At 43.6% G+C, this 72,089-nt stretch overlaps 1 long non-coding RNA gene across 1 annotated transcript; it reads right to left on the minus strand.

Moving 5' to 3' along the window:
• Nucleotides 1-25,180: 25,180 nt before the first annotated feature.
• LOC137544343 (uncharacterized) lies at nucleotides 25,181-43,164 on the minus strand. The gene is made up of 2 exons (XR_011025824.1): nucleotides 42,690-43,164; nucleotides 25,181-25,469 (listed from the first exon to the last, which is right to left on the minus strand). It is a non-coding gene; the product is annotated as an uncharacterized lncRNA (long non-coding RNA).
• Between the last annotated feature and the right edge of the window lie 28,925 nt (nucleotides 43,165-72,089).

Below are 72,089 nucleotides of genomic sequence, written 5' to 3' on the forward strand. Positions count from 1 at the left end.
TGACAGTGAGGCGGCGGTGTCCGCGTACAGAGTGGCGGTTTCCCCGCAGCAACATGCGTCTAGTTTGTCTGGACCTAGTAGTGCTCACAGATGGAGAGCTACGCGCGCACGCGCCGCAAGACAGGCTCTTTATGCCAATAGGAAAAGGGTCAGCTGATCGAGGCAGTCAGCTGATCCCAGCTCAGCAGGTGATTGGTTGATAGGAGCTGGGCGGCGCTGTGGAGCGCTTTGCTATATATATCTCTTGCCATTCAGTTGCTGGTTGTCTGGGGTTGCGAATACCTATGTGTTAGCACTCAGACCTTAGTCAGATCCTTCAGTGTGGTGGAACCAGGTGGACCTGGGAATCCACACTTAGCCAGTTCACTGTATTATTATCTGTGTTATTCTTTAGACCAGTTCCAGGGTGTAGAGACCACGGACCTCACACCCCAGACTAGGAATACTGTGTATCATCTGTGTTATTCCTTAGACCAGTTCCAGGGTGTAGAGACCACGGACCTCACACCCCAGACTAGGAATACTGTGTATCATCTGTGTTATTCCTTAGACCAGTTCCAGGGTGTAGAGACCACGGACCTCACACCCCAGACTAGGAATACTGTATATCATCTGTGTTATTTCTTAGACCAGTTCCTGGGTGTGGGACCACGGACCTCACACTCTAGACTAGGCATTATTGGACATCTGTTTATGAATTGTAGCTCTCCTGACTTCTCTTCTGCTTTCTGATTCGGTACCTTCGCACATCTGATCTACTGTTGCCGACCCTGCCTGTCCCTGGTTACCGAATCAGTCTCCTGTCTCTGTACTTTATCTGTCTGTGTGTTGCCCACCCGGCCTGCCCGACCTTCTGGTTGTCACCCACCCCTTGGGTGCTCAATCCTCCTGCAGAGGTCCCCTGCTCCTCACAGGGGGCCTTGCTGCAAATCCAGTCAGGGACTCCCCCTCCTGGAGCCCTTGACTGCAGTAGAGTCTTCTCTACTTATTGGATCACCTGCTACCCCGTTGGTCCAATTCCTACTGTTACACCAAACACTTACACGCTTCAGGTGTCTAGAGGTTAGTTATACTTGGATTATTGGCGATTCTGCAGATCCTCAATAATCAGGTATATCTGTATTCTTGGGGATACTGCAGATCGCCAAGAATCAGATTCTCTCTGGTTGCTGACACCAATCGTTACAGAACGCCAGACCAAAACAATATGGACGCACTTACAAGTCTTGACACACTCACCACCTCGGTGGAAAATCTCATCAGAGTAATGGACGGTCAGCAGGCCCAGATCTCTGCTTTATCTGGGTCACTACAAGTCCTTCAGACGACTGTAAATTCAGTGCGATCCCCTTCAGTCACAGACTTAAGAATGTCTGTTCCTGAAATGTTTTCTGGCCAAAGATCTGACTTTCAGAATTTCAAGAATCGTGTAATGTCATATTTTGAACTGAGGCCTAATCTGTCAGGAACAGAGGCACAGAGAATTACCTTTATTAAGACCTTACTCTAAGGGGATGCCCAGACCTGGGCGTATAGTTTACCATCAGGGCATGAAGCACTCAGGTCAATTGAGGAGTTTTTTAAGTCCATGGCCATAATTTATAATGATCCAGACATTGCCTCTACCGCTGAACGGAGGTTGAAGACCTTGCACCAAGGCAAGGACCCAGTAGAAGTTTATGCAGCTGAGTTCAGGAAGTGGTCGGTATTGTCTAGGTGGGGGACTTTTGCGTTACTAGATTGTTTTCTATCAGGGTTGTCAGACGCAGTCTCTGAATTGATGTTGGGACACCCTGAACCGAAAACTATTGATGAAGCAAACTCTTTGACAGTACGGGTTGATCGTCGGTTATGATATCAAAAACAAACCCGTGGTAAAGACAGGATCAGATATGTCTCCTATGCCACTCCTCCACCTGCCTCACCGCCACCTGAGCCAATGCAAATTGGTCAATCCAAATTGACACGGTCAGAGAGGAATCGCAGGAAAACAGAACAGCTCTGTTTGTACTGTGCAGAGGAGGATCATAGAGTGCAGAATTGCCCCAGGAAGTCGGGAAACGCTGCCGCCTAGGAGTAGTCAGAGGTAATACCCTAGGCGCGCAGTCTTTACCTCTACATAACAATCATCTGCTACTTCCCTGTTCTGTCACATGGGAAGGTCAGACTGTTTCCACTGAAGCTTTCATTGATTCCGGTTCAGCGGCTAATTTTATAGATTACTAGTTTGCTAAAAAATTGGGAATACCCATGCTCCCCTTAGATCAGCTCTGGTCACTGCTGTAGATGACTCTCCTCTGCAGAGTAGACACCCCTTATCCAGTACTCCAAGTTTGCAACTCCGTGTGGGGGTATTACATGGGGAGAATCTGCAATTTCTGGTTTTGCATATGGCAACCTCTACTATCATTCTTGGCATGCCCTGGTTACAAATTCACTCGCCTCAGATAGACTGGGTTTCAGGTCAGCTAACGAGCTGGTCATCCCATTGTTATCATCAATGTTTAGCGAACGTAACCATGGGTAATACCAACATTCAGGTTGAAGGTGTACCGAGACAATACGCAGAATTTGCTGACGTCTTCTGTCCTAAGTCAGCGGACAAACTTCCTCCCCATCGTGCCTTTGATTGTCCCATCAATCTGAGATCTGGTTGTATGCCGCCCAGGGGTCATCTTTATAACCTGTCTGGGCCGGAGAAACTAGCTATGCAGGAATACATCAGGGAAAACTTGGCGAAAGGGTTCATCCATCCCTCTCGTTCACCAGCAGGGGCAGGTTTCTTTTTTGTAAAAAAAAAAGACGGAGGCCTCCACCCTTGTATTGATTATCGAGGCCTGAATAAGATCACAGTGAAAAACCGCTACCCTTTGCCATTGATTGACGATTTGTTCACGCAGGTGACCAACGCCAAGATTTTTTCCAAGTTAAATCTCAGGGGTGCATACAACCTAGTCCGTATCAGGGATGGTGACGAATGGAAGACGGCCTTCAACACACCCGACGGGCATTACGAGTACCTGGTGATGCCCTTCGGGTTGTGTAACGCGCCGGCCGTCTTCCAGGAGTTAATTAATGAGGTGTTCAGGGAAGTGTTGGGAAGTTTGTTCTGGTCTACTTGGACGATATACTAATCTTTTCGTCCAGTCTCTCTGAACATCGCCAGCATGTCAGATGGGTGTTAAAGAAGTTAAGACAGAACCAACTTTATGCCAAACTGGAGAAATGCCTCTTTGAGGTAGAGTTAGTAGCCTTCTTGGGGTACATTATCTCCACTTCTGGCCTCTCGATGGACCCTTGGAAAGTTTCTGCTGTCCTAGAGTGGCCTCAGCCTGTGGGGCTGAAGGCACTTCAGAGATTCCTGGGGTTTGCCAATTACTACAGAATGTTCATTAAGGGGTACTCTACCATCATCTCTCCTCTCACCAGTCTCACCAGGAAGGGGGCTGACACTCATCACTGGTCACCAGAGGCTCATGCGGCCTTTTCGACCCTAAAAAAACTGTTTTGTTCTGCCCCAATACTGAGGCATGTTGACGTCGCCTTTCACTTCATCGTGGGGGTTGATGCTTCAGAGGTGGGGGTGGGAGCTGTGTTGTCTCAGAGGTCAGGCTTGCAGGGCAAGCTGCACCCATGTGCCTACTTTTCTCACAGATTTTCACCCACCGAGAAAAACTATGACATCGGAAACCGGGAGCTTCTGGCCATCAAATTAGCTTTTGAGGAATGGCGACACTGATTAGAGGGTGCAGAACACATTATCACAGTTTATACAGATCACAAGAATTTGGAGTATATTGAGGGGGCTAAGAGACTTAGCCCTTGCCAGGCCCGGTGGTCCCTGTTTTTTGCAAGATTTAGATTTTTAATCACGTATACTCCCGGAAGTAAGAATATCAAGGCCGATGCTCTCTCCAGGTGTTTTGAGCCTGAGTCAGTGCGACCTGCAGCCCCTGAGACCATCCTTCCTCCAAAGGTAGTTCTGGCAGGCACTGAGACATGGAGAGATTGGACAGCCGCTTTGAGTCCCTACCAACAGGATGTTCCAGAGGGGAAGCCTGAGGGGGTTATGTTTGTGCCACTGCCTTTCCGCTTGCAAATCCTGCAATTCTTTCATTCTCACAAAAATGCTGGTCATCCTGGAGCCACCAGAACTCAGGATCTACTAGCTAGATGTGCCTAGTGGCCTACTTTGGCAACAGATTGTAAGGAGTTTGTAAGAGAGTGTGCTGTATGTGCGAGGAGTAAGCCCTCTCGTCAGGCCCCCATTGGCACTTTACAGTCCTTGCCAGTCCCCAATGAACCCTGGACTCATATTTCCATGGATTTTGTGGGTGAACTCCCTCGGTCTGAAGGCAAGTCGATCATTTGGGTGGTAGTGGACCGTTTCAGTAAGATGGCACACTTTGTCCCTCTGAAAGGACTCCCCTCGGCTCAGGAATTGGCTGATCTCTTCATCCAACACATCTTCTGGCTGCATGGCATTCCGGAAAATGTAGTGTCAGATCGGGGAGTCCAATTTGTTTCAAAATTTTGGAGTGCCTTTTGCCATCAATTAGACATGGAACTCAAGGTCAAAAGGTTTATAAGCAATATGGAGGGCGCTTGTGGAGGTGCTCCTATGAGCGTGCTGTTTCACCTGCTGCAGACTAGTTAAATATGGGGACCCACTCACCTCATATAAATTGATAGATCAATAGTAAACAAAGAGACTAGTTGCGCTGGGCCTAAAGATGTTATCTAGCAGTTTAGCGAATAATAGATACTGTTCAACTTAATGAAAACATTTATCAGAATTTATTCAAAATATATTTATAAAACACAAACTGTCAGTTGTTGTATAAATAAAGCAATTTTTTCATCACGATATTGCATATATTTCATATTTAATGTATATACATATCATCCACTCACTCAGACATACACAGACCTTCCAATGTGCATGAAAAAAATCAAGATAAAAATTGGGATAAAAAATGGGATAAAAACTAAAATAGAGAGGTTTTGAAATAAAAAATCTGTATGGTATAGTCTCTATTGATAGCTCTGAATATGTGTCACTTGTAATGTCTTTTTAATCCTTAATAGGAGTAAAGTAAGTTGATGTGCTCCAATAGAGATACCCCATGGGGAACTAGTTATCACATCACAAGGGTGTATCCTCTTCACTATAAGTTCCAAGTAGAGCCAGATGAGTTATTAGTGTTTACCTTGGCGTCTATGGTTCCTGCAATAAAGCATCCACACTAGTTCTACTCACGTTCCTGACGGGTAGGTTTAGGGTCAGGTTGGAGTCCAGTATTTGAATCAGAGCTCCGGCCGGCCGCTCCGTGACTCAACTCAGCGTGTGCACACGCTGTATCCTCAATCCGTTCCGCCGTCCACCACTAAGGTAGTTCCGGGTGACGGCTGGTTCACTTCCGGTGACGTCACCTATTCCCCGCGTCCTGTATTGCTCAGCTGTTGCCTGGTAACAGCTTGGGTGGGTCAGTCCGTTAAGTGCGTCCTGTACCTAGTTGATGCGGCTGCAAGGCATTTGTTCCTGTAGCAATTTTGGACAGCGTGGGTTGTATGATGAGGGCTTACGCGTTTCAGCGGACTACGGCCGCCTTTCTCAAAGCCTGTGATTAGTGAACAGCCATCTCTGGATTGATATACTCCATTAGCTCCTCCTCTCCTGCTGGTGTGGATTCCCCTGGGTCCTAAAGTGGCTGTATTCCGTATTAATACGTATTTTCCGTGTCAATACGTATTTTTCGTGTGTCCTTCACACTGGGGTCCTCTTGCGTGCATTTAAGCATTACCACAAATCCCTAATCTCACAGATCAGCAGCCACTGAATGCCTGTGGCTGCTGATCTGTGAGATTAGGGATTTGTGGTAATGCTTAAATGCACGCAAGAGGACCCCAGTGTGAAGGACACACGAAAAATACGTATTGACACGGAAAATACGTATTAATACGGAATACAGCCACTTTAGGACCCAGGGGAATCCACACCAGCAGGAGAGGAGGAGCTAATGGAGTATATCAATCCAGAGATGGCTGTTCACTAATCACAGGCTTTGAGAAAGGCGGCCGTAGTCCGCTGAAACGCGTAAGCCCTCATCATACAACCCACGCTGTCCAAAATTGCTACAGGAACAAATGCCTTGCAGCCGCATCAACTAGGTACAGGACGCACTTAACGGACTGACCCACCCAAGCTGTTACCAGGCAACAGCTGAGCAATACAGGACGCGGGGAATAGGTGACGTCACCGGAAGTGAACCAGCCGTCACCCGGAACTACCTTAGTGGTGGACGGCGGAACGGATTGAGGATACAGCGTGTGCACACGCTGAGTTGAGTCACGGAGCGGCCGGCCGGAGCTCTGATTCAAATACTGGACTCCAACCTGACCCTAAACCTACCCGTCAGGAACGTGAGTAGAACTAGTGTGGATGCTTTATTGCAGGAACCATAGACGCCAAGGTAAACACTAATAACTCATCTGGCTCTACTTGGAACTTATAGTGAAGAGGATACACCCTTGTGATGTGATAACTAGTTCCCCATGGGGTATCTCTATTGGAGCACATCAACTTACTTTACTCCTATTAAGGATTAAAAAGACATTACAAGTGACACATATTCAGAGCTATCAATAGAGACTATACCATACAGATTTTTTATTTCAAAACCTCTCTATTTTAGTTTTTATCCCATTTTTTATCCCAATTTTTATCTTGATTTTTTTCATGCACATTGGAAGGTCTGTGTATGTCTGAGTGAGTGGATGATATGTATATACATTAAATATGAAATATATGCAATATCGTGATGAAAAAATTGCTTTATTTATACAACAACTGACAGTTTGTGTTTTATAAATATATTTTGAATAAATTCTGATAAATGTTTTCATTAAGTTGAACAGTATCTATTATTCGCTAAACTGCTAGATAACATCTTTAGGCCCAGCGCAACTAGTCTCTTTGTTTACTATAGACATGGAACTCGCTTTCTCATCAGGCTATCACCCACAGACCAACGGTCAGACCAAGAAAGTTAACCAACCTCTGGAACAATTTCTCAGGTGTTATGTTGCTGATGCGCAAACCGATTGGGTAAAGTTTTTGCCGTTTGCAGAGTTTGCGCACAACAACCTGAAGAGCTCTTCTTCTGGGTTCTCCCCATTCCAGGTGGTGTCAGGGAGATCACCTAAATTTGCTCCTTTGCCGGGCGCATCTACTCCTTTTCCAGCTCTGGAGGACTGGCAAAGGGCCCTGAAAGAGATTTGGGGAATGGTTAAGAGGAACCTAGGGAAAGCTTTCAAAACCCAGAAGAAGCAGGCAGATAAACATCAGTCTGTAGAGTGGAGATTCTCTCCAGGAGATTTGGTGTGGGTGTCCATGCGTCATTTGGCCTTGAAGCAATTGTCACCCAAGCTGGGTCCTAAGTTTATAGGACCTTTTCCAGTGGCCAAGAAAATCAATAATGTCACGTATGCTATTGATCTCCCAGCCAGTATGAAAGGTGTGAGATCATTCCATGTGTCCCTGTTAAAACCAGCAGTACAGGTGGATTCCTCTCCCCCCCCCCTGTGTTGGTGGATGACCAACCAGAGTATGAGATTGAAAAGATTCTGGATTCTCGCCTGGTGCAGAATTCTGTGCAGTATCTGGTCCACTGGAAGGGATATGGCATAGAGGAGAGATCTTGGGTGCCAGATTGTCGCATGCATGCGGAAGAATTAAGGAAAGAGTTCCATGACTTACATCCTGGGAAGCCTGGTGGAGAGTGTCCGGAGTCCACTCCTCCCTTTGGGGGTACTGTGATGGATTGTGGAGAAACCGCCGCGCGTTCTGACAGTGAGGCGGCGGTGTCCGCGTACAGAGCGTTTCCCCGCAGCAACATGCATCTAGTTTGTCTGGACCTAGTAGTGCACACAGATGAAGAGCTACGCGCACGCGTGGCGCAAGACAGGCTCTTTATGCCAATAGGAGAAGGGTCAGCTGATCGAGGCGGTCAGCTGATCCCAGCTCAGTAGGTGATTGGTTGATAGGAGCTGGGCAGCGCTGTGGAGCGCTTTGCTATATATATCTCTTGCCGTTCAGTTGCTGGTTGTCTGGCGTTGCGAATACCTATGTGTTAGCACTTAGACCTTAGTCAGATTCTTCAGTGTGGTGGAACCAGGTGGACCTGGGAATCCACACTTAGCCAGTTCACTGTATTATTATCTGTGTTATTCTTTAGACCAGTTCCAGGGTGTAGAGACCACGGACCTCACACCCCAGACTAGTAATACTGTGTATCATCTGTGTTATTCCTTAGACCAGTTCCAGGGTGTAGAGACCACGGACCTCACACCCCAGACTAGGAATACTGTATATCATCTGTGTTATTTCTTAGACCAGTTCCTGGGTGTGGAACCACGGACCTCACACTCTAGACTAGGCATTATTGGATATCTGTGTGAGAGAACGCGGAAAAGCCGCCGCGTCTGATGGTGAGGAGGTGGCTGTTTCCGCGTCCAATGCAGCGGTTTGCACGCGGACGCGTGCGTCTGGTGGCAGGGCAGAACGCGGAAGAGCCGCCACTTGTGACAGCAGTAGGGCGGCGGATTCCGCGTCCAGTGTGGCGGTTTGTGCAGAGCAGCGTGGGTCTGGTGTGGCTGGATCTGTTAGTGCACACAGGCTTAGGAACACGCGCGCGCGCGGTGAGAGGCAGAACTCTTATGCTAAACAGAAGAAGGTCAGCTGATCACGCTGATCAGCTGACGCCAGGGCAAGATTCTATTGGTTGATCATTTAGGGGTGGTGCTGGAGAGCACTGCTCCATATATACTTGCTGCTGGCCATTCTCAAGTTGTCTGCCATTGCGATCACTACGTGGAAGCACTCAGACCTTTGTCAGATCCCACAGTGTGTTTGAACCAGGAGGACCTGGGAATTCACACTGAGCCAGAAACTTTGTATTGTTATTCTGTGTTATACCCCAGACTAGTTCCAGGGTGCTGAGACCACGGACCTCGCACCCAAGATTAGGGAACTGTATTGTCATCTGTGTTATACTCCAGACTAGTTCCAGGGTGCTGAGACCACGGGCCTCGCACCCAAGATTAGGGAACTGTATTTTTATCTGTGTTATTCTTCAGACTAGTTCCGGGGTGTAGTGACCAAGGACCTCACACCCAGACTAGGCATTATTTGATATCTGTTATGACTTATTGCTTTCCTGACTACTCCTCTGTCTGATTCAGTACCTCGCATATCTGATACTCTGTTGCCAAACCCTGCTTGCCTTGGATACCAAATCAGCCTTCTGTCTATGTACTTAATCTGACCCTGTGTTGCCAACCTGGCTTGCCCGACTTTGAGAGCTATCTCTCCCCTTAAGAGATAGTCTCTAGATCAGATAGTGACATCCACCTTCAGGTGTCACTCTCCTTCTGATCCTCCCGACCTTCAGCCTGACTCCACCCCTTGGGGAGCTTCAGGCTGCTGGAAGGCTCTATGTTCTTCAGAGCAGTATCTCCTTTCTGCTTATGATCACCTGCGTGCAGGTGCACTACTCAAAGTATTACTGTTACACCAAACACTCACATACCTTAGGTGTCCAGAGGTTAGTAATATATCTGTATTATCGGTGATACTGCAGATCACCAATAATCAGATTCTCTCTGTGTGCTGACACCAATCGTTACAGAACGGCAGACCAAACCCAAATGGACGCACTCAGCAGCCGTCTTGATGCACTCACCACTACGGTGGAAAATTACACCCGCGTGCTGAACAGTCACCAGACCCAGATTGACACTTTGTCTGGGACTGTAGAAGTCTTTCAGACGGCTGTGGATGCAGTGCGATCTCCTCATAGCACAGACATACACATGTCTGTACCTGAAAAGTTTTCTGGTCACAGATCTGACTTCCGGAATTTTAGAAACAGAGTGTTATCATACTTTGAGTTAAGGCCTAACTCATCAGGAACCATAGCTCAGAGAGTAACCTTTATTAAGACTCTACTGTCAGGGGATTCCCAGACTTGGGCATACAGTCTCCCCACAGGGGATAAGGCCTTGACCTCGGTAGAGGAATTTTTTAAAGCTATGGCTATAATTTACGATGATCCGGACATTGCCTCTACTGCTGAGCGGAAGCTCAAGTTGTTACGGCAGGGCAAGGGTCCGGTAGAAGACTATGCTGCGGAGTTTAGAAAGTGGTCAGTATCAGCAAGATGGGGCTCATTCGCTCTTTTAGACTGTTTACTATCAGGGTTGTCAGACGCAGTTTCTGATCTGATGGTGGGCCATCCTGAGCCCAAATCCATTGATGAGGCCATTTCATCGCCATCAGAATTGATCGTCGTTTACGTTATCAGAAACAGACACGGGGTAGGAACAATGGGCGATCCTTGCCTTATACAGCATCTCCTCCACTTTCATCACCACCAGCGTCCCCTCCACCGGAACCAATGCAGATTGGTCGGTCGAGACTGTCACAGGTGGAACTGAGACGTAAAGAGAAAGAGCAGCTCTGTCTATACTGTGCAGAGGGGGGTCATAGAGTGCAGAATTGCCCAAAGAAGTCAGGAAACGCTGCCGCCTAGGTGTAGTCGGAGGTAATACCCTCGGCGTGCAGTTTTTACCTCTAGATGATAAACGTTTTCTTCTCCCTTGCACTATATCCTGGCAGGATAAGACAGAGACGACTGAGGCCTTTATAGATTCTGGCTCAGCAGCTAACTTTATGGACTATGAATTTGCTAAAAAATTGGGGATCCCGATCTCTCCATTAAAACAACAGATTCGGGTCACTGCAGTGGACGATTCCCCTCTGCAGAGTAATCACCCTCTCTCTCCACAATAGGGGTGTTACATAGTGAAAGTTTATCATTTTTCGTGTTACGAATAGCAACCTTCACAATCATACTTGGCATGCCATGGTTACAGATTCACTCGCCTCAGATTAATTGGGCTACTGGTCAGCTAACGAGCTGGTCTACCCATTGCTATCATCATTGTCTAGCGAAAGTAACCTTTGGTAAAACCAAGATTCATATGGAGGGTTTGCCAGATCAGTATTCAGATTTTGCGGATGTGTTTTGTCCCAAGGCAGCTGATAAACTTCCTCCACACCGTCCTTTTGATTGCCCCATTGATCTCAGGTCTGGTTGTATGCCCCCTAGAGGTCACCTCTATAATCTGTCTGGGCCAGAGAAATTGGCCATGCACGGAATACATACGAGAGAACTTAGCTAAAGGGTTTATTCGCCCTTCTCGGTCCCCGGCAGGGTCAGGGTTCTTTTTTGTGAAGAAGAAGGATGGAGGCCTCCGTCCATGCATTGATTATCGGGGCCTAAATAAAATCACAGTAAAAAATCGTTATCCCCTGCCTTTAATAGATGATTTGTTTACTCAGGTCACCAATGCTAAGATTTTCTCGAAACTGGATTTAAGGGGTGCATACAACCTTGTGCGAATCAGGGACGGTGATGAGTGGAAGACGGCCTTTAACACACCCGGCGGGCACTACGAGTACCTGGTGATGCCCTTCGGGTTGTGTAATGCCCCGGCCGTCTTCCAAGAACTAATTAATGAAGTCTTCAGAGAGGTATTGGGCAGATTCGTCTTGGTATACCTAGACGATATACTAATCTTCTCGTCCAGCCTCTCTGAGCACAGAAAACACGTTGAGTTTGTGTTACGAAAGTTGAGACAGAATATGCTCTAGGCTAAGCTAGAGAAGTGAATTTTCGAGGTAATATCTGTCGCTTTTCTGGGCTACATTATCTCAACCTCCGGTCTCTCTATGGACCCTGGGAAAGTCTCAGCGGTGCTGGAGTGGCCTCAACCTGTGGGTCTGAAGGCACTCCAGAGGTTCCTAGGGTTTGCCAATTACTATAGGAGGTTTATAAAGGGGTATTCTACGGTGATCTCACCTCTCACCAGTCTCACAAAGAAAGGGGCAGATACTCATCACTGGTCCCCTGAGGCCCATGCTGCTTTCTCCACCCTAAAGAAGTTGTTCTGTTCTGCACCCATTTTGAGACATGTTGACACCACTTTCCCCTTTATTGTAGAGGTAGATACCTCAGAGGTAGGGGTGGGGGCTGTGCTGTCTCAGCGTTCAGGGCTGCAGGGAAGGTTACACCCTTGTGCCTATTTTTCTCGTAGATTTTCACCCGCAGAGAAAAACTACGATATAGGCAATAGGGAACTTCTAGCCATTAAGTTGGCCTTTGAGGAATGGCGACATTGGCTAGAAGGCGCAGAACATACCATTACTGTTTATACTGACCACAAGAATTTGGAGTACATTGAAGGCACTAAGAGACTTAGCCCCCGACAGGCTCAGTGGTCATTATTTTTCTCGAGATTCAGATTTGTAATCACGTATACTCCTGGTAGTAAGAACATCAAGGCGGACGCCTTGTCCAGATGTTTTGAGCCCGAAACAGCACAGCCCTCAGACCCAGAAACCATTCTCCCACAGAAAGTGGTTCTGGCCGCCACTGAGACCTGGGGGGATTGGACAGATACGTTGGCTCCATTCCAACAGGATGTGCCAGAGGTAAAACCTGAAGGGGTCATGTTTGTCCCCATGCCTTTTCGTCTTCAGATACTGCAGTTGTTCCATTCTCACAAGAATGCAGGGCATCCTGGGGCCACCAGAACTCAGGACCTCATTGCAAGATGTGCCTGGTGGCCGTCGTTGACTATTGACTGCAAAGAGTTTGTAAGAGAATGTGCAGTATGTGCTAGGAGCAAACCCTCTCGTCAGGCACCTGTTGGGACGTTACAACCACTGCCAGTTCCGAACGAGCCATGGACCCATCTGTCCATGGATTTTGTGGGGGAACTCCCCAGGTCTGAGGGCATGACGGTCATTTGGGTGGTAGTCGATCGATTTAGCAAGATGGTCCATTTTGTTCCTCTGAAAGGACTCCCCTCGGCCCAGGAGCTGGCCGATCTTTTTATCCAACATATTTTCCGATTGCATGGGATTCCGGAAAATATAGTCTCAGATCGAGGAGTCCAATTCGTCTTTAAATTTTGGAGGAGATTCTGCCATCAGTTAGACATGGAGCTATCTTTCTCGTCAGGCTACCACCCACAGACTAATGGCCAGACCGAGATAACCAATCAGTCTCTGGAACAGTTTTTAAGGTGCTATGAGGCGGATGCTCAAACTGATTGGGTCAAATTCTTGCCTTTTGCAGAATTTGCACACAACAATTTAAAAAGTTATTTTTAAACAAGCTAAGGTCACTAGTTGGTTGATAAATTTGATTTCCATTGATATTTTTTGTGTGATTTTGTTGTCAGCACATTCAGTTATGTAAAGAACAAAGTATTTAATAAGAATATTTTATTCATACAGATGTAGGTTGTCTTATTTTTGTGTTCCCTTTATTTTTTTGCATGCTGAGGTTATCACTTTTTCTCAGTAGAGAGGTAAAACTTTAAATAAATTTTCATTTTTTAATTCTTAGTTATGTCTTACAAAAATTGTGAGACTTTTTTTTCCATGGATTGAGCATTGTTAGTGTTTAGAGAGAGGTATGCTTCAAACTCTAGAGTATGCACCTAATTGCACTGCATGCTGCTTATTGTTAATTGCTCCTACGTCTCAATTTTTCAAGAACAGAGCAGAACACTTGGAGGCTTATTATGTGATTGACATACAGTGTGACAGGCTCTCAGTTGTATTGTTTGTTTAAAACAGAAGTGTTTTGTCTGTACATGTAATTAAAATGAATATAGGCATCATCCAATCCATACCAGATCTCCCTCTTACCTTGCTGTAAGTCATTTAAAGACCATAAGTCAGAGTATAACAGCAATCCTTCACGTACAGTTAGCATTTCTAACAGGAGAGTCTAAAGTATATTTACTGAATGTTTTATCTTGCACCTGGTTTGAAAAGAGACTACACAATGCCTTGCCTGGTATGCTAACATAAAATACACAGCACAAGCGCTAATCACTGACTTTACAGTCACAGCCTAAAGAACAGCTGTCTTGGAAATAAAAGTTTAATATTTAGCCCAAATTCACAGTGACACTTTTCAAAAATGCCTGAAAACCACATATACCAATTAAACATAGTTGTCTCTGCATTATTAAGGCAGTTTTTGTGCCTTTGATAGCATTTTCGACAGCTAAACTAGGCAGATTGCAACCCCTGTAAATGCTAAGGATTTTCAGAATAAAACCCCTGAGCTCTGGGAGTACTGTAGATTGTAATGTCTCAGCGACAATTTTCTTTTTTGTGGCTGAGAGGTATACGTGAGTGTGTGTCTGTGTGCACGAGTGAGTGTGTGTGTATGTGTAACCGTAGATGTGTGTGTTTAGCTGCAATGAGGTGTTCTCTGACACTTTTTGCCTCATTGGCAAAAGTTAAGCATCAGCTCTAGTGTCCAGTGTCAAGAGTCATTTCTAGGCATAGGTTACCTAGGCTAGTACCTTGGGCTCCTCCTAGTGGTCAGCATGTATAATGCACCCTTTCATTGTGTGAATTTGCAGCTGTGTGGATACAATTCAGAAGCCGAACAGCAGAGGAGAGAGAAAAGAAGACAGCATCTGTTTAGACACTGAAGACGCCCAGTAATGATAAAATCTTGACTATACAATCTTACCATTTCTATGCAATATGAAGGATTACCCAGGGTTCTTCATACAGTACCACCTCTTCACAGCCAGGGGTCAGCACACTCAGCTACGCTTTGACAGCATGCTACACTATGCCCAGATGGCATGAGGGCAAATAGGCACATTGCAGTCCTCTTACTTGAGATTAGTGATGAGCGGATATATCTATTTTATTTTCACTATCATTTTCTCAAAAAAGGTCACATTTTTGCACAGATGGGTATACATGCAAAAATATATGGGCATGCAAAACATTTTGCCATCTGCATTGGTCAATGGGTGTGAGAATAGTGGGTTTTGTTTTTATTTTTTTGGGGGGGGTGTTTTTTTTATGCACAAATAAGAATACTGTATATACTCACATATAAGCCGACCGATGTATAAGCTGAGGTACCTCTTTCCCTCAAAACCCAGGAAAAACGGATTGACTCACATATAAGCCCCCTCCCCAATATAACCCCATCCCTAGTAGCTAGATATTCCCCCAGTACAAGTCAGTCCCCCCTTCCCATAGCCAGGTGTGCCCCAGGATCATATAGCTGTGTCTCAAGAAGCCTCTAGATGGCGCCATAGATATAAGACACAGCAATTGCCACACAGGAAGAATCCCCAATCATTGCACCACTGACACGTTGCTTGCATGCTTTGCTCCACAAGCCAAGGGACACAGGTAGTCTTGAGCAGCGCACTCTGCACACCATGTTGCAGGGGATGGAGGGTACAGACACAGCAGGGTGCAAGCTGGTAAGAGCAGGATTACTAGTGCACAATCCTTACGCGCCTCTGCCAGTAACAAAACCTGCTCCACTATCTGTTTTGCTCCACTGACTCGTATATAAGCCGAGTGGGGAACTTTTCAGCACATTTTTTATCCTGAAAAATTAGGCTTATACGCGAGTATATACACTATATGCAAAACATATTGCAGGTGAAAACACATTTTCTAAAAATGCATTCAAATCATTGAACATGAGGAAAAATCTTTTGATGAAAAATCTCAATTTCGTGCAAACAAATGGCTCAGATACAAAATCACATACTTGCCTAAGAAAAGGGAAGTCTCTAAATCCGAAAGAGGTGTTCCCATGGTATTCTCCTGTACCCCATTGTAGACCCTCCAAGATAACTTCTAAAACTGTCTAAAAAAATAGACACTACCACCTATTTGCATACTAAATGAGCTTGTTATATGACTATTGTCCCACCATTAGCTGGCTGTAGATTTCTGCAGCCACAATTTTATACTCTAAAAATAATGAAAATCAAATAATGTGCTCAGCTAGTCAGCTTATGCAATCAGGGAGAGCTGTATTGTAAATTAATAAACCATAACAGATTACAAGTATCAAAACATACTAAAAATATTTTTTATTGTAATATTGTTAATAAGCAGAATAATAACAATCCCCAAGTAAACTAAAGAGCAAAAGAAGATATGTATTTAAACTTATTGTCTTGACACATTCCTTGGTCTAAAAAAATTAACATAATTATGAAAAATTATTCATCGCCTTGAATTAAACATTGTAATTTTATTCAATTCTAAAATTCCTGATGACTTGTTCTTATGAAGCAAAGGGATGTATGCTAAGAAATAAGCTGTTCCAATAATTAAGATAGATGCTCTGCTCTCGTGTATTTGCATCTGCATGATCCATTCCTGAGCTGGGTATGAGCATGTATTTCCTACACGTGCATCACGCTAGAGCTAAATCAGAGCTAGACATCCCTGCTGCATCTCAGGGGTCATTGGCTTGAAGACTGAGGTTTTATGCCAAGAAACAATTGCCACACCAGCTAAGAACAGGAAACAAAGACTTCATCATTCAATCAATCTCCAAGCATACCCAGGCTACAAGGATATTGCATGGTCCTCTGCTGTCACTTTCTCTGCTGCTCCTGCTTGCTTCTGTTGGTATAGCACTTATCTAATGTCTGAGGCTCTACACATGCCAACCTTTCACAGTCCACAGCCAGCACTGAGGTTTATTAATATAATGTGTGCCTTTTTCCTGTTACTGATGCCTTATGAAAGGCTCTCTTGGGTCTTGTTCACACCTAGGTCATTTCCGTGGGTTTTTTAAGCGCTGGTGATTTCAGAAATCGCCCTAAAAGCGATTGTGCAATGATTCCCTATTAGAGTGATCACATATGAGTGGTTCGACTCCGATCCGCTCACCAAAGTGCTGCCTGTACCATTTTCTGGGCAATTTGCCTATAATGTAAGGTATAAGGAAATCGAAAGCACTTGAAAAAGCGCTTTGTATAGTGATTTCCCAAGCACTTTCATGAATAAATACATTGGGCTTGATTTACAAAAGGGTGGTAACTTAGTTAGCACGCCTAAAAGCCCCATAGCACGCCTAAAGCCCTTTAGGACGCACAAAGTTTTGCGCGCTAAGTTAGCACGTGCAAAGTTTAGCAATGCGTGGTGCAAGCGTAACGTCGCACCAGGTGCACCCAAACCGTCTCACCCGGTGCGTCTAAAGCGTCGCACCGGGTGCGCCCGAAGCATTGCACGATGCGACGTTTCTTTTCGGCCGCACCCAGTGGAACGTTTTAGGCGCCCCCGGTGCGACGTTTTGGTCGCACCCGGTGTGAAATTTCATGCACACCACACAGCCCTAAACTTTGCTCGCGACCAGTAAAAGCTTTGGGCGTGCTAACTGCTTAGCACCCTAGTTAGCACGCCCAAAGCTTTTAGGCATGCTAACTGAGTTAGCACCCTTTTGTGAATCAAGCCCATTTTATTTATTAATTTCCGGGTACATGAATTCACTTCCCGACTAACGTCAGAAAGTAAAAAAAAATCCCTCTGCAAAAGCACTTAAAAAAGCTCTTTATACAGTGCAGGGAAAGGCAATTTTAAAAACTGAAAAAAAATTGCTCAGCGCTTGAAAAAGCACTGGCGATTTATGATGTGAACAAGGCCTTAGTGCCAAACAATCTCAAAGTTACCTACAACCTCTTTATTTAAAACTCCCCCATTTTGTAGGCTATCATGTCAGACACTAATTCACCTACTGCTCTGTTATAAGGCGAGCTATGCATTTAAAAACAGTAAAATGTACTTCAAACAGTGCACATAAATTTTGCCAGAGGTTATACAAATTTGTAATCTTGTTTGCATAACTCACGGTTTACATAAGCCAATGGTGCTTGTGTAAGGCCTCGTTCACATTATAAATCACAGGTGGCCATGCGATTTAAACACAACGCACACAATCGCATGTCATCTGTGTTGCACTGCTGATCCCATTCACTACAGTGAATGGGTCAGCATTACGTTTTGCCAAAAATGCATGCAGCAGTGATATATCGCATTGGACTGCTGTGCACCACATGTAGTCTGTACACCAGACAGTGCAGTCTATGCACTTCCGATGTTCTTGCATGTTGCACACCATACGTGTTTCCAAAATGCGCACGGCAATGCATATATTGTGAACAAGGCTTAGCTGCATTATGCAGTTACATAGTTTACATAACATTCAGCAGAATTTATGTGAGCTGTCTGTCTATAGTGAATACACCCCATGATGACTTGCAGTATAGCCGCACTAATACAGACCTGGAAATAAACAAGTTGATGGGATTTGCATTTTTCTCTCAAAATGTTGTCTGTTCAGCTTACTGTCACATAGGCAGGGGCATTGCTAGCCCCAAAGATCAGTGCCACGTGCCACGGATCTAATCTGAGGTGCCCCAGATGTCCCCCAGGCAGAGTCAGACAGCGGGCAGAGTACTTACCTTCTGCCGCTTGGTTTCCAGATTCTACAGATGTCTTCTCTTCCAGTCTTCTCCCCCTAGTGTCTGAGAATGAATCAGATGCTAGAGCTCCTAGCATCTGATTGAGGCACAACAGCTCCCAAGATGTTGCCATAGAGGCACCACAGCTCTCAGAATACCCGCATAGAGCAGTGGAACCTCTAGGGGGCATGTTGGGAGCTGTAGTGCCTCAATGGTGGGCATACTGGGAGCTAAGGTGCATCAATGGGGGCATGCTGGGTGCTGTGATGCCATACTGGGTACTGTGATGCCTCTATGGGGGCATGCAGGGAGCTGTGGCTCTTCTATGAGGCATGCTGGGAGATGTGGTGCCTCAATGGGATGTCCATGGGAGCATGGGAAGAGGTCCACTAGAACGTCAGGAAATGCTATGGGGAGACTGCCAGACAACCTGGCATCAGGCCAGCCAGAACAGCCAGCACAGAAGCCAGGTAACTTTGCCTAATCATATTTGAGTGACACTGCTTATTTGTGCGATATGCAACACTTTTGTTTTGTTTTTTCTAGGCAGGCCTACTTAGACCACTGTTAAGTTTGTGTAAATTTGGCTCCACCCATAACCACATCCACATTCTGGTGCTTGGCCACACCCATTTTTGGCTGCAGTTCCCAAAAGTGCCTGGAATCTCTTAGCATCCAAGCAATGACCCTGCACACAGGCACAGAGAGAGCATAGGATGACAGGAGGAGGCAGAAAGGGGCACAGAACAACAATAAGGCAAGCAAGTATGTCCTGAAAATTACAATTAAACAGTCAGGTATGTATCCAAAATAAAACAATTAAAGGGAACCAGAGATGAATGCTAGCACACAAAATATATATATTTCAATAGCTCTTACAGAGGAATTCACTTTACCTCTATTTTCGCCGCTGTTGTGTGCCTTATTTGTCATATTTTTATATTTTTCCCCCGGGAGATTTCCAAGATGGCCGCCGGCTCATGCTCTTCTAGTTCCGGGTCATGAGCAGCTCAAGTTGTTACTATGTACGCTAGCAGCGCTTCCGCGCTGCTCAGCGTACAAGCCTAGCTTGGGGGACGCATGCGCAGTATAGAGAGGCCAAATGCGCATGCCCCCGTCCACGCTAAGGAGCGCCGGTGACGTCATCCTCCCGCAGCGCAGAAGCCCGACCTGGATTTCTCCCGACCAGGGCTTGGATCGAGCGGCAGAAGAGGCAGACGTGCGGAGGAGGTAATTATACACAGCCGAACTCCTATCCAGCTGTGTATGCAAAGCAGAAAGGCTGAGTCAGGAGGGGGAGGGCTTGAAATGACTTCACACAGCAGACGGACTCAGCTAATCTGATTCCAGGTCAATCTTAGACTACTCAGTCGGTGGCTTCTTATCACAGCTGATAGCAGAGTAATTAGGCAGAGAAGAACAAAACTAAAAGCATGGTAGGTGTTTACTGTCATGTTCTCATTGATTTTTATGATAAAATTCACGAGGGTGCTTCATCTCTGGTTCTCTTTAAGCAAGCAGGCAGGCACAACTTTCAAATAGCACAATTAAGCAAGCATGTGACCCCAATAAAAAAGTGGGTATAAGCAGCAGACACGACAGTGACCTTTCTAGATATCTAACCCAGTACTCCAGTTTCAGAAATGCAATACCACAGCGATAACCACTAGGTGATCAGAACGTATTTAACATGTTTAGGCAACATTTCTCTAGGCAACTTAATCTATGGAAAAGCTTATTTCAGCTAATGGATTTACTGAATCCAGCCAAACTCATGAAAGGAATTCTACCTGCATGATCTACCAGGTGCACCAATCAGCTGCTACATACTATTAAGATTCATTGATTATAAATGTCTGCCCAACCGTGGGTCACAGTTTAGCTATCTGTCTGAAGCTACAACTGATGCATGCTTCAAAAAGTCATAATTCCTTTATAAAAATGTAGCTCTGGAAAAAGCATATAGGTACACAACACTTTAAAGGGTCCTTAGGCTTATACACCATGTCAACACATATGTAGACCCAGAATTTAAATTTGAACCATATGTCATATCTGTGTTGTGTCAGACTCAGTCACAGTAATAGTAAGTGATGCTGCCGTGAGGCAAGACCATCCTCAAAACAGAGCTGTCTACTGTGTTAGATATCGTCAGACACGAGGCTTAACCATTCATACAGAAATATATTTGTATTCCAGTTATACGCACCAATTGCAATGATTGAACAGACCCATGACAGAGTCACATTTACATGCTGTAAGCACCTGATGCAAGAGGGGAGGGACAAAGGACATTGAAAGGAGAAAAGGCAAGACCAGGGCAGGAAAGGGATCAAGAGAGGGTGGAAGAGGGAGGGATTGTGAAGTGGGAAGTGGGATGGGGAGGGGGCAGGAAGAGAAAGACAGGTGGGGGAGGGGGTGAAGAGGAGAAGAAGGTTTGGGAAAGACCAAGATTTAGTAGAGGAAGGTAATGAGTAAGGCAGTAAGTGATACAAGGGAAATGTATGTAAACTGTCAGCTTCAATTTATCCAACAGAACCTCAGGAAACAACACAGGGACAATCTGATTGCACCTTCGACCAGGCTATCGGTCACCATGTAGGTTCTTAATGGTTAACACCAGACTTGTGTACAAACCCTTCACCACCAATTCAGGTCCTGCTCACCTTTTGTGGTAGCTGCCCAGAGTAGACCCACAGACAGCACCACACGCATATATGGTATTGTATAACTTCACCCTGCTTCGCTATGCTTCACCAATATTATTCTCAGCTGATCCATATCATAAAGGGAATATAAGTACAAATATCATCGTTTAGACTGTTTTCACTAGCATACACAGGGATAAGGGATACCGTCCGCAAGCCACTAAACCACTGGTGTAACTAAATTTGCGGGGTCACCATTTAGTGCTCCCCAACATCCAGGGATCGTTCTCACCTGGTAATGTTGCTGCCCAAATACCACAGACAGCTCAGCAAGCCTTGTACCATAAATCTGGTGTTCTCCACTTCACTGTGCTTCACTCATGCTGGTTTAGATTCATCCACATCATATGGTAATTATAAAACATACGTATCATAGCGCAGACCGTGTTACCACCATGAAAAAGGTTTTCTCACCTCTAGTGACAAAATGGCTAGAGGCATCCCTGACACAAGCATAAGCATATGCATATAAACAGGGCCGGTTTAAGCAACAATGGGGCAAAATAAACCTGGGGGGCCCCCCCAACAGATACCCCGGAGCAAAAATTGGCATTAAGGGACCTTTTTTGCAGCTGGTATAGTCAGGGTTTGAAGCCCCAATCGGTCGGAGCTCCACATTCTGGCTACCCCAGCCTGCATGGGGACAAGGGGTGAAAAAGTTTCAGCAGGGGGGACCCCACATAATTTTTTTTTAAAAAAATATCCACACTCTAAACATAAAAAAAAAAATTGGGAAAATAGGAAAAAAATTCCAGGGATCTTCATACAGCCATATTGCGGCTGTATAGCGATCCCTGGCCAAAGCACTGCGACTATGGACCTCCTGGAAACCCCGTCAGGAAATTTATTGCTCTTTATTGCTCTTTCTTTTGTGTACACATGTAAAATTACACTACCGTTAGGTACTAAAAGTGACATTTACCGCATTTAAAAGTATACTTTTTTCCTTCGAAACTTTAAAATCGATTTTCTCAAAAACTATAAGGTCTTTTTGAAACATTGTTTTTTCCTCTTATTCCGAATGATCTCCTTAACATATCCTGCAAATTTAGGGTTTCTAAAATTTAAGGTGGATTTGCTATTAACCATTAAAGTCGTCTGGCTTTTAAATGTGTATTTTTTTTCCTTTGAAACTTTAAAATCGATTTTCTCAAAAACTATAAGGTCGATTTGAAATTTTTTTTTCCTCTTGTAGCCACTGGGGGCCCCTACAAGCTCTGGGGCCCTGGGGCAGCTGCCTCCTTTGCCTCTATGGTAGCGCCGGCCCTGCATATAAAGATGATATCATCGACTTTTTTACCCTGGCATGAGGAGCTTGCCACCTTATTGTGATGTGTACTAAGTCATTTAAGTTTTTTTTATATGTTTTTCACAGCATCTATATAAACCCCTTTAAGCATCCAACAAGCAAAAGAAGGCGTAAAAATATGGTGGTAAAAGCATTATTAAGGTTAAGTTAATCATAAACAAACCATAGTGATTATTGGTGTTTTTTGGGGGGACTTACTATTTACGTTTCACAAGTCGTTCGATTGTTTCAGTACCAATGCCATTGTGCATTGAACTGTTTGAACCTGCTGAATGCGCAAGCAATCCCAATGCAAAGGAACCACACTGAGAGTGAGCCTCCCCTTCCCCTGCTCGGTTTGCCCGCTTGCTCATCACCATGTTCGGAGCTAGAAGATAAGGGACAACTCCTGGTGATTGAGCTTTCAACTATCAAGATACTGTAACGAGATCAAGATCAAGATGGCACCGTGCACGGATGCCGCGGCCACAGAGCTACGGTCCTTTTTCTTTTTTTCACTGTAATCTTCCACCATTACCCGACTCCAAGTCCCCGAACCATTGGGGTAAGATGTAGGGGTCACGTGCATGCTGGTCTGTTTCTGCACCAGGCAGTCATCAGGTCTCGGTCTGCCAGCTTATCGGTGCCCCCGTGCGGTGTAGGACCCAGGAAGCACTGCCAGGACATTCCCTGAGCCTGCCGATCCACCATCTCCACTTGCTGCCAGACCACCGCTCACTTCCACCCACTGCTAAGTACTGCTCCATTCTCATCCGCCGACAGAAAGCTCATGGCCGCAGCACACGGATGTGTCCACTGCAATTCGCTGCACGGCTTTGAGCTAATCCCATGGCCCCGAAAATCTCAATCTCACAAAACAGGCCAGAGCTGATTGCTGTTCACAAAGGCCTCTGCAGCACTGTGAGCCACTTCACCACCTGACACCAGATGCCAACAATCCCACGCCACCATCACCACTGTGCTAGTCACCTCCAGGCCAGTCCCTCACCCGCTTGTCACTGCTTCCCGCTTGGCCACCTATATGGGAGCTTCTCCCTGCCAGAGCAGCTCCACTAGCTTATCTGCTGGGCTCCAAAAGACAGTCTCCACCAATGCCTTCAGCCTGGTTGGTCACCCACGTGGAGGAGCTCCTTTTCTCAAAGCTCTAATGCAGGCCAAACCACCACTGAAGAGCCCCTGCCAGGATGGCTACTGTGGCCTGATGAGCCCCCTCCAGCCCTTAATAGCCGCCACAGGGATCCTGTCTCCATCTGTAACATCTCAGACTGGCATCACACCACTGCTGCTTCAGCCGTGCCTGATGGGACAAACGTAACCCTGCCACTGTCTTGGCATGGAGATATCCAGCCTCGGCACTGAGGGAGTCCTTTCACTCATCAGTCAGATCCTTCACCGCCAGGGGGGACAACAAGCACACAATCTATTGCCGTCCGCCAGGGGTGGCACCAGGGGGGTGCTGAAAAAAAAGGCAAGGCACCCCCTGAGCACCCGCAGCGGCAGCCGCTTGCCATCCCACTCTCTCTCCCTGCACCTGTAGTGCTACAAGAAAATGGCTGCCGATATCCACAAATGCGGACATCAGCGGCCATTTTCTTGTAGCTATCTACAGAGGGAGAGGAGGCAGGGAGAAGCAGGAGAATGGCGCAGGAGAGGATGCGGCGGTGGGAACGGGCATAGAGGTAGCGGCCACCAGCTCAGGAGGATACATCAGCGCAGGCCACGGGAACGAAGGGGGGAGCAGGCTGGGGCAACTCCACTACCTACACTGGGGCAGCTATACTACCTATGCTGATTAAGCAATACTACCCATATTAGGGCAGTTAGGTTTGCAGTAGCCATGGGTGTTGGCGCCTCTTAATCCTAACAGCCGCCTGCACCCACACCTGCGATTGCTGCACAGTTATGCACTTGTTATTGACCTGAGGAAGCAGGCCAGTACCAGTGAAACGCGTTGTCTTCTGTGCATCATTAAAATGTATATCTACCCTATTAGTTTGTTCCTTTATGGAGGTAAGACAAATCTACTTCTATAATTTATGACTTAGAGTATAGAATATCTTTCGGCATCTCTAACAGTTTCTTTAGCAACATGCTCGGAGCTAAGCTGGTGTATGAGCAGAATTAAAGAGAGCAGCCCTTTGATTGGCTGAGTTACAGCCAATCAGAGATCTGCAATCCTTCACAATGCTCATCCATCCTGCCCATCCAGCTCTCTTTCCCCAGGCCCTGATGTGACATCTGCCTAGCTCCCCTGTGAGGTGAACAAATGGGCACACCAGCCCAGAGAGGAGCCTGCCGAAATGGTGCAAATGGTGTCCAGTGCAGGCGAATGGTATACCCACGAACAAGCATTTAGAGACATGCCGGTTTGTGAACTCTCTAAAAATCCTTGCAAATGCAGGTTTGTGAATGTATTTGCTGTGACAAACTGCCAACTCTGCTGCATAACATAGTAGTAGATTATTGGCTTAAATATTGTATTGTAATTTGTACAATATAAATGCATAATAATAGTACAAATCTGCCAATTTAGAGCTTCAATCTAGAGCACAGGTGCCACTGTCAAACTCCAGGCCTGGAGGGCCAAATCCCATGCCAGTGTTTAGGATGGACTAAGAAAGAGAGGAATGTGTTCTACCTGATGGACCACACCTTTCCTGATTCAGACCCATCAATTAATTTGAGCTGTGTCAAAAATGTGTGAGGACCTCGGCCCTCGAAGGACCGGTTTGACATCCTTGATCTAGAGAGATGTGAACAACATGAAAAACTGGAATTAAATAAAATATTTAATATTCTATATACATTCATATACCTAATATACTGTATATGTAATGACAACTGTTTTCATACTTGGAAATTGCAGAAAAGTTATTCTGTAGAAAAGATAAACAAGTGAGGAGAGAGAGTTCATGATGAGATACACGTACTGCAACTCATCAGGGGACAAGTTCAACTACTGGGGAGGAAAGTGGAAAAATGTGTCTTTCTTGCTGTCAGTTAAGCATCTAGGCACCTGCCATCTTCTCATTGCTATGCTGCAGCCATTGCTTCTCATCGCTATACTGCAAAAAAAAATTATAATAAAAAATACATTTTATATATACTGTATTATATATATTATATTATTTATATATTATACAATTATATTTATTATATTATTTTAAATACAATTTTTTTAAATGTAGTCTAACATTTACTTTAAAATTGAAAGTGAACTTTTAAAGTAAGTAGGTGAAGTTAACTTGAGGTCCCCCCCCCCAAAAAAAAAACAATAGATGCTTACCTAGGTAGAGTGGAGCCTCTTGATAGCCTAGAGGTCTCCCATCGCCTACTCGACCCTGCCGTTGCCATACACTGACTCTCTGAACATATAAGACAAATGCTCATTGGATGTTTTCATGGCCACTTGCTGTGCACAAGTGCAACCATACTGCGCCTGTGTGAGTACAGCCGCACCTGAGCAGTAAGCCAAAGCCACTCATCTACTTGTGAATGGAGTAGAAAGATATGTTGGCACTACAGTGATGTGCAGTATGAATGATGGGGGGAAGCCATTTTTATCCACTACACACCTATTCAGCAGATTCAGCGTGCTCTGACAGGGTAGAGCCGCCTATGCAATAAAGAGTAGAATGGGAGATGTCAGCACTGCTGCTGATCCATGCTTTAATCCAAAAGGTGTGTACAAAAAGATCACTGCTGAAAATACTGGTACATACCGATACAAGGTGGCGCGGTCAGCGACGGTGGGTGCAGGGCACTGAAATCTGACAACCGTTTTGGGCAAGCTTTGCTTCTACAGAGCCTTGAATTACAATGTTTCTGCTCTGAATGTACAGTGTTTAAACTGTGTGTTTTAACATCTTTTTAATATACAGGATCAGGAACAAAGTCTGAAGAAGGCTTATTAGCTGAAAGCCTACTTTTTAGTTAGGCAATAAATGCCTTCAAAACATCTTGCTTTTACTCCTTATTGCATAAACTCATCTACTTGTGCATGCAGTGAAATGTAGTCTCAAACTTTTACAAGGTCCCAGGCAGCATCCGTGGTTTAGAGGAGGAAGTGGAAAGCCTCTGCAGAGTCCAGACTTTTCTCTTCTTAGGTAATTATCTAACTTTTTTATTTTTTTAACTGTCTTGGGTTTGCTTTAAGTATTGTATAAGTGTATTCCAAGGTTTGCAAATTCAATCTCTTGCTCTGTGCATTGCGCGCAGTGCTGAGTGCACAATTATAGACCTTGTCAATTTCTTCTCTGCAGCATCTTCCCCTGTTATTCATAAATTAGACCCCAAGGTTCATTGAGCTACACTGAACAAGTTACATAAGTAAAGCAGAAGGGAAGTCGTTATGTTTTGCTAGAGTACACTTGGACAGTCGTCCATAAAATATATCATTTAGGGAACAAGCCTTGTATGAAATATGGCTTTTGCTTCATACTGTTACTTACAAAAGCTACAATTTAGATTTAATACGCTTCAACTAAAAAACAAAATTTTACTTAAAACAACTGATTAATAATATTGCTTAATGCTCCGAAAATTGCTGCAACTGCAGTTTACAGGCGTTAATAGCACTGTGATTTAGAGATGGCTTCCATTACATTTATCAAAGGGTTTTACCTTGCAAGATTCAAATAAAACTGTTGGGCAACACAAAAGATATTTGCTTGTGATAAACTTACTTTTTTCCAATCAAACCTAGTCAGTTAATGCAAAGTTTCCTATAGGGGATTAAGGCAAAATATTTACTGAAATGACAATATCATTATGTAATAATTCATGCTAATAAATAACATTTCAGGCGTAACAGTAATTCTATCTCAGGATGATTCATAAAATGCAGGCTGCTGCTCTTGGTTTATTTGGCATCATTATCCGGTTCCTTGCATTAGCCAGTGATGGCTAAGTTCAATATATTATCCATTTTTTAATAACATAGTGGTAAGCCTCTATCCATGTTGGAGCGGTTTACTGCAAAATTTTGCTTCCTACTTCTTTGAGTGGAAAAAAAATAAAGAAGGCAGATCAGCAAATAGCAAAGCCACAGTAATATTGACAGTTTCATCCTTAACTCTCAAAGTACCAATCTGCTATACCCACTTAAAGGAATACCAAGGTGAAAACAAACTGAAGAGATAAACATTTTCTTAAAATTACTTTTTTTGATATTCCACAGTTTTATTCTATAGTTAAATCTACATTTTAGTTTTTACGGCTTCATTGTCTTTGCTCAATGACACATTCATTGACGTATGCCAGAGCTAAAATATATGAACTATTGATCCTTTTTCTCTCTTTCCTACTTTCAGAAGCCATTTCCTGCCAGGAAAGTGTTTATGGCTGTAGTTCCTTATCAGTGAGGGTTGCATTATAGTCTGCCCACATCCTCATATGGTTAATTATGTATGTGGTGCCCAGGTTGCCAACATTCCTGCTACATTTCAAGGCTTTGAAAATGTAACAAGTAACAAAATGTCACAAATGACACATTTTTTGGATTTTTCAGAAGCTGAGTTATAAACAAATGCCCATACATGCAGAAATGGACAAATTAATAGGCACTCCTCTGCAAAAAAAAAAAGACGCTTGCATTTGTCTCTAAAATAACTTACAATCTCTAAAACTTGAATGTCCCATACTACCCCCTCCCCCATTTACATTGCTTATCAATATTTTGAAAACATTAGTCTTTGCAGGGATGTTGATACACACTTCCTAAGCTAACTGCTCTGCTGTATTGCAGGATGGCATCTTCAGACTGCTCTTTCAGTGTTACTCAGAGATGTTCAATAGGATTTAGATCAGGCCTACGTTACAACAGCTTGATGTGTTTGTTCTTATTCATTCAACTATCAGTTTTGAGTCATTATCCATGACCTGTAACTGAGACAGAGCTTTTTACTCTTGGCACTATGTTTTACTTCAGAATGTCTTGATAGTCTTGACATTTCATTGTTCTCAGCACAGACCCAAGGCACTGTGTGCCAGATGCAGCAAAGCAGACTGAAAACATAGTGGTGCTCTTTCCTTTGAAAGTTTTCTTTTTTGTCCATAGACATGGAGCTCAGGCGACTTGCAAAAAAAAAAAAAATCTCTTATTTTGTCTTAACTGTCTAAAGAACTTCTTTCAGAAGCAACATGACTTTCTACTAAGCATGTTAGCTAATTCCAGGCTATTCTAGTTGTGTCTCTTGCACATCTTACAGCTGAAGCCAGTATTAGTAAGGGATGCTCGAAACTGTGTAGGTAGATGGTACTCCCACGTTAAGTCACAAATCCACAAAGCACTCCTTGCATTATTTGCTATGCTTTTATTATAGCATCCAATGTTTAAAAGCGTGCATGAAAAAAGGGCACAGTGAAAAAAGGGCTTGGCTTGATAACAAAATGGAGCGGGTGGATAACGAAATCTGATAACGATAAACATCGTTGTCAAACTTTATTAACGATAAATGCCGTTGCTAAAACAGACGGGAAATAATAACGAAAATATATTAATGTTAAAAATCATTACATAATTCAACAAGTCAGCTTAACCCAACCCTACCCTCACACAGAACCCTCGGCTGGTGGTGCCTAAAACTAATTACCCCCTGGTGGTGCCTAACCCTAATTACCCCCCCCCCCCCCTCACAGTGGTGCCTAACCCTAACCCCCCTGGTGGTGCCTAATCCTAACCACTCCCTCTGCAGAAACACCCTTTTACACATAGAAACCATAATATCTTTGATAAAGTAACTCTGTACATATAAATGAAATAATATGACTAAAACTATAACGTTGCAAGCTTCTGCAACAGTAATTACTTAAAAAACTATAATGTTCTAATGTTGTTATTGTTTCCTTATTTCTGCGGTTTTTACGATATTAACGATAATTGCATTAAAGATTATGGCGACGCCCTTTTCGTCCACCCTCGTCCTGCACCCTTTTTTCCTTCTACCGTTTCAGAGCCATCGTGGGCTCCTTTCTCAAGGAAAACAACAGCAGAGACAAACCCTTGGGACAGAATACACACTAGATGCACTATTTAGCATCTCCAGGGGCTTATCTATGCTGTTGTTTGCTTTGAGAAAGGAGCCCACCATGTTTTCGAAATATTGGATGTTATAATAAAACCAGGCTTACTATAGTATCGTTCTGTCTATTCTGGGGTCCAGCTTCCTCTTGTAGCCATGTCCAGGGAGGTTGGCTTTGGTCTGTGAACCATAAACATTTCAATAATACTTGGAACTGTTACCAGTTACCACATTCCATTGCCATTTACTTCAAAATACTTGTATATTAGTTTAGTTCTGGTCTTTAGCACCTTTGCTCTGTTCAGTGTGGAACACACCCTGGGGATCATTCCCAAAATTGGCATTTGCAGATAGTGCACAATACCAGTATTTATGTCATCATCATAATAAGCATTGCGCATATACCGCAACTTATGTCATGAACACAATTAGCTTGTTGGTCTTATAGCAAGCAGTATGCTACTTGTGTAAAGTGTTATAAGATCAGCGAGCCCATTGTATATATAATGCATATTGTGCCACATGCGCAATACATGTCACGTTGCATAAACACTCACAAAATTGCTGAGTGCAATTTTATTGGGGTTTTATGAATCTACCCCCTGTGATACGAAACAGCCAAGTGACACCTTGACTAAACACATGTATTATACTAATTAAAGAAAACAATTAGTGTGCAAACATCACTCCAGTTAATTATCTTTTCTAGGAGTAACAACAAACATTAGCAGGTCATAGTAAACTGATATTCTTTTCACACTTGCTTTCTTTCGCATTACGGGACCCAGGACTAGTAGAAGAATTTTTGGAGAAGTAACTAACTGTTTTTCTCACTACTGGGGAATTTTAGGTCAATACTCAGAGGTCCACTTTAATATTTTGCAGCTTATGATGCCAATTTTTTATTTTGTGTGTTTTACTATGGCAAGGATTTTAATGTATACTAAAAGTGTACCTGAGGCGACATTTTACGTTTATGTAGAGTACAAAACATATTAACCACCCTGGCGTTCTGATTAAATCGCCAGGGTGGCTGCGGGAGGGTTTTTTTTAAATAAAAAAAAAACTATTTCATGCAGCCAACTGAAAGTTGGCTGCATGAAAGCCCACTAGAGGGCGCTCCGGAGGCGATCTTCCGATCGCCTCCGGCGCCCAGAATAAACAAGGAAGGCCGCAATGAGCGGCCTTCCTTGTTTTGCTTATATCGTCGCCATAGCGACGAGCGGAGTGACGTCATCGACGTCAGCCGACGTCCTGACGTCAGCCGCCTCCGATCCAGCCCTTAGCGCTGGCCGGAACTTTTTGTTCCGGCTGCGCAGGGCTCAGGCGGCTAGGGGGGCCCTCTTTCGCCGCTGCTCGCGGCGAATCGCCGCAGAGCGGCGGCGATCAGGCAGCACACGTGGCTGGCAAAGTGCCGGCTGCGTGTGCTGCACTTTATTTGATAAAAATCGTCCCAGCAGGGCCTGAGCGGCAGCCTCCGGCGGTGATGGACGAGCTGAGCTCGTCCAGACCGCTCAGGAGGTTAACTGCTTGCGGACTGCGCTTGTTGAAATCTATGTCCTGCAGATGGCTGCATGCCTCTGACAGGACTTAGATTTCAAAAAACTTTGCCACACATACCCACCGCTACCGACAATTGAGCTGCTCTGCACCCGCTGCAGGCCCCTCTATCTGCCATCTCTATGACAGCAGAGCTCAATGAGACGGTCAGGAGCTGATTTCATTGGCTCCTGACCATGTGACCACTGTGAGCTGATCACATTGGCTCACATCGGGCAGGATCTGGAGCCAATAAAAGCAGCTCTTGACCGGCGCACAGAGCTCTTCTGTCATAGCAACGGCAGAGAAAGGGACCAGTGACGGCAGAGAGAGGGGACAGTGATGGCGTGACCAGGGAGAACGACGGGTATGTGTGTCGATTCGTCGTTAAGCTCCGCTTTGTGGTACCAGCAGTCTCTGGTTCTTAAGGGGCCAGAGACTGCTGGTACGCCAGGTATTAGTAACCAGGCTGTTTTACTTGCTTTTTTTTTTGCTGCCTTAAAGAGTACATTTTTAGGCATAAACGTGACAGTTTCTGTCTTGTCTGTACCTTGTTGGAAATATAGTAAACATCACTGATAAGCAAATTACAGCCATAAAAGTTTTCCTGGCAGAATACTACTTCTAAAAGTAGAGGGAGATAGAAAAAAGCCAATAGTTCATGTTTATTCATTTAGGGACACTTAATAGGCTGCAACTGAGCAGAGTCAACAAAATATTCATTCTCCTTAGTAAATGTTTAAATATTAAATAAAACACTAAGAAAAGTCATTTTTAGGAGTAGGAGGATAAATACAGTTCCTAATCTCATCAGTATATTTTCACTTCCGGTTCACTTTAAAGTTACGGATGTCAGCTGATGAATGCATTTGTATAAAATACTGAAAGGAAGCTGCCAGTTTAATTATTCTGTTTATTTATTTATTTATTCTTTAATCCTGCTAGAATGAGACTTTGCAAATCTAAAGGTATCCATGTGTCATTGGTATGGATGCACTTGCTTGCCTCTTGCATACTGTAATGTCTGTAAGCAAAGAAAATGAAATACAAAAATGGAAAACATGTTTGCAAGAGCGCGATAAGAAATATCAATAAAGGAGTTTAAAATTGTTGCTCTCCGCATTATGAATGAGCAACAAGGCTCCTCCATGATTCCATTGTTGGATAACCATGTTGTTTTGTAATGAATCGTTAATGTTATCTCTGTATTGGCACGCAAAATGATGGGGTTAACACAGGACAATATTGTGAAAGCAGCACCATTGCCCTGCTCTTTCAACCTTTTGCCTGTAGATATTCTGTATGGCTCAACACCAGGGAATGCAGTGGTCAGGGTCACATCAGCCAGACATTTCTGTATGTTAGTCACGTGCTCTTTATTGCAAACCTTTCAAAACAGCTAGTTTGAATGAAATCAGGGACAATAGCAGAGAGCAACAACCAAAGCTTCTCATAACCTTTCTGCTTCGTTCATAGAATGTGTTTTGAAAAACGAACAACTTATTTAAGTGGAATATATGATAATATCCTGAACTTTTACTTCACTGATATGCTATTATCAGGTAGATGATGATCTTGTTCTTGGAAAACTGCAGTATTGTGACATCAAATTTGAACTCTGAGGCCCCTTTCACAGTAGGACGTTTTTATTGAGGTGTGTTACCCTTTTTTTACTGCAGGGTAATGCTAAAGCAATGAAAACCTATGGGACCTTGCATACCTACCGTGGTGTGATGTGATGCGCTGAAAGTATCGAATTTACCGCAACAACAACAACAAATTACCGGCGACCACCCATGGCATTGTGCAGTGACCGGAAGTCATCTAAGTCTATGGGGCCACAGATATTTTAAACTGTTTGCTGCTCAAATTCACATCCCACAAGCACATTTTGTCAATACACATACATGCACTTACTATTTCCACCACAGGAAGTGAGCGCTAAAGAGTCTCGCTTCTGGATTGGCTTGCAGCCAGATTAGAGATTACCGCACATTGCTGCGGAATTCTCTAAAGGCTGTTTTTAACATTACTGTATGATGCGATCATCCGATTGTACCGCTAACCCTGGTTTCAAGTGTGAAACCGGCCTGAAGGTCATTTGTTATACATGTAGTGGAGTGAAGTACAGTGAAGTTGAAGTATCATGTAAATATGTGTTCACAATACATCACATCCGCTCATGCTCAGAGGAATGTCTAGAAATAATTACTTTATGTAGTGAATTTTTTTTTAATGGAGCAAAATGAGAGAAGCTGTCCAGAGAGACCACTCAAAAATTTTTATTTAGGTCAGCCCCAATTGGCTGTTATGAAGGGTAGTGATGAGCAAATGTCGCTGTGTTTTGCTTTGTCTATGTTTCTGTAAAAATTGCATATTTTACCAATACTTTTTTACTAAACAGTATATTGTATTTATGTGAAAAGTATTTTAAAAACATTCTTTGAAGTCAGTGAGATGTGAGAAATAATTATGTTTATGCAGTAAATGAGCTTGTTTACTATTTAACTATTTTCATGAGAATTCCTCAAGCAAAAAATAAATAAATAATAATAATAATACCAGTCATAATAATAATAATTTCTGCAAATCTTTATAGCTGCTGATACATTGGCTCCTGCAGGATTAAAAACAAACAAACAAACAAAAAAAAACCTTCATATGCTGAGGAACAAAAAAAGAAAGAAAAAAAAACATTTCCCAGACATGTCAATTAAGTGGCATGGATTAATTCAACCAGTGCAACAGTAGAGCTGGACTCGAGCCTATGGGCTTAGAAGATATGACCTCTTAAATTGAACCCACCCCCATCCCATCCCTTTATGCTGTTCTAATCAGTGGTGTAACTACCTTAGGAGCAGCTGTAAAAGCTGTGGCAAGCCTGGATTCAAGAAGTGACAGTTTTCTACTTCTTAATTTATGGGCACCCCTCCAATGCTCAAGCCCTGGTAGCCTCTGTCTGACCCAAAATACAGAGTAACAGAGCATAGAAGTTATTTACCTAATCCAGCTCTGTGTCCATTCTCCACTACCCTCTAGTCTGCAACCATCAAGCTTCATGCATCAGCAGGTAGGTGCCGAAGGCAATGAGTAGGAAAATGGCCTCAGAGCTAGAGCAGCAAAACAAGCTCTCTGTTCTGCTCCACTGAGCTGCTCTACATTTTGGTAATGTGAAGTCTGATGAGGGTGACAGCACTGGATATTTAGTAGGGGGGTAGGTGAACAGATTTGGTGTTTGGATATAGGAGAGAGAAGGTTTTCATGGTTGCACTTATAATGATGAAAGGGGAGAGAATGCAGTTACACCAACCACACTTGTTGTTAGGGGTGGGGGTAGATATCCTAGTCACACTTTGTATGGAGGGGAAAGGGGATATATCCTGGCCACCCTTGTTATGGTTGTTATGGAGGTATATGCTAGCCGCACTTGGTATGGAGATGAAAGGGGAGGTATGCTGGCACTTTTTATGGAGGTATATGCTTGACAAACTTGTAAAAGAAAGGGGTGGGGGGGGGGGGTTTCTGGCAACTCTTGTTATTACCTTTCTCTACCTGTGATGGTGGGAAGAATCCAGTATTTACCAGTTATAAGCAATGATGACGTACCTAAGGTGAGGGGACTACTATGTGTGTATGTATTATTAGAGGATCTCACTGGCCCTTTTCCTGATGACCACCACCATGCATAGCTTGCCATCCAGCTTACTGGAAGCACAACTTTGTTTTAATTATCTTAAAATCCATTGGCACTTGTCAAAGCTTTTGCATTCAATTGAAGATACAAACTGCAAAAAAAAAATATAGTTCAGCTAATCCATGCTGAACTACCACCACAATTTAACCACCCTTTGTAGTAAAACATATCATTTTAATTCATTTAAAAATAAATTGTAATTTTAAAGTAAAAAAAAAAAATCTTAGCTTGAAATAGCAAACCCATCTGTAGAGATGTAAAAACTCTCCCATTGAATTTCACTCTGAGAAGATATGATGATCCAATCATCTCATTTAAGATTGTTATTGTGGCGATTTGTAATTATGAATAACTATTATGTGACATGACATCACTTATTGTTGATTGCCTTATTCTTATATTGCACATAATGTGAAACAGTATGAACCCAAATTGCTGTTCAAGATAACTAATGGCTTGATGATCAGAGGCTGCTGGTATTTTCAGGAAACTGCATTTATGATGAAATGGTCTATAAGTTAGTAAGTTACTTTTTATGAGGCTGTAACTGAAAATAGCACATATACAGCGGAATGGAGGAGGGACGCAGAAAGTCTTCTAGATTTGCCAAAGTATGTGGCGCATTTGGAACATATGCCTTTAATACAAACTGAATTATATTTATGAATAGAATGTCATTACTAAAGCCTTCACTGATGTTTTGGTACAATAACAATTTAACTGTGCTGACATATAAATGATGGAAGTGAACTGGACAAACAAGCTGTTCTTTAAAATACCAAAATCATCTACATATAAAATTTTTAAAATCCTTCTACGTCACAGGCTAAAAATCTGTATGGCTCAGTAACACAACAGATGGTTCACTGTGATTTCTCATTTCTAATTCATGGAAACTTCTGTATCGAAGGTCTTGGATCAGGTTTTTGGATAGAATACTGAGAAACTATAAATGGAAAAAAAAATAGTTCTTAGGAAAAAATTCAACTAGACAATCATTTATAATGTATCTTGATGCTTAAGTATGGGACAGCTTCTGCTATCATACTTTATTTTGTTATTGAAGCATAGTTACATGAGTGACAACACATGAAAAGAAGGGATGGTGCAGGCTCGCAACACAAAGTAATGATGATTTACATCATTTTTTTTTACCATCCCAAGAGTTCATAATGATCTGTGGCCCGTCTAAAACTGCCCCAGAAACAGCAAACTGTCAGATTTCTGAAGGAATTAACATTCCCAGTGAAGACATAAACAGAGCTATAATTCCACAAAATACTCCCAGTGTAGCCACAAAAAAGACAAATGGCTGAGCGCAGTGGTGTGGGGGAATGAAGGGAATTGTTGAGTTATGGCTACTAATGACGTGACATCCAAGTACCGCAAAAAAAGAGAACAAATGTAATAAATTGCTAGGATTTTCTTTTCTAACTTCAAAATGTTTTTATTATAATCATTGCAGCTTTGCATAGAATTGTTTTATGTTAAACTTAGAGTGAAGGAAACTGTACACATGGTACCCTTCCCCAACCTACCTGTGTCTATAATGCAGTTTGGCACGGTCTCATTAACCTCCCTGGTGTTTCAATTAATTCGCCGGGGGGCAGCGCAGCACTATTTTTTAAAAAATGTTTTAAAATCATGTAGCTAGCCTAGCGCTAGCTACATGATAGCTGCTGAGCAGCGGCATCCCCCCGCCCTCTCCGATCGCCTCCGGCGATCAGGCCCAACAGGAAATCCCGTTCTAAACGGGATTTCCATTAGGGCTTATCTCGTCGCCATGGCAACGGGCGCGATGACGTCACCGACGTCATCGATGTTGTGACGTCAGAGGGAGTCCCGATCCACCCCTCAGCGCTGCCTGGCACTGATTGTCCAGGCTGCGCAGGGGTCTCGGGGAGGCACCCTCGAACGTGGCGAGCGGCAGCAAATCGGCGGCAAGCAGCAGCGATCGGTGAGTTCACGCAGCTAGCAAAGTGCTAGTTGCATGCAACAAAAAAAAATTATGTAAATCGGCCCAGCGGGGCCTGAGCAATCCTCCTGCATGGCATAGCCCGAGCTCAGCTCGGGATTACCGCCAAGTTAAGTATAGCTGAAAGGGGCCAAATATCCAATAAACCAAAATGCTGCCAAATAAATACATTCTTAGTGTACTAAACAATGTTGCCCTTGTGTGAATGGGTGCCACTAAAAAGTCAGTCTGAGAGTACTGTGTGGCTGTTGTGCCAAACTGCACAACTCTAACCATATACAGTGGGGTGCGAATGTTTGGGCAACCTTATTAATTGTCATGATTTTCCTGTATAAATTGTTGGTTTTTACGATAAAAACTGTCAGTTAAATATTTCTTATAGGAGACACACTCTGTGATACTTGAGAAGTGAAATTAAGTTTATTGGATTTACAGAAAGTGTGCAATAATTGTTGAAACAAAATTAGGCAGGTGCATACATTTGAGCACCACAAAGAAGAAATGAAATCAATATTTAGTAGATCCTCCTTTTGCAGAAATTATTTTGGACCATTCCTCTTTACAAAACATCTCTAGTTCATTCAGGTTTGATGGCTTCCAAGCATGGACAGCTCTCTTTAACTCACAGCACAGATTTTCAATGATATTCAGGTCTGGGGAATGAGATAACCATTCCAGAATATTGTACTTGTTTCTCTGCATGAATGCCTTAGTGGATTTTGAACAGTGTTTAGGGCTGTTGTCTTGTTGAAAGACCAGCCCTGGTGCAACTTCAACTTTGTCACTGATTCCTGGACATTGGTCTCCAGAATCTCCTAATACTAAGTGGAATCCATGCGTTCTTCAACTTTGACAAGATTCCCAGTCCCTGCACTGGCCACACAGCCCCACAGCATGATGGAACCACCACCATATTTTACTGTAGATAGCAGGTGTTTTTCTTGGAATGCTGTGTTCTTTTTCCTCCATGCATAATGCCCCCTGTTATGCTCAAATAACTCAATTTTACTTTCATCAGTTGAAAGCACCTTTTTCGAAAATGAAGCTGGCTTGTCCAAATGTGCTTTAGCATACCTCAAGGGGCTCAGTTTGTGGTGGTTTGGGCAGAAAAAAAGGCTTCCTCTGCATCACTCTCGCATACAACATTTCCTTGTGTAAAGTGCGCCGAATGGTTGAACGATGCATAGTGACTCCATCTGCAGCAAGATGATGTTGTAGGTCTTCGGTGCTGGTCTGTGGGTTGACTCTGACTGTTCTCACCATTTGTCGCATTTGTCTATCCAAGATTATTCTTGGTCTGCCACTTCGAGCTTTAACTTGAACTGAGCCTGTGGTCTTCCATTTCCTCAATATGTTCCTAACTGTGGAAACAGACAGCTGAAATCTCTGAGACAGCTTTCTGTATCCTTCCCCTAATCCATGATGGTGAACAATCTTTGTCATCAGGTCATTTGAGAGTTGTTTTGAGACCCCCATGTTGCTACTCTTCAGAGTAAATAAAATAGGAGGGAAACTTACAATTGACCCCCTTAAATACTCTTTCTCATGATTGGATTCACCTGTGTATGTAGGTCAGGGGTCACTGAGCTTACCAAGCCAAATTGAGTTCCAATAATTAGTTCTAAAGGTTTTGGAATCAATAAAATGGCAACAGTGTCCAAATGTATGCACCTGCCTAATTTTATTTAAACAATGATTGCACATTTTCTGTAAATCCATTAAACTTTATTTCACTTCTCAAATATCACTGTGTGTGTCTCCTATATAATATATTTAAATATATTTAAATTATTTTTTTTTTTATCGTAACAACCAACGATTTATACAGGAAAATCATGACGATTAACAATGCAAATTTGGACAGAGGCGCCAGGCAGGTTAAAATGATCTAAAAACAACTAAAAAGGAGGAGTACAGGTAGACTTACCTCCTGAAATGATGGACAATCGAGATTGTTCAAATCGCAAATAACAATTTATTTTGGCACTCTTAGCGGAGTGCCAAAATAAATTGTTATTTGCGATTTGAACAATCTCGATTGTCCATCATTTCAGGAGGTAAGTCCACCTGTACTCCTCCTTTTTAGTTGTTTTTAGATCATTTTAACCTGCCTGGCGCCTCTGTCCAAATTTGCACAGTATATAGTCCACCTTGGGTGGAGGGGACTGTCCCCTTCTTTCTATCTACAGAGAGCGACTTCTTAAACCTGAGTGGGGTCAGGTTCTAATGCTCCCCACCTGCATTTCAAGTGGTTGCCTATGTGGTAACCTGTGTTTGTGAGTATATCCACATCTGTTAATTATTTCGCCAACAATTGTTAGACTTACTGCACTATATTGGGCTCTCGATTTTTCTTTTTGTTTCAAGTGCATGACGATTAACAAGGTTGCCCAAATGTTCGCATCCCACTGTACACTGTACTGTAGTCTTCACATTCTTATTCAAACGATCTACTGATATATTCATGTTGCTGAAATACATGCCTTGATTTCAGGGACATTGGCAGCAAATGGCTGCATACCTGAAGTTATAACCCAAAGGTCAAGTAAGTTTATGTCAGGCCAAGCGCTAGAAAAAAGTAAATGTCAGTTCATACGAAGGAGTTGCTTATCCGTGCCTATAGCTCCACCAACCTGACCACTGGCTTCAGTCTCCACAGCGCAACTTTCCAAAATTCAGTACACAGGCAGGGCTCAGGTGAGGAAGCAGGAGGCACCAATCAGCAGGTCTCAAGTAGGGACTGCCATTTAACTTTTGCTGCGTAGGCCTGACATTAAAAGGCACCTTAAATTAGAGGAATATGGAGGCTGCCATATGTATTTTCTTTTAAACAGGTGCCTGACATGCTGAAGATCTTTCTGGCGTCATTAGTGTCTGAACCACACACCTGAAACAAGCATGCAGCAAATACAGTCATATTCAATCAAACATGTGATCCATATGCTTGTTCAGGGCCTATGGCTAAAAATATTAAAGGCAGAGGATCGGATCAGCTAGACATTTTGCCTTGTTTAAAAGGAAATAAATACAGGTATGACAGCCTCCATAACCCTCTCACTCCAGGTGTTTCAGTGTAACTTTTGAGTTGTAAGTTCAGTTAACCTAGGGAGTCGAGTAGCAGTAGTGATGATCTGAAATTTCGCCGTTTCGCAATTACGACATGAATTGTGCAATTATGACATGAAATTAAAATTTCGAAATGATCAGAAACTTCATAATTTGTAATTTGTAATTGTGTGTCGTAATTTTGCATTAAATCATAATTTCATGTTTAATTTGGTGTTACTCGTAATTTTGTAATTTCTATTAAAACAAGTAAAATAATGCGAAATTCCAGGCAACACAAAATTGTAATTTCATGTTTTACATGAAAATTTGACCCGAAAAATACTTGTAATTATGGAAGTTTCAGTAATTACGAAAACTGAACCACGAAAACTATAGTCATTACAACATTTTAGTGTATGGTTGTAATTATGTGAAATTCCACATAATGTTTTGTGATTGCCATTTTTTCATTACGATTGTAATAATGTAAATTATGTAAAGTTTCATGAAAGCATAATTAGCATATTACAATCATCACTATGCAGCAGTCTTTCACAATTCTCACTCAAATAATCTTCTGTGGGACTTTTTTTTTATTAAAGAACACATGTAACATCAAAAAGTTCCCCTGGGGGGTACTCACCTCGGGAGAGGGAAGCCTCAGGGTCCCAAAGAGGCTTCCCACGCCGTCCTCTGTCCCTCGGGGGTCTCGCTGCAGCCCTCCGAACAGTGGCGATGTAAATATTTACCTTCCCGGCTCCTGCGCAGGCGCTGTGGTGGCTCTCGGCTCTGAAATAGGCGGAAATACCGGATCACCGTCGGGTCTGCTCTACTGTGTAGGCGCAAGTCTCCGCCACCTGTGCAGTAGAGCGGACCCAACTGAGGTGGGGTATTTCCATCTACTTCGGAGCCGAAAGCCACAACAGCGCCCACGCTGGAGCCGGGAAAGGTAAATATTGAACAGGCTGTCGGACCTGTCGGGCCGCTGTTCGGAGGGCTGCAGCGAGACCCCCGTGGGACAGAGGATGGCGTGGGAAGCCTCATTGGGACCCTGAGGCTTCCCCCTCCCGAGGTGAGTACCCCCCAGGGGAACTTTTTGATGTTACAGTGTCTCTTTAACCAGTTTGGCAGGAAGTTTACCTCTGGAATAAATTATAATTTTAATACACAGCTTATTATTTCTTCAGTACTTGCCCATTTGTGAAAGGTTTGCCTGAACTGGCTCACGTCTTGCAATCTGTCAACAAGAAAACTAGGGATTTGGCAGCACTGCATTGCAATGGTGTTTGAGGTGATGTAGAGGCATTGCAATCAACCCTCTGCATGAGTCCCGGGGCCCAATCAGGAGCCTACTTGAGATTCCAGTTGATTTTGTGTGTTAATTATATCTAACATGAGAATAGAATGACATTGACAGCTGGAACCTGTTGTATTAATTCAATCATTGGCTTAAAAGAGAAAGGCATATACAAAATAGTCAAACTGAGATCTGCAGACGGCAAAACAGTATTTCCGATTACAGAATGAGCACTTGCTAAAGCTAGCTACAGTTTTGCAGTCGTGATGAAATTAGCATAGAAAACACAATACTAAAATCACCAAGCTTTCTCCTGATAAATCACCAAGGGTACATGTGCATATTTATTCCTAGGTAAAGTTGTTACCGCTATTGGCTATTCTCATTTATGGTAAGCGGTCCTATGAGAGATAGATCCGCACTATATGTAGCATGCATGTGATAGTACTATGTTGATTACTATCATTGAGCTTGCTAGCCAATTGGGATCTAGAGGATGGAAAATGGGTAGGTGACTGCACACCAGAGCCGGATTAAGACCAAGCAGGGCCCTAAGCAGAGTAGTCCATCTGGGACCCTTCCTGAGGAAGATACCGCAGTAGAGAAAAGACTGAATAATCCAGAGGCTTCCCCTGTCTTCCACCCTCCACCAATTCAGCACTGGGACTCTCTGAGCCTATTCGACAAGGACTTGTTGACAAAGTTTGCACAGCCATGCTTCTATTCATATACGAGCGTGGCCACACTGCACAGGTGCAAGACAGTTCACGCCACAGAGTATCACAGACCCGCTCATACATATCTTTTTCTCCTGTGCACTAGCAGCACCCTGCAGGTGCGCTCATTTAGGGACGAAAGGGGTTGACATTTAGGGCGGACTTTAGCATTAGGCTCCAGGAATCTCTTAACAGAAATCTTAACTGAACTAAAGAAGTTTAGCTTTACCTACCTGGGGCTTCCTCCAGCCCCCTGTAGTCCTTCAGGTCTCTCGCTGTGCTCCCAATCTGTTCTGCTGCTGTGTCCCTCCTCAAGCTGGCTGACTGAGCCCTGACACAGTGTGTATGCATGGCCTGGGCAGCGTGTCTCCCTGATCATGCTCCCAGGGCCAGGAGCATTCTGTGCTTGCACAATTTAGAAAACATGCAACTGTGTATGCATGGAATGCTCCCGGCCTTGAGAGTGTGTTCAACAAGATCAACGCATGCGCAGGAGCCCATGACAGGGCTCAGTCAGACAGCTTTCAGAGGGGCACAGCAGAAGACAGTAACATTTAGGGGAGGGGGGGTTAAAGTAAAACTACAATAATGGCTGTTTAAAACCAAAAGCACTTTTCGTCCATTTTCCAGTCACTGTTGCCTTTGGTGTGAAACAGTCCTAAACAGACAGCAAAGCACTGCAACCACTGTAAATACCTTCAGAAACTAAACAGAGAAAGGTATCAGTAGCTGCTTTTCACAGAGTCTCTCACTATCACTTCTCCCCTGTGCTAAATCTAACCTGTGTTGTATTGTATATCAGTAACAGGGCTGTGTACATCAGTAACAGGCAGCATTGCTGCAACAAATAATTCAACTGCTTGCAACATTTAGTAGATGTGTTTTCTGCTGCACCCACATAAGCACCAGAGAAAAAATGATTATGTTTTAAATAACTGGAGGGTGACTGTCAATATCATTATTATCACTCAGTAGAATGCAGGAAAAAGCATACCTTCTCACAGCTTTGAGTCCCTGCACTGCCAGACAGATCCCAGTGACAGCCTGACCAATAAGTGTGCTCCATCCTTATCTGCCTCCTGTGGAATCTGACTCCCATTCATGCTGCTCTGGCTGACCTTCTGACTCCAGGGTCACCCAGCAACAGGGGAGAGGAGAGAAGGGGAGAGATGAGTGTAATCTATCGCAGACTTTCCTTCTTTTTCTTCAGCTAAATGCTGCCTAGCAAGCACTTCAATTCCAGGGTCATCTGATGTCTGCCTGTCATGCTGAGCCACGTTCAACAGGAAGGGGAGGGCCGGTGCTCCCTCTCCCCTTCCCTAACCCTAACTCCTAACCCTCCTGCTATGCGTTTGTCACTGGATGTAAGAAGATTCGACGGGTAGGTTATTTCGTTGGCGCACCAGGCTCAATCAGTGCTGGGGAGAATGCAGTCAGCAGCGTCGGCCAGCCACTGTGATCACGCTGACTCCCTGCAAACAGAGAGAGCACCTCTTCACCATGGCAACAGCCTGGGAGCCGCTCAGCACAGATCCAGACAGTGATACCATACCAGTATACTAGCGCAGCGACGACAGCGCTGCAGCAGGCAGGTAAAAATCTTAACTCTTTTAGTGAAAGTTACCTGTAGATTAGGTGCTGAGAGGGGCCCTTAGACTCAGAATGAGGCCCTAATCATCTGCTTGAGGTGCCTGGTGGATAATCTGGCCCTGCTGCACACATACTGAGCAGTTTCCCTTGAGATCTGTTCATTTGTATATCTGTATTGATTGGTTGTTTTAGAGTATATACAGTATTTACCGTATATGTGCTTTTGAGATTGTGCATTCAGATCTGGGTGGCTTTAAAAAGGGTACTCAACTGAAATAGCAGACTGTCGCTGCCATACAGCTCTGTTTTAATGTTTTATTAAGGAATTCTAATAAACTAAAGAAACTTAACAAGCTGGTGCAGATCTTCACTATCGATTGCCGTATTTATCCCTACACAGGAGACAGAGTGAAAATGAATTGTGTGAGATTATGAGGTAAGGGAGGAAGTGGCACAAACCTGTGGACATATAATTGGCTATCATTACTTTCTGAAAGGTGCCCTCTAGCTGATTGGGGCTGAACTCCTCTTCTGGTATGAGCATGGCCATGCTTGCAGCCACGTGAACATGACAGCACCTGTGCAGTAGCATGGAGCCACTCATGCATGAGTAGCTCTGGCTTAATGTGCAGGCACGGCTGTACTCCCGAAGGTGCAGTATAGTCATGCTCATGCTTGAAAAGGTGGGACCCCTATCAGATTACTGACGACAAGCCTCATTAGGATCCAGATGCTTTCCTCTTTTTTGGTATGTATGTTATTTTGTACCTGAATTTTAGCTCAGGTACCCTTTAACTCAGAGCCGGGACAAGGTCCTCAAGCACCCAAGGCTGAGACACCAAAGTGCGCCCCTCCATCCCTGCCACCCCAGCCATCACACACTGATTGCTATTAGACTAAGAGGCGCCACAGGGCCCACAACCTCCCCAACACCTTAATCTCTAGTTATCTGGCTTGCAGTCACTGCCATGTATCCCCTTTTCTTATTTCTTTCTGCTTCAAACACAATTAGGAATGACAGCTGAATGAATTCTGCGCCCCCTCCTACTCTGCGCCCTGAGGCTGGAGCCTCTCCAGCCTATGCCTCGGCCCGGCCCTGCTTTAACTACTTAAGGACCATGGCGATTGAAATCTACGCCCTGTTTTGGTGGGCTCCTGGCTGGCAGGGCATAGAAATCAATCACCACCCACAGTGCACAGCCGCCATTTCCGTCACTCTCCGCCGATCGGGCTGCTCAAACCCGACGTCTCTCGCCGCAGCTCACTGGCTCTGCCTGTCTCTATGACGGCAGAGCCATGTGAGTCGGTCAGGAGCCAATTTCATTGGCTCCTGCCCGTGTCTATCAATGTAAGCCGCTCCCATTGGCTTACATTGAAAGACACAGTCAGGAGCCAATGAAGGCGGCTCCTGACCGACTCACATGACTCTGCCGTCATAGAGACGGCAGAGTGAATGTCAAGAGGATCGCAGCGTGCGGCGGTAATGGCGATTGCGGCAGATATGTGCGGCAATTCGTTGGGATTCCGTCATTATTGTACCAGCGGTCTCTGGTCCTTAAGAGGGCAGAGACCGCTGGTACTTAAGTGGTTAGGATGTAGTGCATGATTATATCACTCATCTGAACATAAGGCCCAGATTCTTCAATGTTATCAGCAGTAGTACTGAGCTCAAGCACCACATCAAAGAGCTTTACTAGAGTCTTTCACTGGAACCTAAGCAGATGCTTGTACTTCTAATGCAGTTGCATGAGAGGAGAAACGATCATCTAAATGTGCAAAAATGGGTGTCAAGGTTTTACTCTATGCAGAAAAACAGACGTTTCTGAGCTGTATGCACTCGACAAAAAACACAGATTCCAGGCTTCCAAAAAAGTGCAATTTCAACTTCACTCAGTTTTAGAAAAAATATATAGTCACATATTGGAATGAAAAGATTATTTTTTAAAAATAATATTAAATAAATAAAAAAAACTTTTGGGAAGCACTAACAGTACTTGCTTAAGGTTTAATAGTTACCTAGAAGAGGGAAGGCTCTGGATCCTAAAGACCTAAAAGTCCTCTCTTGGTCTCCTAGTTCACCCACTGTCCCGCGTTCAAATTTTTCACTGGCTGCGTCTTGGGCCCTCCTCAGGTAGGCTCTGAAAGTGCTTAGAGACTCCAGTACTTCTGAAGAATTCTGAGGAGACCTGAAGGCTCTGAATTTAAATTTGGATTGCTGCAATGGAGGGCTCAGGGGTGGAACAAGGAGATGCACAGAGGCCTTCTCAGGTCAGTATATGTAAATCTTTTTTTTGTTTTTGCCCCACTACAGGAACCCTTTAAATGAAAGTGACGTTTTGTTCAGACAAGACTGAATGAAACCAAACATAACCCAAAATGTAACACATCATGCTGTATCATCATTCAGGAAGAAAAGGGCTCACAGAAAAGTAATTTCATGGGTCAAACGTGTTTCTCTAATTCCATTCCCAATCGTTTTTTCACCTTTTCCCTTCTGAATGCAGATGGTGTGTAGGTCAATAAAGTGTGTTTGATACACATTCAAAGTAGGAAGAATAATAAATTGCCAGACTACATTTCCAAGAATACCCTAATTGGAGAATAAGCCGTGTGTTTAATGAGGAGGTGGTAGTTTGTGGTTTACAGGATGTTGGTGTGAATAATACCTGGTAACAGGAAACAACAAGCTCTAGATATGTATAGTCTATAAGTATGGGTGCACAGCTGCAGCAAGCACAGCTAAACAAAAGACTTTCAGTTTCAACATTTACCATCAGAAGGCAATAGACTTTAGATTACACAGAGGTTTAAGTGAACCCGAGGTGAGGTGAAAATAAACTGACGAGATAAGCAATTGCATTTATCCTCCTACTACTAAAAATGACCTTTTTAGGCACTCCATGGTTTTATTTTATATTTAAATATTTACAGAGTAGATTAAATGTTTAAATATCTTTGCTCAATGGCAATCAATTAAAAGTCACAGAGTTAAAATGCAAAAATGATTGACTTTTTTCTATCTCTCCCCTGACCTCAGAAGTTGTATTCTGCCAGGAAAACATGTATGGTTGTAATTTGCTTATCAATGACGTTTACTATATACCAACAAGACAGAAGCTGTCGCTTGCCTGAAAATGGTTATTAATATGTTTTGCACTGTACCCATGTTTATCTCATCATGTCACATGTCGCCTTGGGTACACTCAAAAGATTTTGTGATTGCAGCAAGACTCCTGGACCTTCAGCCACTGTATTAGCTTTTCATTGGTGCTATGCTAGTAATCATCTCGATGTGTGCTTTTTTTACACTGGTAATCAATATCCCCTACCCTACTTACACCTCTCTGACTGTGTCTATTCTTGATAGGCTTAGGTGATTCATATGCCTTGTTATTTTAGGCAGAGCTCCCCAACCCTGTCCTCAAGGCCCACCAACAGTACATGTTTTGCAGAAACCACAAACATTCACAGGTGTCTCAGCAGAGCTGATTAACTACCTGTGTGGATTTCCATAAAACATGCACTGTTGGTGGACCTTGAGGACAGGGTTGGGGAACAGTATTTGAGGAAGGGAGAGCAATTAATAGCTTGCTTTGAAGCCCCTAGCTCTTTAGTTACGCCACTGACTTTACACTAATCAGTATTATTGCTTTCAGAAAGAATCAGTCTTGTCTTATTCTGTATTATGTAATAACAGGCTTGGCAAGTTTTGAGGATTTTTGTAGTTAGTACCATTCTCTGCTCTACTGTTCTCTGTTCTTTTGCTGTTTGGAAAGCTGTAGTGCACTTCCTGGCATATGTTCCAAGACTCCACATGGTCCCCATGTCCTTCCTAGCAATGACACAGAACACCCATTTATGTAAAAACATACTCCGTGCCATGCTTGCATAGTACATACTAGGCAATGGGCTTGATTCACTAAGACAAATAGCATGCCTTATCAAAGTTAACACGCCTTATCAAAGTTACCATGCCTTATCAGAGTAGCATACGAATCCGCAGGGGCGCAGGGCAGGACGAATGGAGCTCTTGTCATTAGCAGGCATACGTTTGTGTGTGTGTGTGTGCACATGCACATTGGGCTTGATTCACTATGCTGAAAGCACAGGTGATCGCGCGCAAACCTTCACGTATCACTCGAAGTAACACTGTTCCCGCGCAAGCCTTTGCACGTGTCAGCTAGCTTGATGACTGCTGTGATAGCAGTTATCACAGCATAGTGAATCGAGCCGTATGTGTGTGTGTGAGTGTGTGTGAGAGTGTGTGTGTGTGAGAGTGTGTGTGTGTGTGTGTGTGTGTGTGTGTGTGTGTGTGTGTGTGTGTGTATAAAAATGTGGTGAACAATTAACAGGGTAATACAATTTTCTGTCTCAGAGGGTGAAGTGGCTTGTATTAACCTCTAACATTAGTATGTAAATAGTTACATTTCAGTGTGGCTTTAAATGACTGGTTATTCAGCATAAGGCCCTGTTTCCCCATCATGTCAATCTGAGCATTTTTCAAACTGGAAAATGTTTTACAACACACTACATTGATAGTCAATGGGCTAGTTTTCATATAACACAAGTTCTCACATGTCAATTGGTGCAGGAAAAAAATGATTGCATGTAGCATTTTTTTTTTTTTAATGTTTTCTTATTGCACCACATAGAAGCTTGTGTGCATGCAATTTTTTTTTTTACACTGGAAAATTCCATTGGTCTACATAGAAAGTAAGGGCTGGAAGGAAATACTCATATGGTAATTTGTTGTTAGCCAATACTTAATGTGGAAAATGCATGCCAGTATTCAAATTAAGAGGTACATAAATGTATTTGTCTTTTTCAAATGCATAAAAAAATCCAGAAAAATGCATGTGATTTCCAGCATGCAGATGAAAACACACGTGTCGAAACTCAGACTAATTTTTTTTTTCTGGTTATCTGTTTTCTTCACTCCAACCAGTGGTGTAGCTTTGGGCTACAATGCAAATTTCACGTGGCCCCCCAAGCATTCTATACATAACATTCTATACATTCATACATACATACATTCTATACATAACAATACATATGGCGCAACAAAACCTGCCAAGGTCATCCACAGTATGAAAGTTGTAAGCAGAGCAGGAGAACAGTTTATTAATGATAACCACTATTCAAAGCATATATAGATGTAATCATTCCCAGCAACGCACTGAAGAGCTTATACTGCGGTTGAGTGAGGGCCCCTAGTGGGCCTCTCTGGTCCAAGGGCTCCGTGTGGTCACAACCTCTACATCCCTTATTGCTTTGCCAATGCTTCCAACAGAGAACAAAATGGATCCAGCATGACCAACATGATACAACAGGATGCCATCTGTAGAAAAAATTAAATAAAATCAGATAAGCTCTAACATATCCTTTTACTATTTTATGGCTATTTGGTTTTGGAGTTTTCAATTTTCAGCACTAAGTATTTCCTATAATTACGTACAGTGCTGAAAGTGTATGGGAAGAGATGGCGCCAGTAACCTTTATATACTGACCCCCATCCTCAATTGAAACTAAACAATAAGTTTCACAGCTTTCAGCATAGCTCTGAGACCCAGTTCAGCTTCAGTAATGTTTGCTGTCACATTGCATCAATCTCCCCTTCTGTCACATGCAGGGAAGAACAATCGCATGTACAGACTCAATCCTGAATGTGTTTGGGAGACGGGAGTAGAACACTTCAAGGGCCAAGTACTTCTTGTGAAACAGAACAGTCTTTCCACCCAATTTATCACTGAGATAAATCTACACCTGAGGACTAACTTGTGCCATCCCTGACATTAACTCAGGAAGATGGCATTGGAGAGAAAAACAGATCATGATGTGCTACAGTTTCAGAGCATTTTCACACAATGTGAGCACATTGTTATTGCTTACCTAAAAATCCCAGTAAACAGACATTATTTTTATTGCCCAGTTTTCTTTTTTTAGCAGACTTTACCAAAAGTAAGCCAGTGACTGACAAAGGTCAATCATTGTTTCACAAATATCTGTTAAGCAAATACACTGTACAGTTTTACAATTTTTAAACTGTCACTAGCAACACAAAGATCTTGACCCAAGTGATCATGTTGGCAATGTATAAGCCCCTTTGTTGGGCCTGCAAGTGCCTCTTAAAAATTCCCCAAATGTATTTGTTTGCACCTGGATTACCAATGGCATTCTATGCAGGAGTCACAAAATGCGAACAGTCTTTAAGCTTTTGCTAATTCCCACACCTCGGTCACTTTGTTTTGATGAAGAAAAACTATTTCATTCAGGACTATAATACACATCACAAGGAATTTGCCAAACTGTACTCAAAGTACTTGTAGATAGTTATCAACAGAGCAGCAAGCTATGAAATACTCATCCCAAAGGCAATTTTACAAATACTTTTTTTTTTTTGCTCCCTTAATTTTATTGCTGTCAAGTTTTTCTGTGAGTGCCTGTGAATGGCAGGGTAAAGCTGACAAAAGTGCCTGACTGCCTGACCTTGTTCAGGGCGTAAACAAATTCCTGTCAGAGAAACTTAGATGCAGGTGTGACCCTTTAGTCTCTGGAGCAGTCAGTAGCAATCAAGAACATGTAGTCTGTAATATCATGTCAAGAATTAAAAAAAAAAAAAAATAGTTTTGCTACTAAAAAAAATTAACACATTTAGCAAGTCATGACATTTTGCAGAGCAACCACAGTTCTCAATAAAGACCTGTTCTTTTATTCAGTTACTATCTGGAACCCTCCTCACTGTCTTCTCTAGGGGCTTGATTCACAAAGCGGTGCTAACTGTGAAAACCCCCTCAGCACGTCTAAACAAGCTTTTCGCGCGCAAAATTTTATGCGCGTAAAACTTTACGTGCGCAGGGTGCTCCGCGCGAAGTGCCCATTAAAGCCTATGGGACTTAGCGCGCGCATAGGATAAAACTTTGCTTGCAGTACTTAGCGCGCGATCTGATTGAGAAAACCAGTGCTAACCTACTTAGCACCCTGGTTAGCACGCCTAAAGACTTTAGACGTGCTAAGTAGGTTAGCACCGCATAGTGAATCAAGCCCTAGGATGCTGGCAAGGTGATTCCCACTTCCCATTTCAGGCAAACCCATCCATATCAAGGCAGCAGAAAGTAATGACACTCCGCAATACTTCCTCAGACCAGGATAGTGATGAGCTATCACTAACCATTTCAGTGTGAGTCTCAAGATGGCTGAATTATGGCGTGACAGAAAAGACCTATTGATTGATGAGCCATTTACACTGTTACATGAATAAGCCATAATGTAAACACAAACAAACAAGTGTGACAGTTATGGTGGGGCAGCTGCTACTCCAGAATGTTTATTTTGTTAATTAAAACAGTATACTTAATAATTTCACCAACTAGAGTTTTTTTTTTTTTAATTTTGTAATGAAGTTCAAATCCTGAACTTAAACCATTAAACAGCTGTGTCAATAGGCATCTTTAATGGTTATAACCACTTGGGCGGAGCAAGACACACAGGGCCGGATTTGTACTCTTTACTGCCCTAGGCCACTGTCACCAGCCGCCCCACTTTAGTATAGGTAGCGAGATGACCTCTCCCCTTCCCTTTAATATAGGTAGCCTGATGACCCCCCCCAGTATAGGTAGCCAGATGACCCCTCCCCCTTCCCTCTAGTATAGGTAGCCAGCTCGCCTTAACACCACAGCAGCCATCAGTGTCATTCATTTCTTAGCTTGTTTCCAGTGCAGAAACTTCCTCTTCCTTTCCGTCTCCAATGCTGCCCAAGTCCATAGCCGTCTGCCACAATGCAAATGTGCACAGAGAGCAAGGTGGCTGCTGCACAGGTGGCTAGCAGCAGAGTACCGCGGTCAGCAGCTAGCCTGATCTCCCTGCATTGCAGCATTTTCAAGCTTGCAAATACTGCACCAGATTAGCCTGCTGCTGTGGTGCCCTTCCTCCTGTGGTGCCCTAGGCCATGGCCTAGGCGGCCTAGGCCTAAATCCGGCCCTGAAGACACACATGAGTTATGTCTTTATGCCAGGTGCGTAGGTTGGGGATGAGGGGCAAGACAAGACAAGACAAATAACATTTATATTGCACTTTTCTCCTGGCGGACTCAAAGCGTATTACAAAGCTTGTAGCTGCAGTCGCAGATCTAGCAGTGCAATAGGATAGAACATGTAAGCAATATCTGGAAGATATTGATTTTTTACCTGATATACCAGATATCTATAAGTGGATGGGCACCACCTATGCCTAACACCAACTTTGGTGCCAAAGCAACCATCCAGCACTCAGCTATACCATAGCCAGGCACACATTTTCGCAACAGAACCATCTGCGCCTGCAGATAGAACGTTAGTAGCCCATGCCGAACAGTGCTAGGCTATATTGTCGCAGCACCACCACTATTACTGGCAAGAGTTTGGCTACACAATAATTGAACTCTGCCTGGAGCTACCACTGCATTCCCTGCCATTGCCAGAGTTATTATTTATTAAATTTATAAAGCACCAAAATGTTACGCAATGGTGCACAATTAATAAAGGGGGTTAACATACAGGGAAAAACATACAAAGACCATGGAACATTTTTGTAGCAAAGAAAAGAGTCTCATATTTTTATTTTCAGGGTCCTTTCACACTGAGGCGGTACAGTGTGTTAAATTTTGCCGGACCCCACCGCAGCCTAATGTTACTTTATGGGGGAGTTCACACTCCCCACAATGCGGTACGCTGCGCTGGAAGTCATGTAAGTCTATGGCAATTGTCATACGTTTAAAAAACCCGCCTCAGTTATCTGCATTGTGCATGCACGGTAGCGTATTGCCGAAACGTACGTAAGCGTCACTTCCTGTTTGGCTGGATGCCAGACGGGGATTATTGTGTACTAACGGGATAATCCCTGAAGGCCTGTTTTTGGTGGTGCGGCCTTAATTATATAGCTTTTCTTTTATATAACATTGCATCATACTCTAATATTTGCAGTTTACAAACATTTTAAACTATGAAGCAGAGCAGAGCTAATGACCCTTTCAACTTTCCTGCAGTAAAACCTTAAATAAACAAGAAACAGTGAGAGACAGGTTGAGATAAGTGCTTCAGAAAACAGCACTATAGCTGACCAAGCTTGGTCAGAGAGCTCACAGAAGCTCTTTTGCATAGATAACAACTGACGTTTCTTAGCTCTTCCTGTACTGGAAACAATATGAGAGATATATGATATCTGTGCTACTAATGTTCTATTTCTTAGCTGTACTACATCATACAAATCATAATATTGTAAGTTTATTTTCCCTTCATATTCGCTTTAAAGAAGGCTCCCTCAGCACGTCACATGCCATACACCAGGGGTCTCAAACTCAATTTACCGGGGGGCCGCAGGAGGCAAAGTCAGGATGAGGGAGGGCCGCATAAGGGATTTCACAAAAAAAGTGCTCAAATGTCATTATTAACAGTTTTAATTATTTCTTATGAACATATTAACAGTTTTAATTATTTCGTATGATGACTAACTCTTTCTGTGGGAACATATACCTGTGCAGCAATCTCATGCTTAATGTCACTCAGTCACTGTTGTGACATCAATCAGCAGCTCCCGCCCCCCACCACACATTGACTGTTATTCAAAATTTTCACTGAAGCAATCTTTTTTTCCTATTCCTAAATTTAACTTACAGTTCGTTCCAGTGGTCCCATACGAGTGATCCGCCGCGTCCCCGCCTTGAAACGAGGGCTGCAGAGCCCCCAAATCGCGCTGGAGGGGAATCCTGGAAGGGGCAGAGCTGTCAGCTTCAGCTCTGCCCCTCCTGACGTCAATCCCTTTTCCTTCACAGAGAGGGGCGGGCAGAGGCGGTGATGCGCCGCGATTGACGTCAGGAGGGGCAGAGCTGAAGCTGACAGCTCTGCCCCTTCCAGGATTGCCCCCCGGCCGATTTGGGGGCTCTGCAGCCCTCGTTTCGAGGCTGGGACGCGGCGGATCACTCCTATGGGACCACTGAAGCGAACTGTAAGTTAAATTTAAATACAAGATAGTTCGCTTCAGTGAGATGGATGCGGCGGCGATGCGGATGCGGCAGATCATATGGGACGGCGCGGGCCAGAAAATACTGCATCGAGGGCCGCAAGTGGCCCGCGGGCCGCGAGTTTGAGACCCATGCCATACACTTTACTGTCTTATAGTGGAAAATTCAAAGCATGATTCCTGCAGAGACTACCCTGGCACAGAGTAGCCAGCTATTTTGGATATTGTAGTAAGGAAGGTCCGCAACGATGTCTCTTACAATGCTCAATCTTTATTCAGGACATATCCTCAACAGTTAAAAAGCACAGCTGACATGTTTCGGGCCAGACATGCCCTTAATCATGAGCTATGATTAAGGGCATGTCTGACCCGAAACATGTCAGCTGTGCTTTTTAACTGTTGAGGATATGTCCTGAATAAAGATTGAGCATTGTAAGAGACATCGTTGCGGACCTTCCTTACTACCTTGCACTTGGATTGGATTGAGCAGCTAAGGGTCCAGCACTGTCTCTGGCAGCTCACAGTGCAGCGGTGAACCTTCCTTTACTACTTTTATTTTGGATATTCCAGTGTTCTGTTTAGAGCTTCAAGACTTTGTGGTGGAGGTTATTTCACAGGGCACAGGACTTAGCTGGCTAAAAGTAACTTGTTCCATATCTGTTCTTTGCTCAGTAGACTGAAAATGGGTCTTCTACTCTGGCATATAAGCATACGAGTATAACATTGTGAGAGGATTGCAGAAGCGATTTTAGCAGGAAGAAAAGACTTATATTAGTTATTCTACTTGGGTTTGGCTATGCAAATGATTTTAAGCTGCTTTATTGTGTCTGTTATTAAGAATGACCCAGTATCAGTTACGTACTTGCTCTTCATTGAACTCTTCTTGTCATACACTGACAGCGTAAGTGTTGTACTCTATGCATGAGCGGCAGCCCGATCTCACACACTTCTACCATTGAGTAGTACTGTTCTATTAATTATGTTTTATAGCTTCTGTGTAGCATAGCTCATAGTCTGTCATTACACTACATCTAAACATCGACCACAGGTGATCTTGTGAAGTAGCAGCATTCGTTATTTTCAATTACATAGTAGCATGTTTAATCAAAAATAACTAATAGCGAAAGCAGCTGAACTCTGAATGCTAATTGTGAAAAATAAGAAGAAAAATTAGTTTTGATAAAAGTAGATAACTTTTCATTCCAATCCCAAATCAAATCTAATGTATCACAATGAAATATAATAGATACGGGAGTCAATACAATACCATGGTGGAGTAAAAGCAGTGCCGGTTCTAAACTTCTTGCTGCCTGAGGCAAACTTGTGAGGATGCGCCGCCCCCCAATTTGGAATGATCGCACAGCACCCGACATTTTACTCTGCTTCGTTTAATGTTCTCACATGACATGATGCAGCTCAACACAATAGCACACTGGCTGGCGGTGAGTCTGTGACAAAAACTGCTAACCCTCAGCCACGCCAGTTCTCCTCAGTCAGGACAGTAGTGCCACCTCCTTCCTTCTGCTGTGCAAGTCAACTGAAACACTGCTGCTCTCCTGCCTATACCCTCCTCACTCACTGTCAGACTCCTCACACACCACAGCAAGCTGCTTTTCCCCAATGATGATCTCTTTACCTCGCTCTCCTCTCGCTTCTCCTCCTACTCTGACTGCATGTTGTTAGTGTAAACACAATACAAACATGCTGCCCCTGTAATCTCTGCGCCTGATGCAAATGTTTCACCTTGCTTCATGAGAGAATCAGCCTTGAATAAAAGAGGCAAAGAAGAAGTTAATTCTTGCGCTGTAGAAAGCTCCACAAATAACTCAGCAATCGAATTACAAGTCTCACAATTTAATTGCCTGCCCTATTTCTACATCCCCTCACCATCTACACGGAAAGAAAAGAAATTATGAAATGTGTTTAGCGTGAATGAAAGGCACTTGAGAATGAAGGGAGAAAACTTGCAGGTAATCTGCAGATAGCAGAGTTGTATTTTTCTTCCATCAAGATCTCCTATCAAGGTGAGATTGTGTGCAGAAGGCAATGACGTGGTTCACAGTTTTAATCCAGAGAATTTTTAACAAAGTGTTCCAAGCTACATCAGCAATCATACTGTGTGATGTTGAGATAAACAGGCTAGGAATTTCAAGCCTCTATTTCCTTTCTGAGAAATACAGCACAATCAATACATGACATAATCTGCAGTCTTCATTAAAGGACTATTGTGTCTGATAATGCAACTACAACATGCAGTGCTTGACTGCACTGTGGAAGAATTCATTCACATCTATCACTAACTCACTCACCATAAGATAGAGGAGTAAATCTCCGGCGTATCAAATATCATGGTGGTTTTTCAGAGAAACACTAACGCTTTTCTGCTGTTAGTAAAACACATTGGTCCTAAGCCTTTACTTTCTGTTTGAGAACAGGAAGCAGCGAGAGCAGTGAGGGAGGAAGGGAGTGTCTAACATCTTTAGAGACTGCAAAGTGCAAAGTGAGTCTTTTATTTTCAATCAATTAGTCTCTTTCTACATGAAATATAGAGCTACGCAAATAATGACGTCTTATAAATCAGGGATTTCCAACTGGCGGCCCACGGGCTGCATGTGACCCGTGACCCGTTGTCCTGGATACTGCCCTTGGCCGCACTGGCTTGCCCGGACAATTTTTTGTGTCAGTCCTCTGGCAGGCCCACATCATGTTTGCGCTTTGCTCCGCCCCTGAAGCTGGGACGTTGATGTACTGCCACCTCCAGCCAAAAATCCGGTGCTAGACCAAGAAGTTGGACAGCACTGCTATAAATTATAAGCAACAGCTATTAAAGAGAGCAAATATGCCAGCCTTATCTACATATAACTACAAATATTGCACAGAGACAATTTTTATTAAGATTATATAAAGTAGACTCATCTCTGTATTATATCTAGCATATTATTATATCTTGATTATATTAAGACAGTTCATATTTAAACTACCAGATGTTTATCCACTGATCCAAGTGGCTTTTATTTTAGTTTAATGAGTAGCAGAATTCTCCAGGATTTATGTCGTCCATATGGGTAATTTATTAAAGGACACCTGAAGCAAAAATAAACGAATGAAATAAATGATTGTATCTATCTTCCATCTCCTAAAAATGACTTTTTAAGATATTCCACAGTTTTATTTTATGTTTAAATCTACTTTTTAAGTTTTAACGGTTTTATTTGTTTTTGCTCAATTCATTGAAGTACGCCAGAGCTAAAATCTATGAACTATTGACCCTTTTTATCTCTTTCCTGCTCTCAGTAGCAATTTTATGCTAGGAAAGTGTTTTATAGTTGGAATTTCTTATCAGTGAGGGTCACACTGTAGTCACTTCCTGTCTGAGTCAGGACAGTGTCAGCCACTTACATACCTGATATTTAACTCTTTCAGGCAGAGAAAGAAAAAAAGGAATACATCATAGTTATTAGTGTGCTTGGCACTGTACACACACATGTCTATTTCATCATGTCACACGTCACTTTGGGTATCCTTTAAGTTCACTCTAGATGCCCTACAGACATATATTTCATATATATAGGCACCTGTTAATTTAGGCATGAGATATTGGCAATAGTAGAATGTCGGTAACGTAACATTAACCCTATCCTACCTACTCCTGATATTAACCTTTTCCCCTCCCCACCAACACCACAACCACCTATGCCTAACACCAACTTTGTTGTCAAAACAACCAGCCGGCACTCAGCTATACTATAACTGAGCACATATTTCCGCAACTGAACTGATAGCGCCTGCTGACGAACTGCCAGAGCTGAACAGTGCTAGATTATCTATATATATATAATAGGCTAAGTGCCTCAACCTTCAAGCAAGAAGAAGAAGTATCGCCCTGCCCCAGGGCCGGTCCAAGCAAGAAGAAGCTAAACACTGCATTCCAGCGGTTCTGGAGGTGTGTTTAGCTTCTAAGGGCAACAATGATTAATTTGCATATATTCAGCAGTGATGCACTGGGAGACATCTCAAGCTCACTCCAACCTGCATTATCGCAAATTCTTTCTGTTCTACGAAAGCAAACTTTTGTTTTCCATAGCATTTTAGTAAGGGGGCTTTTGGGACCATTGTAGCTCCTCACACACTCCAATGAGTTCTGGTTCACCATGAGCTTTCTGGTCAGTCTGTACCTCTCGGTGTTACAAGCCCTACTCCATAGAGCCAAATTTATCCATGCCATGCGCTGATGAGGAGCAAACAATCCGAAATAGTCTGTATGCATGTTGGATTATTATGGCTGTGCACAAATGAACAAACTGACACATCATTGCATTCCAGCGGTTCTGGAGGTGTGTTTAGCTTCTAAGGGCAACCATGGTTAATTTGCATGCAGCAGTGATGCACTGGGAGACATTCTCAAGCTCACTTCAACCTGAATTATCGCAAATCTATCTTCCATCTTCTATATATATAATAGGCTAAGTTTCTCAACCTTCAAGCAAGAAGTTGAAGTATCGGCCTGCCCCCAGGGCCGGTCCAAGCAAGAAGGGGCCAGGCCAAGCAAGAAGAAGTAGTGCCCTGCCCCCAGGGGCAGTCCTACACTTGCCTCCCAGCTGGAGGGGGTAGCAGGCAGGAAGGGGGTATTACTTCCTGCAATGCTTTCCACTTACAATACAGAGGGCGGCATTGTAGGAAGTGACGACAGTGGAACGCACGATGGAACGTGGAAGAGGTGAGTCATCCCCGCCCACTGTCTCTTACTAATAGCGCCGTCTGCTGCTGAACTTAAGCTAGATGGGGAGCGCAGATGGGGGACCCAGGTGAGGGGGGTTCCGACCCCCTCCCCGCCGCGAACTTAAGCTGGAGAGCGAGCGCACATGGGGGACCCAGGTGAGGGGGGGGGTCCGAGCCCCCTCCTGGCCGCTGTGCCCAATACCCCCTTCCTGCCCGTTACCCCCTTATGCGGCGTATGCTACGCCACAGGTCGGCTAGTAGTCTATATTGTCGCAGCACCATCACCTCTGCTGGCAAGAGTTTGGCTACACAATAATTGAACTCCAGCCAGAGCCACTATTGCATTCACTGCCACTGCCAGAGTTGGGGGGGGGGGGAGGGTCCTGCCAGAGACTTACAATCTAAAGGGAAGGGCTAAAGACACAAAAGGTGTGTCTTTTGAGAGGGTGCTCAGCAGAACACATTTTCATATTGATGTGGGGGGTGGGGTAGTTAAGCATAGTTTTTGAAGTGGTCCTAGGTGAGTAGCTTAACTTCTCAGTGCCTCTATTTTTGCTTCCAGTAGTGCCTCCATCTTTCTAGTCCCTTCATATTCTCCAACTTTTCATTTGTCCCAGTAGTTTTCTCAGATTTTCAGTATCCCCGGGATTTCATTGCTCTTGGCAGTTCCCAGCATCCCAGCATCCGCAGCTTTTTACTGCTTCCAGTGTTGTCAGTAGTGTCCCCAGTTGCTAACTTCATCTAGTTATGACTTGGTTTTCAGATACTCTGCTCCATTGACCCTCAAAGCTTTTAAAGCAAGAGGTTTGCTTTGGTAGCCATTTTGTTGAAAATAGATAGGTCAATTTGCAGAGCTAAGAACTCACAGTGGCCGATTTGTTAAGGACCACATCTTTGTGTTGATCTAGCCTTCAGCAAAATGGCTACCACAACTTGTGCATTGCTCTATGACAAGATAAACAGAAGGGTATACAATTACCAGGAGAGAGTACTAGTAATCAAAAGCTGGTCCAAGTCAAACCTAGACTGGTAGCAACTCTAGCTCAAATGCTGATTTAGGAAATCGTGGCATCATCTGATTGACGGAGCTACGGTATATAATAGATATATACCATGTATGCACCATAGAACTGAATGAGTTAAATTGTAAATCTACCAGGCAGCTACTAAATCTAAACTAACCTGAACACTTACCTTTAGATAATTCTGCTACAGTATCTTCAGAAGTGATCCAATCGTCAATCCTGACAAACTCCTGGTGCTGAATGGTCATAGACAGCCTCTGCATTTGTATTGCAGAGGTTGGGAATTCAAAAATTGGCTGCTGAAACAAGAATTTTTGGCAAACAAAGATGCCAACAAAATGTCTGCCAAGTAATCCCTAGTGCCTGAAGGCCACACTAAAGTGGTAGAACAAGCGGTTGTCCAGTCCACATGGATTGGTGGTCCAGGGGACCAGGGCAGGGGTTGCCCTGGTACCCTGGACTCCCAATTTGTCTAGAAAACAACTTGTTCTGCCACCCAAAAGGGTAATTACTTTTACATTGTGTCTGCAATTAGGTGCTTTTAAATTGCTAAAGGCCGGTTGATACTGGTGGTTCCTGGCAGCGTATCAGTCAAATTATTTTCTGCATTTCTGCAGCTTTCAGCATTTTCCACCCCTGCAGGGGTACACTTAGGCGCAGCAGTAAGTGACCCTTGTAGCAGCATGTTGCTTTCAGGGAAGGCTGAAACAGCAGGGAAAAATCGGGATCACAACTCAGTGTTCGCACAAATGACAGAAAACATTGGATCACTTCTGAGAATACTTGCGAGTGATTATCCAATTCTAAGTATTTATGATTAATTTAGTACAATAAAGGACTTTATTTCAAGTTTTGGTCAAGTTTTCATTTCTTTTTTTTAACTCTTTGTGGAAATTGGTAAAGGGGTACATTAGTACCCCTATACTCATTTCAAGAGCAGGTTTAAACCCGCTTCATCAGGCAGTCGATTGGAGTACACAACTGGGGACAGAGGCACAGATTGATGCATATTAGAACCAAATGCACGAGGACATATATTATGCAACGATAGTGTAGCTTTCTAGTGTATTGCTACTAAACAGAAGTGGTATAAAAATTGGTGGGGTGGGTAGATAAATGTGTAGAGAAGTTATTGACTAGGGGGTGAGTAGGTAAGTGGAAATAATTAGGGATGATATGGAAAAGGGAAGGGTAACCATTAATGGATATCACTATAATGAGTATAATGAGTAGTGGGGAGCAAAGTGTGAAGAGTAATTAACTAGATGGCTGGCCGAGGGTTCTGTGGGGGTATAGTGGATAATTGGTAAACAGAGTGAAGTGTAATTAGCTGAATTGCTGGCCTAGGGTATGCGGGGGTATAGTGGGTAATCAGTATGTGGGAGTATAGTGAATAGTCAGAAAAACATAAAGTGCACAGAATAACATAAAAAAGAGCCAACTTACCAGCAAATGGTCTGGGAAACACCTGGCACCTCAGTGCCGAGGTGTCCCCATATCGCTGTTTAAAGAAAACCTGAACTGAAAATGAAAAGCCAAAATAAACATACACAAGTCATACTTGCCTCCCATGTAGTCTACTCCTCAATCTCTTTCTCCCCTCCTACATCCTGTTTGTCCACTGTGATCAATGAAATTCTCTGTCCTCCATTTTGAAAATGGCCATTACCCCATAACAGCTTTCTGGTCAGCACTGTTAAACTGTAACATCGCCCACTTGAGCCATAGGGAAACATGCACACATCAGTTCTCCTCTCAGCTATAACTGACAGCAACTGATATATTTCAGTTCTGACAAAATGTTGTCAGAACTGGAAGGGATCATTGTCAGAAGAAAATGGCAAGCTTCTGAGAGGAGCTGATGGCAAGGTCATCATGTAATGTTCATTTGAAGTTACCTCATGTGTTTATTTTAAATAATTTTACTCAGTACAGGTTCTCTTTAAATGGGAAAGTGTTTCTGCCCACTAACCAATCAGGAGGCGGGGCGGGTTGGAAAATTCCCGCCAGGCTGAGATGCAACCTTTTGGTCGTGTCATCACAGCGCGTCAGCATGCAACCTTTACGTCGCACCATATGATTCTATTAGAAAGGCACAGTGGTACGTCGCATTAAGGGCAAAAATTACTTCCGGGCTGGAACGGAAGTTACTATGTGGTGCGCACATACAGAAACTCTGTCCGCCATTAAGGATATGGGCAGGAAGGGAGGGAGCGTTGCAAAGCTAAAAAGAAAGATAAACATAAAACAGTTATGTGATAATTTACAAATAATCAGGGGAAAAGAACGGGGATCGGATTATATTAACTGTCTAAAGTATTGGGCTATAATAGAAGATGTAGTGGGATCGTATTTTAACATTATATGTGTTATTATGGGGCCTTATTGAGTGTGCTGCTTCCATCTAGTGGACAGTAATGGTATTGTGTTATAAAGAACTTGTGTTGTAACGTGTCTAGGTGTGATCAAGTTCAATAATACGCCTGGCTGGACTGCACACGTCAGGTCATCAATATACGTAAAAAAAAATTTAAAACCAGAGTATAAAAATACATAACATGGTAAAATAACAAATAATATAAATATAATTACCACCCAAGGCCGGATGTACCAGGCCTTAGGATATTGACATGACAGTTTTAAGATACACAGATTATCAAAGTAAATAGCATTGTGGTCCTGTAATGCTTATTCATAGGAATCTTATAAGAAAGTGTATACAGGTGTAAAAACAGTATAATGATATTTTATAAACAATATACATATAAAATAAGGTAAAAAATAAGCAAATAAAACAAATTAGCAAATAAAAATTGATAATATTGATGGAGATTATTAAAACATAAATACATATAATTAAGAGAAAGGTATGATAAAAGAGGCGACTGAATAAATACGCAAAATACAGTAAAATTTTGATCAGCAGATTTTTTTTGAGTTGTTCGCTGAGACCCTCTGGTACGAGGGTCCTCAACATTTGAATCCAAAACATTTCTCTCAATTTGAGTTGTTCAAAAGCATCCATCTGGTGCTGATTAATGCTTTCAATAAGGGTGATGTGGAATAGGGAGGGATCACTGTTGTTATGGGTGCCGAAGTGTCTGGATACGCTGTGAAGGGGAAAATTCTTGTGTATGTTTCTCCAGTGTTGTCCAATCCTACTCTGTGCTAGTTGAGTAGTACGTCCCATGTACTGGAGATGGCAAGGACAAGAGATGACGTAAATGACATATTGTGAACTGCAGGTTAATTGGTTTTTGATCTGATACTGTAATTTGGTAATGTTGGAGGAAAACGAGGTAGTGGTAAGGATAAAGGGACATGCCAAGCTTCTGGTGTTATTGCAGGGGAAGCAGCCGGGTGTAGATTGGTTCTGTCGGTGTCCAAGTCCCATGGTTGGCTTCACACTTTGCTCCCCACTACTCATTATACTCATTATAGTGATATCCATTAACCCTCCTGGCGGTCAATTAAAACCACCAGGGGGCAGCGCAGCACTACTTTTTTTGTTTTAAATCATGTAGCTAGCCTAGCGCTAGCTACATGACAGCCGCTGTGCAGCGGCATCCCCCCACTCTCTTCGATTGCCTCCGGCGATCAAGTCCGCCCGGAAATCCCGTTCTGAATGGGATTTCCATTAGGGCTTCCCCCGTTGCCATGGTGACGGGCGGGATGACGTTGTGACAAAGGGAGTCCGGATCCACCCCTCAGCGCTGCCTGGCACTTATTGGCCAGGCAGCACATGGGGTCTGGGGTGGGGGGCGGCGCGTCGGGTTGCGGCGAATAGGCGCAGAGCGGTGGCGATCGGGCAGTATACGTGCTCGTAAAGTGCTAGCTGCGTGTACCAAAAAAAAAAATTATGCAAAACGGCCCAGCAGGGCCTGAGAAATCCTCCTGCGCCGGCATAACCCGAGCTGAGCTCGGGCTTACCGCCAGGAAGGTTAATGGTTACCCTTCCTTTTTCCATATCATCCCTAATTATTTCCCCCTACCTACTCACCTCCTAGTCAATCACTTCTCTACACATTTATCTACCCACCCCACCAATTTTTATACCACTTCTGTTTAGTAGCAATACACTAGAAAGCTACACTAATGTTGCATAATATATGTACTTATGCATTTGGTTCTAATATGCATCAATCTGTGCCTCTGTCCCCAGCTCCAATCTACTGCCTGATGAAGCGGGTTTAAACCTGTGAAACACGTTGCGAATACCCCTGGAGTGTACTAATAATACTAATATGTTTTGAATACACAGCTTCCTGTGTCTGCTTGCAGGAGGTAAGTCCACCACTGCCTCCTAAGCATTTTTAAACTTTTTAAGAGTTGATTTTATCCTTTTGCCGCCTCTGTTTTTCATTACGTTCTACTAATAAACAAAACATGCAGAATCTATGTATTTCCACCATGTATTTCTGTTTGCCTTGGTATCTAGTTTATGTAAACAAAGATTAAACATTATGTATAAATTAACAAAAAGTATATCGGCAATGATGAACTGAATAAATAAATCAGCATATGGGTATGTGTTGCCTGAATCTGTAAGCAGACAAATTGTTTGTCATTCACACGTTGAAGTGACACTGCCAGTACTTCCTATAATTAAATGTGTTAAGTAAAAGCAAATATAAGAATCCAAGTATTTTTAATTATACTTTATGTATTCTACAGAAATTACCATAAAGCAGTCTTAATTCAAATTCATTGCATGCATTTTATATCCTGGGGCTTGTCATGCAACATTTCATCCCCTTATATTCATTATAAATACACTCCCCTGGTAGCCCCATTATTTATTCACTTTGAAGTGTAGATTAGATTGCATTATGGTATATACTTGGCATTGTGCAGTTTTGATGGAACAGGTTTTGTGTTGCTTTTTTGGAGTTGTGTTTAGTTACTTCCCTTTGAAACATTGATTCTTTCTTTGTGTTATAATACAGAAATCTGGAAAGGCTTCTTCTTATCTGCCCCAGTTGGTGTATAATTAGTAGCAGGAGGCTGCATGATTGGGGGGCTGAGATTAGAAATTGGGTCCCATATGAAATTAACTTCTTCTCCTGAGTTATCACTTAGGAGATCATTTTCGTGTTCTCTTTAAAATAACTTTTTAGCATTTCACAGCTGAAAAAGTTCCCAAAAGTTGGTGAAAAGGTACTATTAATTTTTTTTTTGTATTTTCCTGCTTACTGGTAATTTAAAAGACATTTTATAACAAGGTATGAACAATCCTAACCTACAAAGCTCTCCACAATCTCTCTCTCCTGTACACCTCCTCACTAGTTTCCAGATACCAACCCAACAGCAATCTCAGATCTGCACATGAGCTTTTTTATCCTCCTCTAGAATTACCGCATCACATTCACATATACAAGACTTCTCACATGCCTCATCCCTCCTCTGGAATGCCCTTCCACAGCACATCCGTCACCAGAGCCGGATTTTCTACTCTTTACCGCCCTAGGCCACTGCCACCAGCTGCCCCCCTTCAGTATAGGTGGCCAGATGACCCCTCCCCCTTTCCCTCCAGTATAGGTAGCCAGATAACTCCCTTAATCCCTCCTTTTTCCACTGCCCCCCCCCCCTTCAGTATAGGTTGCCAGACCACCGTCACACCGCAGCAGCCATCAGTGTCACTCATTTCTCCACACATCTCCAGTGCAGAAGCTTCCTCTTCCTTTCTGTTTCCAATGCTGCCCAAGCTGTCCATAGCCTCCTGCCACAATGCAAACATGCACATAGAGCAAGGTGGCTGCTGCACAGGCAGCTAGCAGCAGAGTACCGCAGTCACACACTCACCTGATCTCCCTTCATTGCAGCAGTTGCAAGGTTGCAAATGCTGCACCAGTGAAAGACCTTCCAGAGAGATAGGAAGATATCCAGGAGAGAGCGAGGCCCTTTATACCTATAGATGAAAGGATCTGTAGGAGTAAAGTGTGATCGACAGTATCAAATGCTGATGGTAGATCAAGAAGGATGAGTATGAAATAATGGCCTTTGGATTTAGCTGTGAGAAGATCACTGGCCACTTTAGTAAGAGCTGTTTCTGTGGAGTGGTTTGCCTGGAAGCCAGACTGGAACTGATCAAGCAGGGAATTAGCAGATAAATAATGGCTTAGTTCAGCATGAATGTGGCACTCAAGTAATTTAGATGCAAATGGGAGAAATGACACTGAGTGGTAGTTGGTGAGCACAGTGGGATCTAGAGATGTTTTTTTAAGTAGTGGTGTCATATACTGGGCACATATACCCCTGGCTACATATACTGGGCACATATACCCCTGGCTACATATACTGGGCACATATACCCCTGGCTACATATACTGGGCACATATACCCCTGGCTACATATACTGGGCACATATACCCCTGGCTACATATACTGGGCACATATACCCCTGGCTACATATACTGAGCACATATACCCCTGGCTACATATACTGGGCACATCTACCCCTGCCTACATATATTGGGCACATCTACCCCTGCTTATATATACTGGGCAAATATACCCCTGGCTACATATACTGGGCACATATACCCCTGCCTACATATACTGGGTTCATATATCCCTGCCTACATATACTGGGGACATATACCCCTGGCTACATATACTGGGCACATATTCCCCTGGCTACATATACTGGGCACATATACCACTGGCTACATATACTGGGCACATATACCCCTGACTACATATACTGGGCACATATACCCCTGACTACATATACTGCGGACATATACCCCTGGCTACATATACTGGGCACATATTTCCCTGGCTACATATACTGGGCACATATACCACTGGCTACATATACTGGGCACATATACCCCTGACTACATATACTGGGCACATATACACCTGCCTACATATACTGGGCACATATAACTCTGACTACATATACTTGGGTCATCTATACCTCTGGCTACATATACTGGGGACACATACCCCTGACTACATATACTGGGCACATATACCCCTGACTACATATACTGGGCACGTATACCCCTGACTACATATACTGGGCACATATACCCCTGACTACATATACTGGGGTCATCTATACCTCTGGCTACATATACTGGGGACATATACCCCTGACTACATATACTGGGCACACATACCCCTGACTACATATACTGGGCACATATACCCCTGGCTACATATAATGGGCACATATACCTCTGGCTACATATACTGGGCACATATACCCCTGCCTACATATACTGGGCACATATACCCCTGGCTACCTGTTCTGGGGACATCTCTACCCCTGGATATTTGTTCTGGGGACATCTATACCGCTGGCCACCTATTCTAGGGACACCTATAGACCTGGGGCTACCTATTTTTGGGGAACCACTGCTGTCAGATTGAGTGTATTTTGGGGAACTGCTGCCAGGTGAGAGGTGTCTACCATATTAAGGGGGCATTCTGCCTATTTATGTGAAATGCTGTCCATTTATGTGCCTCAAGACTGCTGAATTTGTCTTGGGGGCTTCATGGTTACTGAATTTGTCTTGTTGGGGGTTTCATGATTTGTCGGGGGCCTCAAGATCACTGAATGTGTCTTGTTGGGGGCCTCATGATTGCTGAATTTGTCTTGTTGGGGGCCTCATGATTGCTGAGCTGGTCATGTTGGGGGCCTCATGATTGCTGAATTTGTCTTGATGGGGGGGCCTCATGACTGCTGAATTTCTCTTGTTGGGGGTCACATGATTGCTAACTGCGAGACTATGGAAAAAGCTGAATCATCCCCATTTGAGACAATAGCATTAAACCTACTTTTTCAGCTTTTTAAAACAGAAAATGAAACTGGGAGGTTCTAAAAAATGAATACATTTTTCAGGAGTTGGATGGATGAAATTGTTTATCTTCACAGTTTATTTTCAACTTGTATTTTCCATAATGTTCATGTATGAGTTAAAACGTTTGTATTTAGTTTAAATTGCTGTTGGCACTTTGCGATAGTAAAGTGACTTTTGGGTTGCAGTTTGGGCACTCGACTTCCAAAAGGTTCGCCACCACTGTCCTAATCTAATGTCCCACCATTGCTAAGTTCATGTAAATTTGTCTCCACCTGCGACCACACCCACATTCTGGTTCATGACCACACCCATTTTCGGCACGTAGCCCTATTTTTTGGCGCGACCACCCCAAATTTTCGGCGCGGCGCACTTCTTCCTCCCCCCCCCCTTTTTGCCCCCCCTGGAAAATTATCTGTGGACACCCATGAGCCCTTGTTTGTTTTCCTACTTTGTACAGCGCTAGGGATGGTCGGAATGCCAATTTCCGATTCCGTGGTAAATCCGCATTCCGTCATGTACCGATTACCGATTCCGCCTTCCGCTACCAATTTCCGCATTCCAATGCGGAATTTCCGCCGGAAATCGCGGAAATTCCGCCCGACTTTAACATCGATTTTCTCAAAAACTATAAGGTCTTTTTGAAAACTTTTTTTTGCATCTTGTTCAGAAGATTCTGTTTAATAAACCCTAAAAATTTGGTGTTTCTAGGACCTACGGTGGCTTTGCTATTAACTGCTAAAGTCGGCGGATTTTTACTGTAATATAAAATGCAGAAAATAGGCAGATGCAGATTTTCTGCATTTTACATTACAGTAAAAATCCACCGACTTTAATGGTTAATAACAAAGCCCCCTTAAGTCCTAGAAACACCAAATTTTCAGGGTTTATTAAACCGAATCTTGTGAACAAGATGCAAAAAAGTTTTCAAAAAGACCTTATAGTTTTTGAGAAAATCGATGTTAAAGTCGGGTGGAATTTCCGCGATTTCCGGCGGAAATTTCCGCGATTTCCGGCGGAAATCTGCCTACGGCTCTTACATTACCGATTTCCGCATTCCGATGCGGAAATGCAATTTCCGATCGGAATTTCGGAAATTGCATTTCCGCGGAATCCGAATGAGCATCCCTATACAGCGCCACAGAATATGTTGGCGCTTTATAAATAAATAATAATAATAATAATAACATTCCCAATTTCTACACCTGGCTGTTGTGTGGGACAATGGCAAAGCTTTTGCAAAATCTAAATACAATATATTACAATATTTTTTTAAGAACAAGTAGATTTGCCATCACATACCATCTCCCGACCGGAAAAAAAGTTGCATTGTAGAATATTAACTCTTTCAGGCAGAGAAAAAAGAAAAGCATCACATCATATTTATTTGTGTGCTATGCACTGTACATACACATGTCTATCTCATCATGTCACATGTCACTTAAGGTTTTCTTTAAAGAGGAACTCCAACCAAGAATTTAACTTTATCCCAATCAGTAGCTGATACCCCTTTTACATGAGAAATATATTGCTTTTCACAAACAGACCATCAGGGGGCGCTGTATGACTGATATCGTGGTGAAACCCCTCCCACAAGAAGCTCTGAGGACTGCGGTGCTCCTGGCAAACTGCCACATTGTAACAATGTTTAGAGACAGGAAATAGCTGGTACAGCTGTCTCCAACAGCCAAAACAGCTAGCAGCAGCTACATAACCTGCCCACAGTAAAAATATCACCATGTGATAAATGTCAGAATGTAAATCGGGGGGAGGAAAGATTTTACAATAAGCAAACACTGACTAAATCATTTATACATAATTATTGTAAAAATGAAGCACTTTTTTTATTACATTATTTTCACTGGAGTTCCTCTTTAAGCTTACAGTCCTATAGTTTCTTGGCTCTGATTATTTTCTCTTTTTTTGATAATATGAAAACATCAGCTGTTGACACCAGGAATGGATGCCATCGGAGCCAGGTGCATTTTCTGACTTCATTTTATGTAGCCAAGCCTGTGCACCTTTCTGTACAAGGTAACTTATTGCTAAATGTGGAAGAATGGGAGCAAGCCAAAGCTGTATTATTATAAAACAAAGGTGTCTCCCCTGTAAACTCAGAAACAAAGCATGCATTTCATTTCTCAGTTTTGGCTCAGTTTTTTAGCAGTCCTATATTCTCAGCCTTCCTGTTTTACATCTTAAATGATTCTTTTTGTAAATCGTTTTTTTGGATTTGACTCAGTATTACCAGCAACTTGTTTTGCAGCGTCCAGTTTTTTCAGTCTGATTTCCTTTTTACAGCTTTTCTCACATTTCTTATAATTCAATCAGAGGAATATAAAAGCCAAAAACAACAGAATTCATCAGACCAGGTCACCCACTTCCATTGCTCCATAGTCTCATTCTGGTTTGCACATACCCATTGCTGATGCTTTTGGCAGTGGACAGGGGTCACCATGAGCACTCTGACAGATCTGTGGCTACATAGCTCCATACGCAGAAAGCTACAAGTCACTCATGGCCAGTATTAAGCAGGGCCAGATTTACCATTAATCATTGTAGGCACGTGCCTACAGGCGGAAGGCATCGGGAAGGTGGCTTATTAGCCCCCTGCATTCCCCTTCTCTCCCTCATAAACTGTGTTAGGGACATGCTGTGCAGACCCCGCCTCCTGTTACCAGGAAGTCAGCGAGTGCAGGGGGAAGATGTGTGTGCACACAGCAGCAGACAGTTCGGGCTGGTGGTGGGCAGCGGCTCCCTCCTTCCAAGCTTGTGTATGTGAGATGGAGCTGCTGGGGCTGCAGATGAGCCTGTCCTGCACTGATAGTAAAAGAGAGAGAGAAAAAGAAAGCATTGAGGCCAGTGGCTCTCCTCTCTATCTCCTACACAGGCGCTCAGTATCCTGCTTCAGTTCCTCAGTATCCTGCACACACAGTCACAGGTCAGCGGCTCATAAACCTTCAGAAGCAGAGGTAGTGACTAGTGAGAGGGGGGAGAGGGGCTCACATTCCTCGCTGATAGCGAGTTGGAGGGGCTTTGCTTTCACTGGGAGAGGAAGGGAGGGAGTGTCAGTGGCAGCAGCCTCTATATGTTGTTGGATATCTCATCAAAGTTTCCATGGGAACACCCCGTAGATTAGGTTGCTATGTGTGTGGTCTAGTTATGTATGTGCAGATTTGACCAAGAGACAATTCTCTCTCTAATCAAATCTGATTAGAGAGAGATCTGTCTGCTGCCCATACACCACAGACTGATTCCCGATCAATTTCATGCTGAATCCGATCCGGAATTGGCTTTGTGATGCCGCATCCGTCCGCCACACTGTCCCAACGCTGTCCCCTAATGTAAATTTCCCACCCGGTGTAAAGTACGCATTACCTGTCCGCGGCCTCCACTTTTCCCTCGCCGGCTTCCGGGATTCCTCCCCTGTCATACACGTGCGCCACATGATTTCCTAGTAAGGGCGTGCATGTATGACAGGGGAGTGCATCTGGAGCAGCAGAGGGACAAGTGCAGGCTGTGGACAGGTAATGTATACCTTGCATGGGGCACCGGGGAGACATTTACATTAGGGAGGGACAGTGTCAGGGTTTCGCCGCATTCATCAAGCGTAACAAAATTGCGTGCCGTTCCTGCCGTGCACCTGATCGAGCAAGTCAGCCCAACATCTTGCAGCATGAGCGATCAACAATGGGACCAATTTTTGTTCCAAAATTGGTTGCATTGTCGTTCAGGCATGCATTTGGCGGCAGCGATTTTCATCTAATTTGATTCTAATAATCGAATCGGATGGTCAATCGTCCACCAAGTCACTTGATGTGTGGCCACCTTTACTGACAAGGGTATGTAGTGCAGGATTCTAATGGTGAATGTGAGCAAACGTAAGTTTAGCACTGCAGCCTCCCCGCACAGCTTCTGTCTCTCTATGGGGAGGATCGGATCTGGCATGACGTCATGTACGATCCTCCCCATAGTGAAGACCGGAGCTGTGCGGGGAGATTGCGCCGATCTCTGGAGCCGGGCTGAGTAATGTATTCAGAGGCGTATCTAGAGGGGTGCAGGCATGGCTTGTGCCATGGGCACGACAGTACCATGGGCGCCATGGCTGCCTCCTCCTCCCTCATGCTTCACCACCTACTACTGAGAGATGCATGTGTACCTGTCCTTATACTGGAGGACATCTCTCACTACCTATACTGGGGGGGTCTACTTCTACTGGGAGACACCTGCCAAATCTATACTGAGGGGGTTACTTATACTGTGGGGAACCTCTTAATACCTATACTGAGGGACTACTTATACTGGGTGGATACCTCTTAGCATGTATGCTAAAGAAGGCTACTTATACTGGGGAGACATCTCTAACTACATATACTGGGAGGGCAATGTACACATATGTGTACTTATACTGGGTGAACTACCTCTGGCTACCTATACTTGGGTGCTACCTTTGGTTGCTTTTACTTGGGGGTTAACTCTAGCAACCTATACTGGGGAAACTTGTATCATTGCAAGAAAAGAAGCTGTTATTATGGGACAAGGTGGTCTGATGGGTGGAGGGGGGCGCAATTTCAGTGTTTGCCATAGGCGCTATGTCACCCAGATACGCCCCTGAATGTATTAAGTGGCTGGATCAGGGGCAATCGGGGGGTGCTGGCTACTTATACTAGCTAGCCTAGTGCTAGCTAAAGGTTTTGCTGCCATGCAATCTTTACATTAACCTTGGGGACTCAAAAGCTGCAAAACCTGCTGAGCGGCGTAACGCTCAGAGGTTAATGTTTAGCTGCTACCCCTGAGCTGCATTTTAGCTCCCCTCCATGACAGGTCCTCCTCACTACTCCCAAGCATCCCTCTGACACCTAAACACCAGGAACCTGTAGCTGCAGGGCATAGGCATGGACATGCTTGCTGCCTGGGACTTGTAGTGCTCCAACAGCTGGACAGTTTCAGGCTGTCAGAGACTTGCACTGCAACTCCCAGCATCATTTGCACCATTCAGGCGAAGCTACTGTATAACAGTGCTGCTGTGGAGCTACAAATCCAAGCATTACACATCCCCTTCATCATAGAACTACAAGTCCTAGAATAAACTGCATTGATCCTGTGGACTTTCTACACTAAAACTGTACCATTGTAGTGCAGCTGCAAGCTCCTGTGGGAGTACAAGCCCCAGTAAAAGCATGTACAGCTATGGTGGAGGTGCAAGTTATGATATGTGTTTTATTCCATTATTGTGCACTTTGAGCCTCATGGGAGAAC

Source organism: Hyperolius riggenbachi, chromosome 2 (genome assembly GCF_040937935.1).
Source record: "Hyperolius riggenbachi isolate aHypRig1 chromosome 2, aHypRig1.pri, whole genome shotgun sequence".
In the NCBI taxonomy this organism is placed as follows: Eukaryota; Metazoa; Chordata; class Amphibia; order Anura; family Hyperoliidae; genus Hyperolius; species Hyperolius riggenbachi.